The sequence below is a fragment of the Gastrolobium bilobum genome, unplaced genomic scaffold (genome assembly GCF_033153095.1).
Source record: "Gastrolobium bilobum isolate Gb01-03AN ecotype WA unplaced genomic scaffold, APGP_CSIRO_Gbil_v1 utg31796, whole genome shotgun sequence".
Lineage (NCBI taxonomy): Eukaryota > Viridiplantae > Streptophyta > Magnoliopsida > Fabales > Fabaceae > Gastrolobium > Gastrolobium bilobum.
Window position 1 is genome coordinate 199,488 of NW_026898399.1, and position 72,089 is coordinate 271,576.

General features: G+C 35.4%; 5 protein-coding genes and 1 pseudogene across 10 annotated transcripts; 1 reads left to right on the forward strand and 5 right to left on the reverse strand.

Annotated features, from left to right (window-relative positions):
- Nucleotides 1-6,287: 6,287 nt before the first annotated feature.
- Nucleotides 6,288-17,675, reverse strand: LOC133315725 (cytochrome P450 71D11-like; annotated as a pseudogene).
- Nucleotides 17,676-28,847: 11,172 nt separating this feature from the next.
- LOC133315726 (cytochrome P450 71D11-like) lies at nucleotides 28,848-30,949 on the reverse strand. The gene is made up of 3 exons (XM_061517388.1): nucleotides 30,041-30,949; nucleotides 29,224-29,838; nucleotides 28,848-28,877 (listed from the first exon to the last, which is right to left on the reverse strand). The coding sequence occupies exons 1-3, from the start codon at nucleotides 30,947-30,949 to the stop codon at nucleotides 28,848-28,850; spliced, it is 1,554 nt and encodes a 517-aa protein (XP_061373372.1).
- Nucleotides 30,950-35,678: 4,729 nt separating this feature from the next.
- LOC133315727 (cytochrome P450 71D9-like) lies at nucleotides 35,679-48,821 on the forward strand (the record flags this gene model as incomplete). Its single annotated transcript, XM_061517389.1, has 4 exons — nucleotides 35,679-35,697; nucleotides 42,772-43,247; nucleotides 44,864-44,936; nucleotides 48,781-48,821. Coding segments are annotated over 4 exons (609 nt in total), but the record flags the coding sequence as incomplete, so codon positions are not given.
- Nucleotides 48,822-51,936: 3,115 nt separating this feature from the next.
- On the reverse strand, nucleotides 51,937-53,729 carry LOC133315756 (cytochrome P450 71D11-like). Its single transcript, XM_061517421.1, has 2 exons — nucleotides 52,821-53,729; nucleotides 51,937-52,548 (listed from the first exon to the last, which is right to left on the reverse strand). Exons 1-2 carry the CDS (start codon nucleotides 53,727-53,729, stop codon nucleotides 51,937-51,939), a joined length of 1,521 nt encoding a protein of 506 aa, XP_061373405.1.
- Nucleotides 53,730-60,100: 6,371 nt separating this feature from the next.
- LOC133315744 (splicing factor U2af small subunit B) lies at nucleotides 60,101-64,507 on the reverse strand. 6 transcript variants are annotated; one of them, XM_061517407.1, is made up of 4 exons: nucleotides 63,316-64,505; nucleotides 61,830-61,987; nucleotides 61,009-61,082; nucleotides 60,101-60,827 (listed from the first exon to the last, which is right to left on the reverse strand). In XM_061517407.1, exon 1 carries the CDS (start codon nucleotides 64,302-64,304, stop codon nucleotides 63,486-63,488), a length of 819 nt encoding a protein of 272 aa, XP_061373391.1. In that variant the 5' UTR covers nucleotides 64,305-64,505; the 3' UTR covers nucleotides 60,101-60,827; nucleotides 61,009-61,082; nucleotides 61,830-61,987; nucleotides 63,316-63,485. The 6 variants fall into 6 exon arrangements, with proteins under 6 accessions (XP_061373391.1, XP_061373390.1, XP_061373393.1 ...); XM_061517406.1 differs by having other exon boundaries at nucleotides 60,987-61,082; XM_061517409.1 differs by lacking the exon at nucleotides 61,830-61,987 and having other exon boundaries at nucleotides 60,102-60,827; nucleotides 63,454-64,507.
- A 508-nt stretch (nucleotides 64,508-65,015) lies between these two features.
- LOC133315757 (mitotic spindle checkpoint protein BUBR1) lies at nucleotides 65,016-69,210 on the reverse strand. The gene is given in 11 exon segments (XM_061517422.1): nucleotides 65,016-65,079; nucleotides 65,176-65,231; nucleotides 65,384-65,399; nucleotides 66,008-66,093; nucleotides 66,230-66,474; nucleotides 66,829-66,892; nucleotides 67,000-67,081; nucleotides 68,320-68,477; nucleotides 68,565-68,709; nucleotides 68,826-68,885; nucleotides 68,990-69,210. Coding segments are annotated over 11 exon segments (1,173 nt in total). The 5' UTR covers nucleotides 69,187-69,210.
- Between the last annotated feature and the right edge of the window lie 2,879 nt (nucleotides 69,211-72,089).

The following is a 72,089-nucleotide window of genomic DNA, read 5'->3' on the forward strand; positions in this document are numbered from 1 at the left end:
ACACCGGTGTCAAATGATCCCCTCATATATATATATATATATATATATATATATATATATATATGGGGTTTATATTTCTGCAGCTGTTGTACGTGCAGCAATCAAATACTTGTCATTTATATACTTGAAAACATTAAATGCGGGAAATCATAATCATACAAAGGATGAAAGCATTAAATGTGAGAAATCATAACCATACACCTGCCGTTGTTGTACGTAAAGCTGCTGCATAAATAATTTTACCTATATATATATATATATGAGTTTATTATTTCTTATATTGTAGAAGATAAATTTATCACCTACACAAACATAAAAATGTATGAGTTTATGTACCAAAAAAAAAATGTATGAGTTTATATTTTCTCTTTCTCTCTTCTCTTGAAAAATCTTCAGTTCTACCGATGCACTGAAATTAGTGCATCGGTAGTTCATTTATTTTATGATGCATAGGAGGATCTGTGCAAATTTCTAGACACTCAGAATCTATCTACGTATTCTATTATAAATGCACTAGTAGTACTAAAAGTTCTCATTTTTTTCCCATGAGCCTAATATATTTTTATGTGTGTATATGAGATAAAATTTATATTTCATGACATGAGAAATATTAAACCAAAAAAAATATAATATTGTAAAATGAATCAAGTGTCATAGGTTTTTCATGACCCTACCACCTGCTTTTGTCGTGAAGCAAGAGTCCAAGACTAGCACCATTGGACGGAGAAAAGGAATTAAATGTTACGTTAATGCATTATGAGGTTGAGTTAGGTAATTCATGAGGTATGCTCCTTATTTTAACAATGTTAGTTTAAACATTAGCCGGCACTTAGGACTTATCCTTTAAATATACCTTTTTGTAAGGAAATTTATTGTGTTGATATATTGGAATACATCCTTAAATTGGTTTAAAAAAATGATTAATATTTATTCTGGAACTAGAGGTGGCAATGTGAATTGAACCCGACGGGTCAATTTGTCAACCAGCCAAAACGGGGTGGGTTGGATTATATATTCCAACCCACCAACCCGCCTCAACCCGTCCCGCTTAGTTGTGGGTCAAAATGGATTGGTAGCGGGTTGGCCCGCAGGTTTTTTTTTTTTTTTTTTACTATTAGGTAGTATTTTATTTGTCACTAAGCTTTTGTGATATAATTTTTTTTATTTTAGTACTTCCTTAAAAATATAAAGAAGAAAAATTTTATTTATGACAAATGTGATCCATATATGGAAGCAAAAATAAATTCTTAAAAAATATCTGACTGAATATTAGCTTATATTTAGGTTTGAGATTGAAAAAATTAAGGGAATAAAAAAATAATATTATAAAATTAATAAAATATAATTTATTATAACTTTTTAATTATTTTTTTGTTTTTTAGGCAGGTTAACCCGCCAATCCATCAATCCACCTCAAAACATGATGGGTTGATATTTCTAACCCACCGTCAAATGGCGGATCAACCCGCCTTGTCCCATTTTTGGCCGGTTGAGATCTGGTCGATCGACCTATTTTGCCACCTCTATATGAACCAACCCCATTGATCCAATATTTTTTGGCCGATCTAGAAAGGTTCATTAAGAGGTTATTATATCTCGGCCTTCTTATAGTGAGCATGTCGACCTCAAAGTAGAGGATCATCTACTCCCCTGCACAACTCACTCCATTCACATAATAGAGTGTATCCTCACAAACACTTTAGGTATAGAGCAAAAATGGTTATCGGCTTCTCTATTTATGATAAGGGAATATTCCTACCTATATATACCCCTTCTTTCCATTTGAGGAAACATTTGGAATTCATCAATTTCATGAATTGTTATTCTTCCAAATTCTAGAGCCATTATACCCTTTTTTACATTCCTTCACTCTCAACCTCATATGAGATAACACCTAGGGTGATTTTCTTTGAGGTTTGGTCCATGCCACTTGTACTTTAAGCACCCATACTATGAAATACTACACCGAATACAGACGTAACTCTAACTTTACAATAGCTCACATTATATTATAGATATTGTTTTTGGAAATTTGCCAAAAGTTTTTAATATTTAACAAAATCAAGTTTTTAATAAATACATAGCAAAAATTTATAGTTAATCTTAGCAAATGAGATTTTAATTATTTTTGAATTTTATTTTACAATTACACTTTATACATGTCATTCTCTTTTAAAACATTTACATAAACTCTTATTTTAGATATTCAATAATTTTAATTTTTAACTCTTCTCGTATCAATCAAATATTTTCAATTTGACGTGTAAAAGTTACATTTTGTTTTTTTATCAAGTCTTTTAAAATTAATTTGCAGCTTCAACAATCAAAGTCAGTCATAATCTTGGGGTATGTCAAATGTTTGAGTTGGCAAGTTAATGGTAAATGTGTTTTCCTTCTTGACCACTGTTGAGTGTTGAACATGGGTCGTCTTTTCTAGAAGAGGACAACAAATTCATCTTCCTCTCTTCGTAGTTGTCAACTGCTTAAAACTAGAGAACAACAAAGTTATATTCCACTTCTATCTTTTTCTAATATCTAATATGCTTGCAAGTTGCAATGGTCAAAGCATCTAGAACTATAACCAATAGATTGTGTCCCCAATAGCAAAATTTATTCTACCTCTCACTATATTTCTAAACTATTCACTTGTCCCAATCCCTGTTTTAGATATTTTATAATCTTGATTCTTCTAGCATCAAATATATTATAACATCAAATATTTTAAGGGTTCATTTCGGGACGAAAATTAATATATTTTTATAATTATAATTTATTTCAGGATTATAATAATTTTTTTTATTATGATTTTTAGTTTTTCAATTCAAAAAGATGTTGTTTTGAAAGTGAATATAGATAAGTTATTTACATTTATTGTAGAAATATTAAAACCATATTTTAATATTTATTCTTTTATTTTTTCACATCAATAATCAGGTTGATCGGTCATTTTGTTTTTATTGCAATTTTTTTTAACTTTATTCTCATTAGAAAGTTATATATCACTCTGTCTGTCTTCTCAAATTATGTAAATTACTTATTCGAGTAAATGAGTCATTTATTTAAGCAAGTATTGATCAAACATTAATGTAGTAATATATAATTTAAGAAAATAAATGACTCATTTACTCAAATAAGTCATTTATTTAAGCAAGTATTGATCAAACATTAATATTTGACCAATATTGGTCAAATATTAATTTCAAATATTAACAAATTAATATATAATTTAAGAAAATAAACATATTAACATATAATTTGGAAATGGAGCAAAATGATTAAAAAGTTTAAAATAAAAATAAAATGGTTAATAATCATATTCTTCATGTACTCATAGAAAATACTTATTATAATAAAAAATACTTTTGTAAAAAGCAACAACCTCAATTCTTTAAGAAAAAATCAGCCTATTCAGCGTTCTCGTAACAATAAAAAGTTTAAAAAAAAAATGAAATGAAAAGTTTTTTCTATGCTCTAGTGGAAGAAATAAATGACAAATGTAATTGACTTTTATTTAGTGCATGGATTCCATATTTCTATGCTCTTCATGAATGACAAATGTTTGAGTTGACAAGTTAACGGTAAATGTGTATTTTTCTTTCTTTGACCATACAACACGGGTTTCAATCAAAAAACAGGTTATAAAAGTTTCAAAAATAAAAAAACAGTTTATAAATTAATCACCGTTCCTAGAACTAAGAAAAGAGCATTTCAATGTGTCCAATTTCAAATTTGATCCCTTATATTCCCTCATGTAAATGACTTTTCTGGAATGCATTCTAATATAACGTCACTCTTCTAGAACCAGACAGGAAATTGTATGACCAAAAATAAAGGAAGTTCCTAACCTGGTGGAGTTATTTGACATTTTTATATTTCTATTCATATTTTTTATTGTATACTTTAAATTTACCCTTACTTTAAAGTTTTTTCAAGTTAACTTTTTTATTAAACATTATAGTATTTATTCTAATGTTATTAAAACCGGCCCGGTCATTGACCCGGTCGAGGTATTGGGTCACTGGTTCAACCAGTGGGTCACAGGTTTAACCGCATGACCCGGTAATTATATGCAATTTTATAATTTATATTAAAAAATTATAAACATACTCAAATATCTAAAAAAATGATAAAAATTTCAAATATTTTAATATAAAAAATAATAAATGACATATTATTATCCAATAAAAGATCAAACAAAAATATAATGATCGTGATACAAGACTTTAAGTTAAGAAAACAACATCTCTAACTATAAATCAAATCAAAATTTTCTGCATAGTGCATAATTGAGATAATATTAGTGTTGTAGGTACATAACTTATGTAAGTCAATAAACAAAAAAATATTCAAATATGTCCATTATGATTTTCTTTTTGGGACTGGGCCGGGTCACTGACAAATTGACCGGGTCACCGATTTTCATGAAAACCGGTCGGGTCGCATGCATAACCGGTCCGTTACTTCAACCAGACCGATTATATGACCGATTTACCGATTCCCGGGTCGACCCGGCCGGATCGGTCCGAGTTTCATAACACTGATTTATTCTCACTCTTAATTAGATTTAATAACTTTTGAAACCCTAAGTTTTTTTTTTTTATTTGTCTCCTTCCTTTTTCATTTCCTGCTAAATCCCATCTCTCCCAATTTAAATTTCTTCTCCATAAGATTTTTTTATAGTAATTCATATTTTCAAATAGTAATAAAAAGGCATCAAATTTGAAAAACAAATATGGATCTTTTAAAAAAGAGTATCTCCCGATAATTTCATAGATTTTTATGAATTAATTTGAAGTTTAGAGCAGGTTCAAAAATAAAATTTTAATTTTTTTTCAAAGATATGCTTTCATCTTCACTTGCTTGAGCTCTTATATGCCAATTTAATTATTATCATTTGGTCGAATATGGATTTTCTTAAGTCCGATTACTTTCATGTATCAGAGATAGAATTAAATTCTTATCTGAGTAGGATTTCTCCTAGTATGTTTTCTCTATTCTAAATAACTTAGATATTTTGAATTCTAAATTTGCTATTTCCCACTATATGATGATTTTTTTTTAAAATATGTTATTCCCTTAAAAAAAGTACTTTCTATTAAGTAACCAGTTTAACACCTGTGCGATGTAGGAATACTATAAAAAATAAAATGATTATAACTATATGAGAATAAAGTATTTAATATTACTTCAGAAACTTTTTCTAATGTTCATCAAAATGACGTCGTTTTGGGACAGACATCATGGTGTGTTTGTAATTTTAATTTATTTTAAAGTTTTTTAAAGTAACATTAGAAAAAATTAACCCTAAGTATATAAATAATAATGGTTTTATTTAAAATCTTATATCATCATAAGATATTTTCATCTTAGAAATCATGTATTTAAACGTAGTTATATATTACTATCAATTCAACCAATTTTATGTAATAATCACTGTCAGAATTATAATTCTTATGACAGATAGACTTAAAGAAAGAATCATTTATCTTCTTATAAAATGGCATATTATTCTTTAATGATGTCAATAAATTTATATCCAAGTCATAATCAATATAATGATAAGAAAATATAAACAAAATAATAATTATTTTTTGGTATAATAATATTTTTTACTTTTTACAGTGAAACAAAATATTTTAGAATTTTAGTTATGTTTACATCATCAATTTTATATTTCTCATTTCTATCATATATTACACCAATCTAGTACAATATGTTAATTTTGAATTTTAAAAGTCGGAGTACGTAATTAATGTATATGTACGTTAAAAGTTAAATGTAGTTAAAATAATAATAATTAGAATTCAAAGTTATGATTCAAGATGAAAATATTGTTGGATTTTGTGTCTAAATCTCATTGGTTATAACTAAGAAATACATCCAGGAAGAAGAGAAAGAGGAAGGTGAAAATGGTGTGTGGAAAGAAGTCCCCACATTGGACAAGAAATGAAAGTGAAAGGGTTTATAAGCCTCCGTCTCACTTTTTTAGTTTGCCCCTTAGGGCACTCCACTTTTGTTGAGGAGGAAAGACGCAGATGGGCCTTTGCCCCCGACACTAGCGCGTAACCAATCAATCCAATATCAATCAACATGCACTATCATCAAATACCCAATCAAACAAAAGGCAAACAATTTCAATATAATTCAAAATTCAAAGTCTAATTGTCACACTCTAAGCTAATAAATCATTCAAGTCACCTTCACTAAAAAAAAAAAAATCATTCAAGTCATTATCATCAAAGAGATTATGTTCCACATGATCTTTGCATGGGCATGGCATATTCTCTTCATCTTCCATCAATCTCATTCTCATCCTCTCCTCCAACTTGAGCCAAGTCTTCTTCAACTATAATATCCAATTCCAAATCAAAATTGTCTTCATCTAAACCTTCAACATTAGATAAAGTTTTTTCATTTTCCACAATCCAGTCATCTTCAGATAAAACATCATCAATGTTATATTCAACAAATTTTCTAACTTGCTTCTTCCTCCTGACCAATTTTGAATTTGTCATCATAAACACAACATTATTCGTTTTCTCTTGTTTCAAGCGATTTCTTCTCTTTGAGTAGACCTAAACAAAAGCAAACACAATTAACATATAACAAATAGGTTTGTAGTATATACCCAGATTTACATATTAAAGAAAATTTACCATCTCAAAAGTACTCTACTTCCTCTCACAACCATAGGAACTACATGTCAAGCTTTAGATGCGTATTGCAAATCTTTGGAGCTCTGAATGCTCAAATCCATAAGATTCCCACCATTATGTTGGAGATTTTGAATAAATGCCACCTTGGGCTAATTCACAACCAAATCTCCCTAATTGCAACTTGAAATCATACATTTGATCATCAATATTTCTTCTTTCTTCAGCACTTTTCACCAACCTTTCTAAACATTGATATATAGTCCATTTTTAAATTAACAGTCAGCACGAAATCCTAGCTTATATTGTATTGGAGGGTTGAGGAAATAGCCTGCTGCATACAAAGGTCTCATCAATTGATTGTCTCATCTAACGTCAATGATATCAGATAGAGGTTGATAACTAAAGAGTAAAAAATGACAAATAAAAAAGTATATTAGATTCGAAATAGTAAACAGAAGTTAAAAATATATATTAGACTCAAAAAATAATTATATTAACTTCTTTGTACACCATTAAATGCCTTATGAATTTGCTCCGTGTAGTCTGAATCATCTCATCATAAATGAACCCCATGGCTAGCTTCTCCCATCTGAATTCACGAAATACTTTGATAAGTGGAAAGACACCCTTTAAACATGTCACAATATTTTTCCAAAACTCCTTACCCATAACCACATCTACAATATACTTGCCATCATTTGTTTTAGCAAACTTGGTAGACATCCATTGATATGATATAAACATCCTTATCAATGCTTCCTTCTTGTCATTAAAAGTTAAATAAGATGTGGCACATTGGGGAGAAAACCAACACTTCTTCTACCCAATCATCCGACTTTTTGTCAAGCAAAACAACACTTTCTTTACATGCAGGCACATTAGGGAGAAAACCACTTAGCTTCCTATAACACGAAACCAAAAACAAAGGAAAAGAAGAAGGATCCTAAAGCTTACATAATATCTAAGGGCAACAGGATCTCTAAGCTTGAATCCCATCCCTCAATTTACATAAACAATTTCTGGTTCCTCAAATGGGTTATATATGAGCAGGATAGTTGGTCAAATGTTATTGCAAGTGCTGCCATGTTTGTGGTAGAATGAAAGTCGCTTATTTAGATGAGGTATTGCATAATGATGTAATGGGAATCAAATACTATATTTACCGGGAGCTGTATCGGTCATAGCTAAGTTGTGATGTTAACCAAGGTTTTTTTTGTTTTTTTACTCATAAATATGGAAAATTTGAGAAGGGATCCTTTCAAGCGAAGGGTAAACATTGACAATTTTTTTTTTTTTTATTGTTCTTTATCCTAATAGTTTTTCTCTTTTATTTTTGGGATATGATATTGTTATTATCAAATAATGTTATTATCAATGTTACTATCATATTTTAACCGTTGATTTCTGTCTATCAACGATTGTTATTTCCACAAATCAAATTTATTAATTAATTAATTATTAATTCATAATAAATAATAATCGTTGATTGATAAAAATTAACAGTTAAAATATGATAATAATATTAATAATAACATTCGGTAATAACAATATTCTATCCTTTTATGTTTAATCACATTAATTTATCGATAAATACTTAAGTTCGTCATGCTAAATAAGGGGCATATTATATTTACAAACTTTTTTGTTTACAAACTCTTACAAACTACACTATGTAGGACCGATCCTACATTAATCACACAGTGTACGACCGGTATATCATCTTTGGTATATCATCTTTTTTTCAAATTTGTAAAAATTTGTAATATGGCGGGAAACTAAAAATTCAAAAGTGGGTAAGTTTTTTTTCAAATTTCGAAAAAAGATGTACTGAGTTCGGTGCATGTGATGTACCAAAGATATTCTCGGTGTGTGGTATTTTTGGATTCTCACTCGGTGAGAAAATTTTACTTAAATTATAGGACATAAATAACCCTGCTTTAATATTTTCATGATTAAAGTATCATCTCTTGTTAAAGCCCTAGACTTGATACTCTTGCTTCACAAGATCGTGGGTTATTCTCTTTCCTTTCATATTTTTGTTTGGGAAATTTGGGTTTGATCTCCAATGTTGCGTTTTGACCTTTTTGTTGCATATCACAATTTTTTTCAAAAGTTCATCAATGGTTTGTTTTGTAAAATTAGTCCACGTTCTTAGGAATCATTGACACTCAATCAAACATAGAATCAGAAAACTTAGCCAACATTACTATAAATATTTTGGCCTATCAAACAACTTTTTGATAACATTCTTAGGAAATTCAATTTTCCAACATATTTTCAGAAACAAAAAAATTTGTCTTCTACCAAAAGCCTCGTGTAGTACCAAATATTCAAGAATTTGTCTTTGTTCCACACTCAAGCACAGCACACCTCTCTCGTTCACACGCTCAATAGCACCCAGACACATGTTTCACGCAGCACTAATTTTTCTTTCATCTTTCATAAACTAACCACAGAGAGAGGGCGGGAAAAGGGAGAGGGGAAGAGTACCAAGCATTACTTTTTCCTTCATGTGCTTGATGTAAGGTAATGATCTCAAAGACTTCACTGTTTCCTTCAATATTGATCGAGTGATTTGCATAGTTGCATTGAGTGTATTGATTAATAACTGTACATTTGTGAAATGTCTGGTGGCTTTGTTCTCTTTCTTTCTGATTTGAAGATTTATAGTTGCTCAAGAATGAGATGACTGTTTGCTATGCTTGCTCGATAGATGAGGTTTTTTTTTCTGTTAAAAACTCACACTTGCTCATGCTGTAGAATTTCTTCATGGGTAATATATTGAATATATGAATGAGTATGGGATTTAGTATTTGATCAAAATGAATGGTTTAACTTCAAATGTGGCTAATGACTACATTCAATTTGTTTGTGACAGCGTTTTCACTTTTATTTGTAACGAGTATGAGGCTTGTAAGAGTGTTTGTCATACTCACAGTTAACAACAAAATGCTGCTACTTTTGAAGGATCTGCTTATACTATTAACTTTTCTAGGACATAGCCTCAGAGAATCTATACTAAGTAGCCTGCCACATATTTTATGGCTTGATCAAAGTGCAACTACAAGAACCCAAGACTAGGCTGAAAACTGATGAAAAATTTGAAGCTAGGCATATAAAATATAATTTGCATAATTCAAACAGCGAGATACTAATTCTCAATTTTCCACTATCAGTTTGCAATGGCAGCTATAGAATAGGGTTAGCCTAGTGGTGTGGATGTGTGTAAAAAGGTGTGTGTAGTTGTGTTCGATCCCCTGTAACTCCAAAAAAAGAGAGAAGCACAAGTAGAAATAAAGGGAATAGTGCAGGGGGGTTTTATTTATATCATTAACCAGAATCCATATATCAGAGAATACAAGAGACTAGAGTAGTGAGATAAGGAGAAGAAGATACATCAGAGAGGAGAAGAGGAAAGGGTATTTAGGAAAAAGAAGAGTCATTTACGCCAACACAACCTTGTCTCAAATCAATCCTCACTAAAGTATCCATTCCCCTTTTGCACTGCACATTCCTTTACAATTGGTTCACCATTTCAGCTCACAAGGTAACATTCACCGATTATTAACTAATTGAGGAACACCATTTTTATTGAATAATTGGACATACACAACATCTACTCTCGACTCTATTCTCCACAAAAGATAAACTTAATGGGATATTTATCCTATTGAAGATAATAATTAAAAAGGATTTTTTTTTTTGTTGCAAAAGTGTAGTGTTTCCAAATGCGGAGGATAGAGTCTAGAATAGATAATGTGTATGTTCAATGCAGAAGTATTATTCAATAAAATTTGTATTTTTAATTAGTTATGAAGTTCTATACTAGAACTTAATTATATTTCGGTTGTCTATTTATATTCTGTGAGGATAACTTAATACCCTATGGTTGTTTAATTGTTTATACTTTGACAGCTTGTATGGTTTATCTTAACGGGAAAGGACGAGGTGGGTATCAAGTACAGGTCATCTTTTCTTCTAATAGTCACTCCAAATTGTTCACTCATGTCCAAGTCCTCACTTTTCATTCCATTAGGAAGCTTCCAATCAAAGTGATACAACAAGAATGCGAGGGCCAGCTCGACATTTATTAAACCTAATGTGCTCCCTGGGCATATTCTTCTTCCAGCACCAAACGGAATGTACTCAAAATTACTCCCTTTATAGTCAATAGAGCTATCGATGAATCTCTCTGGATAGAACCTCTCTGGTTCAGTCCAGTAGTTTGGATCTCTTCCAATTGCCCAAGCATTAACAATGACCTTACTTTTGACTGGTATATGATACCCATGAATCTCACATGCTTGTCCACATTCTCTTGGAAGTAAAAGGGGAGCTGGAGGGTGTAACCTCAAGGTTCTTTAACAACTGTTTTCAAATATTTGAGTTCATCAATGCAAATTTCATCAACCATTCCTTTCTTATTGAATATTTCTCTCACCTCAGCTTGTGTTTTCTTCATTACTCTTGGGTCCCTTACCATCTCTGCCATTGCCCAATCTGTAGTAGTTGTTGATGTCTCGCCTCCAGCACTAAAGATGTCCCGAAAAGTAATTATCAGTGTGGTTAAGCTAATGCAAGGATAGCTAAAGATACAGTTCAAAGAGATAAGCAGAGGGCATCCAATACTACAAAATGGCAAATACCGTGGAAAGAACCAATTCCACCGAAAAGCTTAAGTTATTGGGTTAGACATTTTATATATCTCTAACACACCCCCTCACACGAGAGCCTATTGAGTTTGAAGGGTGAATGATGCATCAGGCCCAACCTACCTGTGTTAAGAAACTTCACAAGAATTAATTAATTATTAATTAAACGAGGGGCTGTGAGGATCGAATCCGTAACACCGAGGCTCTGATACAATGTAAAGAATCAATTCAAACCAAAAGCTTAAGCTGTTGGGTGAGGTTACATTAATGGTTTTATATATCTATAACATACTGCACATGGGTAAGTATTAAACATTCATCTAAGTTCTACACCAAAGAGCAAGATAATCTTCATAAAAGAATTTGTGAGGCGTTATTATTCTTACCAGGATTATAGCCTTGATATTGTTATTAGTTAAGCAAATGTCCTGGTTGCTACCATTACCATCCTGAAATTTTAGGAGAACATCTACCAGATCTTCCATTGCTTCATCTCGACCTTCTTTGGGTTTGGACTTCTGCTCTTTATGTTCAATGATGATGTTTTCCATTATCTGATCAAGTTGCCTTTGCAACCTCTCAAGCTTAGGCCTCAAACCACTAACAAGTTGAAGCCATTTAGCAGAAGGAAATAAATCTCCTATGTTAAAACCTCCTGCAACTGTTATTGCTTCTTTGACCACTGATGTGAATTGTTCTTGGTCTTTGCTTTTCTTGCCAAACGCAGCCCTTGAAATGATAGTAAATATTGATACAATTATACCTTGAGTAAGGTTGATGGGGTATCCGTTCTGTGAATCAATCCTTTTGATGAGATTGTTGAGCTCTTCTTCTCTTATTGGCTTGAATGACCTGACACGCTTTTGGGTGAAAAGTTCTAGTGTGCATATTTTTCGTAGTTGTCTCCAATAATTTCCGTAAGGTGCAAAAGCAATATTTGTGGATTTATATGACATTATTTCTGTAGCTAGAATGTAAAAACTCTGAATACTAAAATACTTTGTTTCTCATTATTCAATTCCTCTTCAATTGAGGTGTATTTATACACAAGTCAAGTATAACAGAATAAAACTAAAGCCTAAAGATCCTCCAACAATTTCCTAAACAAACTCTTTGTTACAAACAGTAATTCAAAAATACATTTACAACAATATTTCAAATTAAATAACTCCCTATTCTAACACTCCCCCTCAAGTTGGTGCATAGATATCAAGCATGCCCAACTTGTCAATTGTATCTTTAAGAACCTTTCCAGAGACTGCTTTTGTTAAGATGTCCGCAAGCTGATTTTCAGATCTGATAAAAGGAGTTGTGATGATTTTCTGATCCAATTTTTCTTTTATAAAATGTCTATCCACTTCAACATGTTTTGTTCTATCATGTTGAACCGGATTATGAGCAATTTCAATGGATGCTTTATTATCACAATAAAGACTCATAGGAATATCATACTTGATGCCCAAATCACTCAGAATATTTCTAATCCATAGAAGTTCATAAATGCAATATGACATACCTCTAAATTCTGCCTCAGCCGAAGATCTTGCCACAACCTTTTGTTTTTTACTTCTCCATGTGACTAAGTTACCTTCTACAAGAGTAAAATAGCCTGAGGTGGATTGTCTAGTAGTTTTGTCTCCAGCCCAATCAGAATCAGTAAATCCTTCAATGCCTTTCTTGCTGTTTTTTGAAAAAAGAATACCTTTTCCAGGTGTCCCTTTCAAGTACCTCAAAATCCTGTATACGGCTTTCATGTGCTCTTCACTAGGGGAATGCATGAACCTACTTACTATTCCAACTGCATAAGAAATGTCTGGCCGGGTATGTGAAAGATAAATAAGTCTTCCCACTAGCCTTTGATATCTTCCAATTTCAGCTTCCACTTGATTGGGGTATATACCAAGAGTATGATTCATTTCAATGGGGTTGTCAACTGGTTTACATGCCAACATTCCAGTTTCTGATAGGAGATCAAGAGTATACTTCCTTTGGGTTAAAAAAATTCCTTTTTGAGACCTTGCAATTTCTATCCCAAGAAAATATTTTAAGGGTCCTAAATCTTTCATTTCAAACTCTGTTGCTAAGTGATGTTCAAGGGACTTCATCTCTTCAATGTCATCTCCAGTTAGGATCATATCATCTACATAAACTATTAAAATAGTTACCTTCTCCTTTCTGTGTTTATAAAAAAGAGTATGGTCACAATTACTCTGCTTGTACCCAAATCTTGTCATTGCTAAAGAGAAGCGTCCAAACCATGCTCTTGGTGATTGCTTGAGTCCATACAATGCTTTTTTCAGTTTGCAGACCAGACCTCCATTATTCTGAGATAGTTGCACTCCTGGTGGTACATCCATGTAAGCTTCTTCCTCTAGGTCACCATTTAAGAATGCATTCTTCACGTCAAACTGTTTCAGTGGCCAATCTCTGTTAGCTGCTAATGAAAGTAATATCCTTATAATATTAAGCTTAGCTACCGGAGCAAACGTCTGTTGGTAGTCTATTCCATATTTCTGTGTATATCCCTTGGCCACTAGTCTTGCTTTGTATCTGTCTATGCTTCCATCTGCCTTTAATTTTACAGTGAACACCCATTTGCACCCAATTGTCTTCTTCCCATTTGGCAAGGAAGTCAATTCCCAAGTTGAATTATTCTGGAGTGCTTCCATTTCTACATTCATTGCTTCCTTCCATTACGGATCATCTAATGCTTCCTGTACATTATTTGGAATTGACACACTAGATAATTGATTAACAGTTAGTGCATACGATTCAGATAAGTGTTTGGTAGATACATAGTTGCTAAGGGGGTATTTGGCCTTTACTTTGAGATTAGGTTCATAGAGAGTTTTTGGAATACCTTTATTACTCCTAGAGGATGTTCTGGTCTGTGTCTGAATTAAATTAGAAGGAGGAATAGGAATTACCTCTGAGCTTTGTACAGGCTGGATTTCAGATTGAAATTCTGGGACAGCCACCAAAGGATCCTCGGTTATGTGTGTTAGACAAGGTTGTTGTGGAGCTGCATCAACAAAACCAGATTCATCATTTTGTGCAGCTTCATCATTCGGTGCTGCTGCATCATTTAAACCATATTCATCATTTTGTGCTGCTTCATCATTCGGTGCTGCTGCATCAATAAATTCAGTTCCATCATTTTGTACTGCTTCATCATTCGGTGTTGTATTTGATGGATTATTGGAGTGGAAAGGTGTTACATGAGTTCTAATGCAGACTTCTTCTTCTCTGTTCATTATTGTTGTTGGATTCTCCTCATGAGAAGGAGAAGTAGAGACTCCCCCTGAGTAGTAAGGCTCGTTCTCCCAGAAAGTAACTTCCAAAGTGACATGAATTTTTTGAGACAGAGGATCAAAGCATCGATACCCTTTCTGGACATCTGAATAACCAACGAAAATGCATTTTTTGGCACAAGGATCCAATTTAGACCGCTGATTTTTTGGAATATGAACATAGGTAGTGCAGCCAAAGATTCGGGGTTCAAGATTAGAGGGATGAGGTATAGAGAAGTAAGAAGTAAGAGCCTGGTAAGGGGTTTTAAATTGAAGGACACTAGAGGGGGTCCTATTAATAAGATATGCAGCTGAAGTCACCGCCTCTCCCCAATAGGATGAAGGGACATGCATCCCAAACAAGGAAGCTCTAACCACTTCTAAGAGTGTTCGATTCATTCTTTCTGCTAATCCGTTTTGCTGTGGGGTATAGGAGCAAGAGGTAAGGTGTTTGATTCCATATGAGGTCAGAAAATCAGTAAATTCTCCTGACATATATTCCATGCCATTATCAGATTGGAGAATTTGAATGTTGGTCTTAAATTGAGTTTGAACCATGTGGAAGAAATTTTTAAACACCGTAAAAACTTGTCCTTTATTTTTCAGAAGACTTACCCAACACATACGTGTACATTCATCAATAAATGTTACATAATACAAAGATTTAGAGAAAGAAGGAACTTTGGCAGGGCCTCATACATCAGAGTGAATCACTTGGAAGGGAATAATACTTTTATTCAAACTTGGATAAAAAGGAATCCTATGGCTCTTGGCCAATTCACAAACAGAACAGTGAAAGTCACTAACACTTACATCAGAAAAGAAATTGGGAAATAATTTATTCAGATACCTAAAAGATAGGTGACCTAATCTCCTATGCCATAACCAAATTTTATTTTTTGCAGAGTCCACAGCTGAAGTAACAGAGACACGAGGAGGGGAGTCAGTGCTACCAGATGAAACATCCAAGAAATACAACTTTCCTTTCCTAACACCATAACCAAGGGTCTTCTTTGTTTGGTTGTCCTGAAAAATACATTTATTTGGCAAAAAAATTACAGAGCAATTAAGCTTAGAGGTTAGCTGACTAACAGATAGGAGATTAAAATCAAGAGAAGGAACAGCTAACACAGAGTGAAGGTGTAATCCATTGGACAAGGAGAGTGAACCCTGACCAACGATGGCAGAGGTTCCACCATTGGCTGTTGAAATTACAGTTTTAAGGGAAGGGGAAAAATTTGAAAGAAGATTAGGATTCTGAATCATATGATCGGATGCACCAGTGTCAATTATCCATGAGTCAAATTCAGATAATGTATAAAAAGCATGAGACTCACCTAGAATTCCTTCGTACACTGCATTTGCTGAAGGTTTAGGCGCGACAACAGATGAGGCAGTTGGTCCTTTGTTGAGAAGCTTCCTGCGTGGTTTCTTGTTGAAATCCCACCAATCGGGATAGCCAATAACTTCGTAGCAGCGATTCTTGGAGTGACCAGAGTCCCCACAATGAGAGCATAGGAGTTTGGAGGAAGAAAAATCTTTACGGGGTTTCAGAGAAGCAGAGGAAGAACGTGGGGTGTTGACCATCAGAGCTGAAGCATCGCTGGAGGGAAGAGGAGGATTCATGGTGATTCTCTGCTGATGTTCGCGCCTAACATAAGCATAGGACCCTTCGAGGTCCAATTTGGGATCTTTCTTGAGAATCTCACCACGAACTTGTTCGAACTCAGCATCCAGACCACTGAGGAAGATGTGGACACGCAATCAGACCATGGCGGAGTGCATTTGAACAACCCCCACAACGTTGGCAGCCTGGGTTGTTGTACGGTGATCAATCTCCTGGAAAATGGAGAGAAGGTCATTGAAATATGTTGAGAGCGGACGACCACGTTGTTTGGTGTTGAAGGAGCGCTGATTCAATTCAAACAAACAGCTTTCGTCGGAACCATCGAAGAAGGTTCGTTGTACAGCATCCCATATTTCAGAGGCACACTCAAGCCGTATGAAACGCTGCATCAAAGAAGGAGTCATGGAATCTATTAGCCAACTCTTGACTTTCTTATTTTCAGTAACCCATGTGGCATAGGATGGGTCATCAGCCGGTGGCTTTGCGGTGGTTCCGGTGAGATAGCCGGATTTATTACGCGCACCAATACGCATATCAAGCAATTGGGACCAAAGGGGGTAATTGGTGTCATCAAGGATGATGGTAACGGGAAAGGAAGAATTGTCTTGCTGGATGATGATATTAGACGGTTGGGGAGGAACAGAGTTCTCGGTGTTGGTGGAAGACTCAAGGATTACGTTTTCGGTGGAAGTCATCGCTGAAGAAGACGATGCGCAGGAAATTGATATTTTGTGATTTAGGGATTGGAGGTGGACCGGGTTGGGTTTGGGTAGGATAGATACTGGGCTGGGTTTGGTATGTGAGATAGGAAGGAGTGAAAATAAAATAAAATAAGATGCAGGTGAGGAAATAAGAAATAAAATTCGGGTGAGAGAAAAAAATTAGGTTCCAGGATCGTACACGACTGATACCATGTAAAAACTCTGAATACTAAAATACTTTGTTTCTCATTATTCAATTCCTCTTCAATTGAGGTGTATTTATACACAAGTCAAGTATAACAGAATAAAACTAAAGCCTAAAGATCCTCCAACAATTTCCTAAACAAACTCTTTGTTACAAACAGTAATTCAAAAATACATTTACAACAATATTTCAAATTAAATAACTCCCTATTCTAACATAGAATCTGAGGCCTTGATGCAAAGATTACATCATGGGTTTTCAATACCTCCCTAGCATAATCTGGTGAGGAAACAACTATTGCGAAGACTTCTCCAAGTTGTAGATGCATCAAGGGTCCATAGATTTTGGCCAAATCTCTTAACTTTTGATGTGGTTTAGATGTAACAAGATGGTGTATATTTCCTATAATAGGAAGCTTCCATGGCCCTGGGGGTATATTTGGAGTTGATTCTGTTTTCTTGAGATTCCTCCCCATTTTTAGTGCCACAAAGATGAAGAGGATAAAGGGGATAAGGGCTAATAAGTGAAGGATTGGAGAATCCATAGGAGATAAAACCGAGCAGTAAGATGGACTAAAGACCTGCTTGTTTGACAAGATAAAGACTATTGATGGTGGACAGGGAGGGAGAATCGAATAAATAGACTTGGAATTTCGGTTCACCATAAAGAATCTTTTTGGAGTATGCATGAGTATGCTTTTATTGTTTTCTTGGGTGGAATCGCATGGAGGTGTCTAAGTTTATGCCTTTCTACATATTTGGCACTCGGCAGCTATGAAGCACGGACACTCTGACACTTCTTGACACCCTAATACTCGTTGCAAAGATTCAAAAAAGATTCAAAGATTCAAAAAAGATTCAAAGATTACGTTACGCTGCATTTTGAGGTCCAACTATTAGATTCGTTGGATTACAATTACTATTTTATTATAAACATTTGGGATATCTTATGTTTCTTTGCAAAATTAATGGGTGTTATAAGTTTAGTTTTATTTTTTTGTTAAATTATGGAAAATTAAATATAATATATACTACATATATTAAAAATATTATATAATATCAAAACATGTCCTAACGTGTCGAAATTTAACATTTTTTAAAATTAACGTGTCGGAGTATCGTGTCGTATCATATCCCGTGTCTCGTGTCGGTGTCGATGCAACATAGCTTGGCAGTATTGCTACTATTTTACTCTTTTTTCTTCCCCACCTCAAATGAAGAAAGCAGGCTTGCTAGTTAGTTTATCCGTAACTATCAAGGATACTTATAGTTATATTTTATTTTTATATATACACACTTGGATTTCATGTCTCTCATGTTATAGAAGATAAAATTATCTTCTACATACACATATAAAAGTGTATGTGGTCGATGCTTTCTTTTTGTACATAGTATAAATTACAAAAAATGCACCTAATTCAATACCACCGTGGTACTGAAAATGCACCTAACGCGCGTCTGAATTGGTTTATTTTGGTTTGAAAATAATTCACGTTATTTTATTTTTATTTATTTCTAGCTTTTACCAACTTCATTTGAGATGTTTTTAGTCATTGATTGTTGTCACTTTTGCATTCTTTATTGAAGAAAACTATACTATTTTTCAATTGTCATTCTGTGGAGTATTGAAGCAATAGTGTCCTTGCCTACTTTTGTCATTGCCTTGTTTGGAATAAATCTGATATTAGGCTCGTCCATCAAAGTATATGCTTTTTCTTGGATCGAAGAAGTCCATATTAATGATTTGTGACGGTAATCAAACCAATTCTACATTAATTTTTTTTTTTGCCATTGCAATAGACAAAAATAATAATTTAACATATTTCTAGTAGAAAAATAATAATAAATACATAAATGTGAAGAAGTTTGGGTAAGGAAGGACTTTGAAATTGAAAATATAAGGTGTATTAAAATTTTTTTTCTAATGGTTTGAGAGAAAGCCGCTTCAACGTGGGTTCACAATATTTGAACCAGACTAGTCAGGTAATCAATTAATTAATAAAAAAATTAATTTTTTTCTTTTGATAATCGGAAAGAATTATGGGAAGGAAATAAGATTTTATATAACACGGAAGTTATATAGACAACAAGGAAAAACATTATATGTAAAATAAAGGGTTAACAAAATTGACTATGACATTAATTTTCTTACAAGATATTCGTATTTTATCGTGTCTTATCATGTCGTATCGACTTGTATAATAAATAACATAATTTGGGGTTAACAGGTATCGTATTGTGTCGTGTTAACTTGCAAAATAGGTGGGTCGAGTTCGTTCGAAGGTTTTATTCCGATTTTAAATTTTTGTTGTATTCGTATTGAATGTATTTGTATTTATGCCAAATTTGTGTCATGTTGGTCGTGTTAGCCCAAATTATCACCCCTTAGAGAGGTGTCATGCGGTAGGTATTTGATTTGTTTTACATGGGAAGGTGTTCTATTGAGGAGGGATTTGGATCCTCTCATATGAAAAAGTGATCAAAGTGGTCATGTTATTTGATCACAATCACTCATTCCTACTCATTGATAATGAGATAAGAAAGAAAAAATGTATAATTTTTAAATGAGTGGTTGTGATCAAATAACATGACTACATAACCATTTTTCCACATGATAGGATCTAAATGCGTTGAGAAGGGGAATTAGAATTTGAGCACCAAGTACAGAGGCACAACTCTACTGAGAAAAAATTGAAAATTTTTGGAGCACCAAAAACTGGGTTGTGAGATTTGGAAGGGGCCTTGTTTGAGTTAAACACGTAGGAATGATCCTGCATTGAACGCAAAGTAGCTTGGACTTGCTACGCCTGCTACTTGACCAAGGGTAAGAGCTTCTGAAAATTCATACTTCAAGTTTATCCTGCACTTCCATGGTGACCAATGACTATGCTTTGTTTCTGGAAAAGAAAAATGAAAGGAAGAAACAAGAAAACATGAGGAGACTGATGTGATGTTCAAAATGAAAGCACCAATAATAAAAGTTTGTTCCTAACTTGTAGAAAAGAAAGTAGACTAAAAAACGAGTTGATTTATTCCTTAGGAAAATGTATTTCTTATGTTACATGAAAAAGCTTATATCATGTTACATACTCATCGAAATCTGAATCAGCATTTCTTTTTCTTTTTTTAATTGTGGAACTCATTTAATTATGTCTCTACATAAGACAATACTATCTTATGTAACATGAGAAAAGCATTGTTCATCTTATACACAAACTCTATTTATAGCCAGTGCATATGTGCACATTGTATTTATGTTTCTTAACCATTCTACAACTATCATGCTAACAATCTCACAACAAACAAATAAAACTCTTTAAGTAATTCTCTTATATTACAATTAACATGTGATTATGACCATTTACATAACATATCCATACCCTGTAACACTCCATTCTAGAATCGGTTTGTTAACATTGCATTATGATATTAAGCGCAGTTACAATCACATTGGTTCAATTAGAAATCCGGATAAATTTTTCTTTTTGAACAAAGCCGAATTTAAAATACTCAATTGCGTGATCATAACCATATTACGTTGCGGAATAAAATAAACTAAGCTTAACATCATATTCTTATTTCATTAGACCACGCGTTGTTAAATGTCTTCATCTCTTTTATTATTATATGAATAAAATACTTCCTATATAGTCCTCATCTTCTACTATGTTGTAAATCTCTTTGTTAGCTTCGAGTGGGTTCAAACTGCGCTCAAATCGGAGCTCATTAGCTTGAGTTACGCTAGTTTTACTAAATTAAGTTTTTGCTAATTTTTCGAATTGAGCGTTTTGGCGCCCAACTGAGCGTTTAAACGCCCAGAGGCAGAAAAATTTGCCTTCTCCAGGTCTCCAAAGCGTTTTGGCGCGCCCAAATTGCGCATTAAAACGCCCATTTGAGCGTTTTGGCGCCAATTCTCACGTTAAAACGCCTAAGGGCAGAGACTTTCCTCCATTTCACGAACATAGTGCGTTTTAGCGCCCATTTCAGCGCTAAAACGCTCTCCAGCTGGGCCAAACATGTCTCCCCTGTTTGCATATACTTTCTTGAGGAATTTCCTCCTTTTTTCACCATTCTCTTAACACCTAATAGGCAATCTTACATCATATCATGCTTCAATAGTTACATCATTTTCATAATTCATTATATAATACCAAAGGATCAAATATAATTCAACATTCCATTATCTACCTTCAACAATCCTTTTACAATCTAAAGGATAAAGACATGATTCATATTACATCCATATTCAAATATACAATTACATCATTGTTCTTCAAAAGGATTACATGCCAAAGACTTAGAAATAACAATTGATCAAAGTCCCAAAATGGTGCACAATGGCTAAACAACATCAATGATCAACTTCTAAGTCCTATATGCATTCATATACAACTAATGCATCAAAATATCCTATACATAGGTTTTCTGCATGTAAGGAATCTCAAAATGTCATATGTCAGGTACCATCTACTCATGCTTCTTGCCTCGGTCAACCTCACCTCTATCAGTACCTGAAATGATGCCCTACAACACGGGGTGAGATATACGAATATATCACAGTAAACCTAGGGTCCTTGGAGATCACTCCACCCTAAGGTTCACTTTCGATGAACATATGATCATAACAGCTTAACACATTCTTATCCATTAACATCACATGGACTTGCAAGAGAGATCCACAACGGGCTGTTTCTCTTAGGCTCTTACTGTAACACCCCGTATATATCCGGTAATGTTATCATACTATCGTATTAAACTGCGCTTAATTAAAAATGCGGAATATCTTTTTCTTTTCAATTATGATGTCGTTAATCATTACCAACTTGATTACTTAACCATTTCCAAAACATCGCCTGTATGTATATTGCAATAAACAGCTAACTGAAATACCTCATTAATTAAATAACATAAGTATGTCTCTAGTCACGGAACTACCACATGTAGACCATACCAACTAGCAGTTTAAACAACTCCAACTATAAGTACTAACAACATAGTGGCATGCACAACTCCCATGCTCACCCAAATAAGGAAACAAAGCCCAACATAAGTCTCAACTCAATAACCATAAATGACAGAAAATATAAACAGCATCCAATCCAGTCATGCCAGCATAATATGAACAACACTAAACATCAACTAAGCTCTAGTCTCCTGCCACCAGATGCATCAGTCCCCATACTACCTGAACCTGAAATAAGCATTCTCCAAACGTGGGGTGAGATCTCTAAACAAGAAATCTCAGTAAGGTAAGGGGTCCTCAAGGATCTTCCACCTCAAGCTCACTTACATGTGCAATATAAGTTCAAAAGCAGTTTATCATCATCAGTTCTAAAATAGTGCAATGCAGCAGATAATCATGTCATGTGTGTCAATTCTATTCTACTGGCCAGAGAAATGCAGGATTTATATACGTCTAATACCCACAAATAGTGCAAGACGCTACTTGCATCCACCCCGAATCACTGTCTTGTATGACGCCACATACTCAGGCTTACCATCAAGATGGAATAACACATGCATATTAAAAGCCATTACACATAAAGCTCAACATCATTTCAAATATCCAAGGCATGTAACACAACATGCATATAACCATACCCCCATGGGACATGGTGGAACCACAACATGGCTAAACTGAGGACACGAAAGCTTACCTTACAAGCTAACACTCCAAGCCAAGAGTCCAACCAATCCTCAAAGTCCAAACACAGCAGAATCACAATCTGATATGGACCAATAATAAATCAATAAACATGCACTACAAACATACATCATAAAGACAACGCCTTTCTTACGTTTTACGTCTTAAGGCTTATCACCAAGCCATAAGTCCTTAATCCATTGATTCTAACTTAGTTAAGTATTTACAGAAGTTCATCTCCATCAAAGTAGGGCCCTCAAACCCATAGCTCAGTTATGTATGAACAGTACCTTATTGTTCCTCGAAACCCCAAAATATCCGGATATATGTCGGGGGCATATCCGGATATCAATATCCGGATATCTCACAGGCAATATCCGGATATCAATATCCAGATATCCAGATCCTCATATCCGTATATCAATATCCGGATATCCATATCCGGATATTTATCGACCAAATATCCGGATATTTCGCGACAGAATGCAGTTTTTGCATTTCGCGAAGATATCCACCAAAGGTCCAACTTTTACCAAATAAAAGCGTTCAAGACTCCATTGTTAGGTCTATACATGTTCATACACATGTTAGTTACTTGCTTAACCCATTTAAATGCAAAGACACCACCTTTAAATCATTTAAACTCATGATCAAGGTTAGGCAACTCACCAAAGCTTCAAACTCAGAAATGGAAGGCTCTTGGAGCTCACAACCAACTCCAAAGGTTCTGACTTAGTCCCAAAACGAAAATGCTCCACCAAAGGTTGGTTCTTGCACCAAAAGGTGACTCCTTGGCACCACAAATGCCAAGCCAAAGGTGTACTCCCTCCACAAACACAGAGGTAGCAATCACAACCCCTCACACAGCAGCTCCAACTCAGCAAGAAGGTCTCCCACCCACTCCCAAGGCTCTATCTCACTCAAACAAGGATGATTGGTGAAGGAAATGTGAAGAAAAGCTACAAGGAAGGTCAAGAAATGGTGGAGAAAGCAAAGAGCAGCAGCCACCAGTAGCTACACACATCCAAATGGCTGAGTATCAGCCTAGGTTTTAGTGCCAAAGCACTATATATAGGCAGTTTAAGTCACTAACGCACAGTATTAACTTTAATTGCTACGCTTATCATTTTAATCCCAAACTCAGGATTCTTAACCTACTCAATTTTACAAGAATTATCATATTTTTCTTATATTTTTCAGAGCACCTTTCCGGTACGCGCTTTTCATAGCCAGTACCAGTTTCTGGCACCAGTTCTCATTATTTTAACTTGAAACTCGTTTTACAAGTCCTACATATTATTCTAGTAATTATCATGCACTTATTATAATTTTCCGGGATACTTTTTTGGTATGTATTTATACCGACTAGCAGAACCGGTATCTGCACTTTTCGTCAGAAAAGCGACTTTCAACATTATTACTCACTTACTATAATTATTAGAGCCTCATAATAATTATTAGGGTCAATTATGGAATTATCTCATTAAACTCATAATTAACTGCTTAATTTCCTTAATTAACGGTGCTGATTCTTACACTTACCACATGGAGATCCACCTAGGGTTGTTTCCAAGGGAAGTCCCTAACCTCAATCTAGGAACCTCCAAGAGAGATCCACATAGGGCTGTTTTTCTTAGGCTCTTACCACATGGAGATCCACATATGACTGTTTCTAAGGGAAGTTCCTTCCAATCATCCTCATCATAAATCTATCAAACATAACCTCAATCATAATCCTCAACCATTACCTCATTCATTATTTTTACATCTATCAACCATTCCTTTATTACTCTTAAACAATCAAACATCAATCAATAATCATTAATCAATCATAACATTTATCAATGCATGAGCATACAATTACTATCATCATTACATATCACATCTCATAAACCGTTCCTCCTCAACAGAGTATGGTAGAACATTCAAGGGGATTAACCCCAAGGTCCAAAGGTTTACCTTGCACTTGAACCTTTCTCAAAACTTTCCTTTCCTCAATTGAACACAACCACAAGGGTTGGTCACTCCACTTGGTCCTCTTGCCTCAATCCTATCAATACAAGGAATACAATCAAACCTACAATCAAACAATGCTAACAATGCAAGAAAATCCTTAGTTCCAAGCATAGATTTCTCTAAATATCAAAGCATACTAAAATAACACTCTAAACTCATTTCTACCGTTTATTTAGAATTCCTAACAATATTTGTAAAGGAACTTAGCTTCAATTTAACTCAAACTCATAAAACCCATAAAAACACTATTAATCATCTTCAACCTCTAGAAAACTCCATGAACACAAGGTTGGAGAAGTGGAAACTTACCACAATAGGTAACACAACCAAGAAATAGAGGTCTCCTAAGCTCCCATGGATGAAAATGCCCCCAAACTCCTCAAATCTTCAAGGAAATCAAAATCTTTGGAGGAAGGGATCTCTCTCCACAAAGCTTCCCACTCAAAACTAAGCTAGGATTTGGAATGAGGAGAAGATTCTCTACGTTTTTGGCTTTGGAACGGATGAATTTCGTTGAGAGATGAGGGAACTAGGGTTTGAAGCTCAAATGATCTCTCCCTCTCTTTTCTCTCTGTGAAGCGTCGAAGAAGAAGAAGAAAATGAGGAGCTTTTTGTGTTTTTAACACTTAACTAAGGTTGAGTAATTTCAACTGGGTAAAATTTTATCTATCTAATTAACTCCGTTCACTTCCAAACTTTACACGAAGTTCTGAAATATTTTTCTAGGAATATTTTAACTTTATTCTTATATTTTGGGTACTTTTGCCTACACTCATTTATACCTCTTAATTCTCAGTGACTGCACTTTTTACCTCCGAATTGCCCTTAACTCATTAATTTTAACTTCTTGCTTAATTCTACCCACTTATACATGCTTGGTTACTTAATTAAAAGTAATTAATTAAATTCTTAAATTAGGAGTATTATATACCCTCCCTCTCTCTCAACAGTGATTTCAAAATGGAAAGGGGCACACTATAACCGTCGGCGAACCTTAAGAAGGACGGAGCATTGATTGGGCTAAAGAGACAATGAGGAAGAACCTGAGTTCTTTTGTTATGAGGGAAAAAAGGGAGCATGAAAAAAAGAGGAGGGATATTCTCACTACAAAAATTTTTCACTACCAACTTACTACCTATCTAATTACCATTAAATTAACATTTTCTCTCTCTTCAAATTTTTTTTAACATTCTCTCTTTGATCCAATGGTGATGTGATGGGTAGTAAGTTAGTAGTAAGAATTTGTGGTAGTTAGAATATCCTTACTCTAAAAAAAATTGGAAAAACGAAAAGAAATGGATAGTATTTTTTAAAATGACATAATGTTGAAATAAAACGACAAAAACTTTTGTCATATACTATAACATATAATCTTAATCATTCATAGATAACTTGATAATTATCTTTTTTGTCTCTCATTTTTCAACATTTTTTCTCTTTGATATTTAATTACCATTCATTTATCCATAAATAATTACATGATAAGGTCATGTTATATAACACACAACACAAGACTCGTTTTTATGATGGAAATAATAGTTTCATGTTGTAAGACACTACTATCTTATTTCATAGACATTTTAATAATTGTGCTGTCATTGTCATTTTTTAGTAATAGACCCTAGGCAAAAAAATTTAAATATTACTTTTTTAATAAAAAAATTACAGAAACATGGTCGTTTTGAATGTATATATAAATGTATAGCACTCAAATACGCCCCAAGGGAAAATGACAAGTTGGAGAGAGACACTCCCCACATGAACATGTTTGATGAGAGAGACATTACCCCAAGGAGCGTGCGTGACTGACCAGGTGTTGACACATGGCACAAAAGTTAACAGTTTTACTGTAAAACTTTGGAAGTCCATAGCTTTTGACTCGAGTGTCCGAATTAGGTAATTTTTTTTGATTCCACACAACTTTTCGAGATCTACGCAATGACACTTCATTTGGCATATCTTGTCTCTCACAAAAAAGTTCAAATTTACAACAATGATAGAATAAGAACGTTTAAACCCAAATTAAAAAAGAGAAAATCACTGTCATGATTAGAAACATTCCTAATAAAGATCCTTACGATTGTGGTACCATTGTGTTATATTTTTTCACAAATTATGGACCATTACGTTTAAATCCAAAATATATTTTTTCACCAAATCCCCTTCAATGAGACCTCATTGCGTAGATCTCGAAAATTTGTGTAGAATCAAAAATATTTTACCTAATTCGGACACTTGAGTTAAAAGTTATGGACTTTCAAAGTTTTACGGTCAAATTATTGACTTTTGTGCCACGTGTCAGCACCTGGTGAGTCACGCCCCTTGAGGAGTGTCTCTCTCGTCAAACACGCCCATGTGGGGAGTGTCTCTCTCCAACTGGTCACGCTCCTAGAGGCGTGTTTGAATGCTATATATTTTGTATATACATTCAAAACGATCATGTTTCCATAATTTTTTATTAAAAAAGCAATATTTAATTTTTTTTTGCCATAGACCCTATGACTTTAAATATACTCTCTCCTATAACATATATGAGAGTAAACAATTCCTTTTATGAAATTATATGAATGATTTTTATTACATGTGTCAATAATACACTTCATCAATATTATTCCAAAATATGTTTTTTTAAGAAAAAGAAAAGAAAAGAAAAAGGGATTGATTGAATCATTCACTCTGAAAACTGCAAGAAAACATTCAAATGTTCGTCCTTCTTCCATACCAAGGCATAGCACGCACTCACACGTTGATTTTGATTTTCCTGACTCGCAGACACACATACTAAGCTAAGCATTCATTTTCTTTAGACCCACTCACTGCACTCTGACATTTCTTTCACGCAGCACTCATTTTTCTTTCATCTTTCATAAACTAACCACACAGAGAGGGAGGAAAGGGGCGTCACTGTTTCCTTCATGTGTTTGATCTAAGGTAATGATCTCAAAATCTTCACTGTTTTATCCTTCAATGTTTACCACCTGATTTGCATAGTTGCATTGAATGTATTGATTTCATTAATAACTGTAAATTCTATGTGGTTTAATGACTAATTTCAATTTGTTTGTGATAGCGGTTTTAATTTTGTTTGTGATAGTGAACCACAGAATGGTGCTCCTTTTGAAGGGGCTGCTTAAAAGCAATGTTATTAGAATCGGACCGGTCATTGACCTGGTCTAGGTACCGGGTCACTGGGTCAATGGTTCAACCGGTGGGTCACTGGTTGAATCGTATGAACCGAATATATATATATATATATAAATTTATATTTTATACTTAATCATATAATAAATATATTAAATGGTGCCATCTACACAATAACCTGATGTAGTTTAGTGGTATTTGCTAGGTTGTTTATCCTTAATGCAAGGGGTTCGAACCCCATTACATGCAGTTTTTGGAATAATTCTCTTAACTTAAAAGTTATATGATAAATATATTAAATGGTACAAATTATTCAACAAGTGATGGTGGCGTAGTGGTAGGAAACGGCTCTCTTTACTCCAAGGTAGTGTGTTCGAATCCCACTTGCTTCAAAAAAAGATTTTGTAACTAATTTTGAAAAACCGGTTTGAAGGGCAAACCGGTTTACCGGTCGGACCGCGGTTTATGACCGGGTCAACGCCGGATCGATTACTTAAGCGGTCCAATGTTATAACCGGACCGGTTGATGGGCCGGTTTCCGGGTCAACCGGTCGGACCGGCCAGGCCGGTCCGGTTTTAATAACACTGCTTAAAAGTATCACATGATTAATTTCAGCTATATTATTAACTTTTCTCAGACATAGAACAAGAGAATCTTTACTGCGTAGCCTGCCACATATTTTATGGCTTGAACCCAAGTCTAGATAAAATCTCAACTTGTAAGGTTAAGGGTAAGTATAGCTGCAAAAATGATGAGAAATTTGAACATACAAAAAATAAATTGAATAATTCAAACAGCTAAATACTAATTCTCAAAAATTTCCATTATCCGTTTGTAATGGCTGCTATTGAATGGAAATTAGAGAAGCACAAGTAGAAACTAAGGGAATAGTGCATGGGGTTTTTTATTTTTTATTTATAGCATGAACCAGAATCCATAAACTACCTACAATGAGTCAGAGAATAGAAGAGACTAGAGTACACTTAAGGAGAAGAGGATACATCACAGAGGAGAGGAGGTAAGACCGAAAGAGTATTTAAAGAAAAAGAAGAGTAATTTACACTCAAACAACCTTCTCTCAACTCAATTCTCTCTAAAATATCGATTCAAATTTTGCAGTGCACATTCCTTTACAACCATTTTTCAGCTCACAGTTATCACTGACATTGGACACATTAAAAAGTCTTCAGATGCACTAGAATCAACAAAGATGGACAAAGCTTTATTTCAAAAGTAAATGGGGAATAACAAATTCAAAGCTTACAGATTTTATTTATATGGTTTATCTTACCAGGGGTGGACGAGAAGCAATGGGTATCAAGTGCAGGTCATCTTTTCTTCTAACAGTCACACCAAATTGCTCAGTCATGTCCAAGTCCTCACTTTTCATTCCATTGGGAAGTTTCCAATCAAAGTGATACAACAAGAATGCAAGGGCCATATCAACATTTATTAAACCAAATGTGCTGCCTGGGCATATTCTTCTTCCAGCACCAAACGGAATGTATTCAAAATTACTCCCTTTGTAGTCAATAGAGCTATCCATGAATCTCTCCGGATAAAATGTCTCTGGTTCAGCCCAGTAGTTTGCATCTCTTCCAATTGCCCAAGCATTGACAATGACCTTACTTTTGACCGGTATATGATACCCATGAATCTCACATGCTTGTCCACATTCTCGTGGAAGTAAAAGGGGAGCTGGAGGGTGTAGCCTCAGGGTCTCTTTGACAACTGATTTCAAATATTTGAGTTCATTGATGCAAATTTCATCAACCATTCCTTTCATATCGAATACCTTTCTCACTTCATGTTGTGCTTTCTTCATTACTCTTGGATCCCTTACCATCTCTGCCATTGCCCAATCTATGATAGTTGATGCTGTCTCACCTCCAGCACCAAAGATGTCCTGAAAAGTAATTATTGGTGAGGTTAAGCTAATGCAAGGATATCCAAAGATACAGTTTAAACAGATAAGAAGATCACATCCAATACTACATGGGAAATACACCACACTGGGGAGTGGGGGGTAAGTACTAAACGTTCATCTAAGTTCTACAAAATGGTATTATCTTTGTAAAAAAAATTTGCGAGTCTGTTGTTATCCTTACCAAGATTATAGCCTTGATATTGTTATTAGTTAAGCAAATATCCTGGTTGCTACCATTACCATCCTGAAATTTTAGGAGAACATCTACCAGATCTTCCACTACTTCACCTTGGCCTTCTTTGGGTTTTGACTTTTCCTCTTTATGTTCAACGATGATCTTTTCCAGTATCTGATCAATTTTTCGATGCAACCTCTCAAGCTTAGGTCTCAAACCAGTAACAAATTGAAGCCATTTAGCAGAAGGAAATAATTCTCCTATGTCAAAACCTCCTGCAACTCCTATTCCTTCTTTTGCCACTAATGCGAATTCTTCTTGGACTTTGGATTTCTTGCCAAAAGCAGCCCTTGAAATGATAGTAAATATTGTTGACATTACTGCTTGAGTAAGGTTGATGGGAGATCCTTTCTGTGAATCAATAATTTTGATGAGATTGGTGAGCTGTTCTTCTCTTATTGGCTTGAAAGAATTGACACGCTTTTGAGTTAAAAGCTCCATTGTGCATATTTTTCGTAGCTGTCTCCAATAATTTCCATAAGGTGCAAAAGCAATATTTGTTGATTCATAAGACAATATTTTTGTAGCTATAAGTTGAGGCCTTGATGCAAAGATGACATCATGGGTTTTCATCACCTCCCTAGCATACTCTGGTGAGGAAACAACGATTGTGAAGATCTCTCCAAGTTGTAGATGCATCAAGGGTCCATATATTTTGGCCAAATTTCTTAATTTTCTATGTGGTGTGGGTGTAAGAAGATGGTGTATATTGCCTATAATAGGCAGCTTCCATGGCCCCGGGGGTATATTTGGAGTTGATTCTGTTTTCTTGAGATTCCTCCCAATTTTTAGTGCCACAAACATGAAGAGGATAAAGGGGATAAGGGCTAATAAGTGAAGGATTGGAGAGTCCATAGGAGATAAAACCGAGCAGTAAGATGGACTAAAGACCTGCTTGTTTGACAGGATAAAGACTATTGATGGTGGACAGGGAGGGAGAACACAATAAAAGACTAGGGATTTTTTTTGCTTGATATTTCCTATAGTTTTCTGTTGCTGCAACTTGTAGTTGTGTTCACCATAAAGAATCTTTTTGTAGTATGCACGATCATGCCAATAACTTTGAGTTTTTAACTTATCATTGGTTTGTTTATTTTTTCATGCTTTGACAGGCTTCCTTTGATAATTTTTTAGTGCTTAATTGCTCTCGGCTTTTGCATTTTCAGTTGAGGATAATTTTTTTAGATTATTTTCTTATAGACACTCTGTAGTATTGAAGCAACTGTATCCTTGGCTGCTTTTGTGGTTTTTCTTTTGTGGAATTTCAGAGTTCTTTATGTTTATGCTTTTTCTGCTGTTTTGACACTTCATTGGTACTTACACTATTTTACTCCCTTGTTGAGCAATGTTAAAGTTGTTACTTTGTTACTGAAAGAATACGGATTCGAATTTAAGAAATAATCTTTGTAATTATGTAAAGTTAAGACTCTCTATAAGACTTTCTCTCATCTCACCTTTATTAGTCGAGATTTAACGGGGAATGATTTTTATATTATCAGCTCACATTAAGGGTGTTCACGGTCTGGATTAGATCAGTTTTGGAATTAAAAATCATCAGATACAATCCCTTCGATTTAATCATGTAATCATCCATTCGATTTGAATTTTTTTTCAAATCCGATTCGATTCAATCCAATTTTATTCGGTTTGGATTGGATTGATTTTTGGTTTTTCAAAAGTCTAAGATTTGTATGATAATTATTGTGCAAATAACATATCTTTTTGTCTGTATCGGCTTTGTAAAGTTTGTATGATAATTAGTGCAATCTAAAAGTATTGTATAACAAAAAGTTAAATTATCATCTTTTACTTTCAACAAAAAATTTATAATATGGTTGCCTGAGATACGGAGTAATCGAAATTTTTATCCTATAAAGGAATTGTTATACAACAATAACCCATGTAAGAAAAATATATTTTGTATCTTACCAAAAAAAAAAATATAACATAGATCAAACAGAATTCACTTTCTCCAACATGATGGGTTAATGGGTCTTGAATTTAGAATTTTGCTATATGATTTTTGAGCTATGATTGGGGAAAGGCCCAAGTAGGTAGATGATAAGGTTAGAAATTATTGGATCGATTTTTATCAACTCATTCAAAAACCGATCTAATCCAATTAAATTTTGTGATTTTTTTTATTTTCAATTTTTTTATTAATTCGATTTTCTATTTTTCGATCAGTACAATTTAAATGAGTTTGGATTGATTAATAATCATCCTTACCTCACATGATGAAAGCTGGCTTGCTATTTACTTTCGTGGATCAAGGAAGCCCATGTTAGTTGGGGGACAAACCCTGCCACTATCTCTTGCTTCATTGTGATACGGGATAATTTTTAAAATTTCTAGGCAATTATTTTTTGACTTACACAAAAACACTGAGAAATATGTACATTGAAAGTATAAGGATTTCACAGCTAAAGTCCTTTCGTATCCTCCTTTAAAAAATGAGAAAATGAGGTGGAAGCAGGGTTATCATTGGGGATAAAATAAAACAAAAACCTTTTACAACTTTTCTTTTCCTTAAAAGTTTATTATACTCAGGTATTTATAAATTCAAGTTTATGTACCTAAAACAAGAAATAGAGTTTGGAAGATATTAATTGAATCAATTCAATTTTATTAAGTCGTAAAAAATCATATGCATAACACACTTCCCTTCACATATTATATATACATTTCATACTGATTTTTGTCCGCAAAGCTAGAAATTTTGATGACGGTAAAACCAAGAAATCCAGACACACAAGTCAGTTGAAGTAATCGGCAAGTGGAAAAATAAAGAACATAAAAAAATAGTCATCGTAGCATAAATTATTAACATCATATTCGGCAGCAAGTTATGCAATGTGCCACGTAAACTTTGTGCTGGTGTTGATGAAAGTTCCAACCAAACACTACCAAACAATGGTAGTCCACGTTTTGGTTGATCTATTTTGGGTTGAAAACAATCTACATTAGTTTATTTATTAATTGCTTTTACCAACTGCTTTAGAGATTTTTTTAGTGCTTGATTGCTCTCGGCTTTTGCATTCTTTATTGAAGAAAGATACGCAAGATATTTTGCCAATGGTCATTGTTTGTGTGTATTGTGTAGTATTGAAGCAAGGCAATTATTATTGAATTCATAGAAAGACTTGTTGGGACAGAATCCCTCAAATATAACGGAAGCAAGAAACTTAAGTCGGAACATCGAGCTTGGAGCTCGGTACTTCGAGGTCGGCCTGAAGTCATCGGATCGGTCAACATGCAGTGAAATGAAAAATGCAAAAGTGAAAGAGGCAGAGAGATACAGTCAAATTTTTAACGTGGAAAACTTTCTCTAATACAGAGAAGTAAAAACCATGGAATACCAGTCTAGAAAATCTTTCACTATGAAAAAGAAAGATTACAAATATTCAAGCTTCCCTAATTACACTAGAGGTACACTCAAACTTCATCAACGATGGTGGTATTCTCAAACTTCTCTAAAGAGGTCACTCTTCAAACTTCTCTTTAGAGGTACTCTCAAAATGTTCTCAAGCAAAAAAAAAAAAAAGGTCATTCAATTAAAAATAGTTTCATGTATATAGAGGTGAGGGGACCCCTCCACCATCTTCCAAAATCTTCTTCAGTGATTAGTGGGCAGCATTTATTGGAGGTGGTTGGGCAGTCATTGAACCCTGCACCCATTAATGAGGTGCATGCCGTTAAGGGAAGGAACCACCCTAACAAATCTTCCCCTTCCGACTTTAATGCTTCGGATTCAGCAGCAACCCGACACCTTCACAACCATATTCAAATTTTCTTGCTAGTACCGACTTGGTCATCATGTCAGACCAATTCAGGTCGGTGTGCACTTTGATGAGTTTGAGCTGTCCATCCTCCACTACATCCCGGATCTAGTGATACCTCACATCATTGTTCTTAGTGCAGGAGTGATAGGTCGAGTTTTTTCCTAGATGAGTAATGCTTTGGTTGTCACACTTCAGCTCGAATTTGACTTGATCATGGTCGAGTTTCGTGAGAAACTTCTTCATCCATAACATTTCTTTGCAAGCCTCAGTAGCAGCTATGTACTTGACCTCGGTTATCGAAAGTGCCACACATTTCTGCAATTTTGATTGCCAGGAGACAACTCCTCCTGCAAAAGTCATCAAGTATCCTGTGGTCGACTTCCTCGAGTCGGTATCTCCCCTTAAATCAGCATCCATATAGCCTTGTAGCTCAGTCATACCTTCTCTAAAACGGAGGCATAAACTTGTCTTTCCTCTGAGATATTTGAAGATATACTTGACAACTTGCCAATGCTTCTTGCCAGGGTTAGACAGATACCGGCTTACCATTCCAACAACATACGCTAAGTTTGGTCTCGTACATACCATTGCATACATCAAACTTCTGACGACGGATTGGTACACGATCCTCAACATTTCATCATTTTCTTCATTAGACCTCGAACATTGCTTTTGGCTCAGCTTTATGTGTTCGACTAAGAGGGTGCTCACTGTCCTGGCTTTGTCTATGCTATATCTTTTTAGAATTTTCTCAATGTATTTTTCTTGACTTAACCACAATAGCTTCATATATCGGTCTCTTATTATCTTGATTCCAAGTATTTTCTTTGCAGAGCCAAGGTCCTTCATTGCGAAAGACGAGCTCAACGCCTTCATCAGGGCGATTATCCTCGATTTTTCTTTCCCTACAATCGATATGTTGTCAAAATATAAAAACAAAATCAGAAAGTCACCGGCCTCATACCTTTTAACAAATACGCAGTGGTCAGCCTCCGTCTTCATAAACTTGTGCTCAATCATGAAGGATTTAAATTTCTTATACCACTGTCGAGGTGCTTGTTTTAAGTCGTACAAACTCTTCTTCAATTGGCAGACCAGATCTTCTTTTCTTGAAGCTCAGAACCCTTCAGGTTGCTCTCTATATATCTCCTCTTCTAGATCGCAGTGAAGGAATGTGATCTTTAAATCCATTTATTCAACTTCAAGATCCATTGATGCCACCATGGCTAATACCGGTGTTTTAAAACTCAGACAGGTCATCAACTCGGTTGCAGTACTGGGTCACTGGGTCATCAGTTCAACCGGGTTCAACCGAATTTACTATTCTTATATTAAATAAAATATAAACATATTACTTATACTAAAAATTCACATAAGAAAACTATCAATGAGTTTTGAAAAATAATTTGGTTTTCAATGATAGCAAATATTAAATACTTCTAGGCTTCTAGCTCTAGACCATATCCTAACACTGATTAAAATTGCAATGCAAGCTAAACGCACCTTTTGTGCCTTGACTTGACACAGATAAACTAAATCATGTAACAAATGGTAGGCATGAAATATACACTAAGGAGAAAATGTTCACTGTTGAGATGAGTCCATCAGTGTTTATCTTCACTTAACTTCTTGAGATCATTATAAGATGCAACTAAATTACATAAACGAATTGCACTAATCCAAAATACCTTCTTATTTTTACTTTACTTTTTAATCATATTTACCACAAAATATGAGTATGATTTAATTCAAGAGTTCTCAGCATCAACAACAAAAAAGTACCCAAAAAATGTTTTTACCAAAAAAAAAGAAGGCCAACCGGTCTAACCCGGGTCATCGAGTCTCAGCCGATCTAATTCATACGTCTAATTTTCGTGCAAGGACTTCATCTCGTCTTGCATTTTTCTCGGAACTCGTCATGGCTTCATCATAGCATTGAGCTTCTCTATCTTCAACAACAACTGTGTATTCGTCAGGTGCATACCTTGTAGAAGATCGTCTTACTCGAGTAGAGTGTCTGGGTTGTACTTCAGGTTGAGAGTCTGACTCATCATGCTCATCTCGGATCTCAGGAAGACCTACTTTAGTTTGTCTTTCTTCAACAGTGGTTATTGTTGTTACTGGCCATTTACTTCATTTTCTTGATTGGTTTCTCCCCCTGCTTCAGCTCGGACAGGAGGGACAAGTTCATCACCTCTAACAGCAACTTGAACTTTTGGCTTTGAGATATTTTTAATTGTCTCGTCTTTATGAAAGACTACATCCCAGCTTCTCACTATTTTTTTGTTGATAGGATCTCAAAGTTGATATCTGAACTCGCATTTCAGCGAACCGAGGTATATGCATTCTTTTGTCTTCACATCAAGCTTCACCCTCTCATCTTTAGGAAAATACACGAAAGCTAGGTGTTGGGTCAAAAGCTGTTGGGTGAAAAATATATATGCTGTAGAACGTTCCTCAGTTCTTTAAGAGAAAACACATTTGCTCTCTTAAGTTCAACCCAATGCGCAAGTGCACACAACAAGTAATAAATGGGACTTTTAAATAATATGCCCCTCCCACTATTTTATCCAAGTCAATGACCCTTAAATTTGACTTAGGGTTATTCTACTTTTTTTTTTTTTGATAACAGGGTTATTCTACTTTTAGATTGTACTTTAGTGGGATTTTAATAGTGCGATTATTTATTTTAACCCTCGTCTGAGACCGCAAGATTAAATTAGATAATAGGCTGATCCTTATCAACAATATCCCATACCCTCTCTTAACATTAGGTTGACAACTCCTTGTCATTTAGTGGTGCATCTCATGCAACCAACCTAGCACTATTACCTTAAGCACATGAGCCCGGCTGGGCCTGCAACTCATGCACTCAGTTAAGCACTAACCAGCACCCTAAGTGTCTAACACTTCTAATACTTCTCTCACTCAACGAAACAGTGGGTCCCAACTGAGTTGTGGAGCACCACTATTTAGAGAAGGTTTGAGTAATATTGGTGGTAGGAGGTAATCATGCACTTAATAATTGATACCTTTAAGGGTTCCTTTTATTTAGGGTTTACTAAGTCTCATCAAACGTGTATGTATTATTATCATGCTAGTCGTAATCTATGTCAAACATCTATCGGATTATACTAGTCGTAATTGGACGTGCACAATAATACATACAAATGCGATTTTTCCAATTCATGCATACTAGTCGTTTTAAAACGTAAAAGCATACATCCGCAATACACTATCTCATGCATACTAGTCATTTTAAAACATACAAGCATATAAATAAAACATTTTTTATTTGAGACGGTCATGGTGTTCGCGCATTCTTCCATCTTCCTCCTTAGGCCACGGCTCCTTCTCGTCTAAACGCCACTAGCCTAATTCTCTAATTACAAAATAATTAAAGAAACTCCAAAACATCTTTGGAGGGTCAAATGAAAATACAAAAATTTAAAATTCAAATTTACACCTCTAATTTAAATAAAGCAAAATTACACCTCTAATTTAAAATTAAAGAAAAATTTGAAATTTAAAATCGGGCACCATGACCATCCCCTTCCAATTTGCACCTGAAAAGTTAAACAACTTGCAAGCACACAATTTTTATATTAAATATATTCTCACTTATATATTGATAATTTAACAATTAAAATATCAAAACAAGAATCAAAATTCAAAATCTCCTAATTTTCTCCAAATGGCCGAATCATGCATACATAATTCAAATCTTTGTCAATTCTTTCTCAAAGAACACAAAAATTAAATCATACATATAACCATAATCTTAATATGGCCGAACCATACATGCTCATGTATTTAGAAATTTTATCACAAAAATTTTATGCTTTGCTCATGAACAATTCATACAAAAATAAAGAACCCTTCTTTTATACATATGGTCGAGTTATGCCATAAGATCATGGAGAAAACAAGGCATTTGAATATTCACTTCATGGCCAAATCATATTCCTTCCCAAAAAAAAATGTTTCTTTTAAAAACTTTCACAAAGAATCATAAAGAAACAAAACCATGAGTACACGTAGATATATGAACACCATAATCATATTAATCAAGTTCATGAAAGAACAATCTTTAACATTTTAAAGCATTGTAATTTATATCCACATGCAAAGAATCAATCTTTAACATCTTTAAAGATTTTTTGACCGTGAAGAATACATTTTTACAAACAAAGTACCATCACCCGTCTATGGTAAAGCAACCAGGCTCTGATACCACTTGAAAGAAAGGGCCTTGAAGGTCGTAGGCATGTGAGGATGAAAACAAAAATTTTCAAAGCGAAAACACACATACCAATCAAGATACATACTCTAGGACAGAGAGATACCTTGTTCGTAACTCAAAACTTGAAGGTGATCAGTGTTAGGCTTGAAGGTTCAAACCCTCTAATGTGTAACACCCCGTATATATCCGGTAATGTTATCATACTATCGTATTAAGCTGCGCTTAATTAAAAATGCGGAATATCTTTTTCTTTTCAATTATGAAGTCAATACCATTACCAACTTGCTTATTAATCAATTAATAAAACATCGCATGTATGCAATTGTAATAAAACAACTAATTGAAATACCTCATTAAATAAAATAACATAAGTATGTCTCTAGTCACGAAGCTACAACACGTAGACCGGACCAACTAGAAGTTTATACAAATCAACTCAAAAGTACTAACAACATGGTGGCATGGACAACTCCCATGCTCACCCCAAATAAGGAAACAAAGCCCAACATAAGTTTCAACTCAACAGCAACATAAAGATAAGGGCGGAAAACATAAACAGCATCCAATCCAGTCATGCCAGCATAATATGAACAGCACAAAACATCAACTAAGCTCTGGCCTCCTGCCACCAGAGACATCAGTCCCCATACTACCTGAACCTGAAATAAGCATTCCCCAAACGTGGGGTGAGATCTCTAAACAAGAAATCTCAATAAGACAAGGGGTCCTCAAGGATCTTCCACCCCAAGCTCACTTACATGTGCAATATAAGTTCAAAAGCAGTTTATCATCATCAGTTGTAAAATAGTGCAATGCAGCAGATAATCATGTCATACGTGTCAATTCAATTCTACTGGCCAGAGAAATGCAGGATTTATATACGTCTAATACCCACACATAGTGCAAGACGCCACTTGCATCCACCCCGGATCACCGTCTTGTATGACGCCACATACTCAGGCTTACCGTCAAGATGGAACAACACATGCATATTAAAAGCCATTACACATAAAGCTCAACAGCATTTCAAATATTCAAAGCATGTAACATAACATGCATATAACCATACCCCCATGGGACATGGTGGAACCACAACATGGCTAAACCGAGGACACGAAAGCTTACCTTGTAAGCTAACTATCCAAGCCAAGAGTCCGTACAAGCTCAAGACCCACAAACAGCACAATCACAATCTGTTTATATGAGAAATTTCATCAATAACCATACTTTAAAGGTTCTTTTCATTATGACAACATTTTCTTATTCGATTACGTCTTTTCTAGATCATAATTATCAAGCACTAAGTCCCTTAATTATAGGTATCACTGTTTCCTAACAGTAACACCAACTTCCTAGGCCATCAAGCCCACATGGGAACTGTCCCACACACAACAAACTAATTTCTGGTCATTTTCACATGTGGTAATCGATTACTGCACATGGTAATCGATTACCACCAGCAAGGTAATCGATTACCACACATGGTAACCGATTACCAATCAAAAGTAATCGATTACCACGCGGGAAGAACAGCATTATGCAGATTTTTTCTGCATAATCTGAAGCCAAATTGCCACCCCATGACCCAAGGTCCGGTTTTGACCCAAAATAGAAGTTCAATACCACATTTTAGACTTAGATTAACAACCGTAAGCTTGAATGATTAAAGTTAACTCATTTCATAACCAAAAGCAAGCCAGTAACAAGAAAATTCAAAGGAAAGTTCAAGGCATACCAATGGAGGTTCAAACTCAGCAAAAAGAAGGCTCTTGGAGCTCTCCAATAAGGCTCAAAGATTCTGACTTTGCAAGAGCACGAAAATACAACACAAGGTTGGACCTTTCTCTTCAAAGATGGCTCTTTTAAGCACCAAATGCCATAACCATGGCTTTCCCAAAGAACACTCACCATCTCAGCCCACTAACACCCAAAAACCAGAAGTTAAACTCAGCAAATAAGGATCTTTAACTCACACAAGGCTTGTCCTCACAATACTCGACCATTTTGGTGAAGGAACCATGACCAAAGGTGATCACTTTGGTGAAATAAGTGAAGGAGAAGCTATGGAGAGGAGAAGGGAAGGTGGCAGCTGAAAGGAACCAGAAAAATCACGTAGCACAAATGTAATTCTGACCTAGAGCTTTGTGCTAAAGCTTATATAGGCCCACTTAAACATTAAACACACAGATATAACATTAATTACTACGCTTAGCATTTTAATCCCAAACTCAAGATTCTTAACCTACTCAATTTTACAAGAATTATCATATTTTTCTTATATTTTTCGGAGCACCTTTCTGGTACGCATTTTTCATAGCCAGTACCAGTTTCTGGCACCAGTTCTCATTATTTTAACTTGAAACTCGTTTTACAAGTCCTAAAAGTTATTCTAGTAATTATCATGCACTTATTATAATTTTCTGGGATACTTTTTCGGTATGCATTTATACAGACTAGCAGAACCGGTATCTGCACTTTTCTTTCGAAAAACGACTTTCAGCATTATTACCCACTTACTATAATTATTAGAGCCTCATAATAATTATTAGGGTCAATTATGGAATTATCTCATTAAACTCATAATTAACTGATTAATTTCCTTAATTAACAGTGCGGGTTCTTACATTGATCCACACCACCCTTTGTCAAGACGCAAGAACTCTTCTTGAAAAGCCACCAACTCGAACACCACAAAGGAGCAAGCTAGGCGTCCCTTGTGAAGAGGTAGGAGGCTCAGTTTCAATATGTTTAGATGAGAGAATTTTCAGCAATAAAACTCACAAAAAGTGTCACACAAATTGTAGAAGAGAATGACCTTTTATTTTCCAAAAACCTAATGAGAATATCACAAAAAGGAAACACTTAAGGAGATGAAAGATGTTATCAAAAAAAAAAGGAGATGAAAGAGGAATAAACTTGAATCATATTTTTCACCAAAAATCTGATCATGGAGCGCCCTTTTTGTGGAGGAAAGAGTGGAGTTGTTGCAAATCAAATCTAGTCAACAAACTCCTATCCTATCCTCTTAAAACTAAGTCTGCACCTAGTCAATATTCTGACCTAATAACCATTATATGATCAGCCATATTGTGCGCCCCAATCAGCCCAAAATCATTCAAAAAATATTGATTAGTTGCAATTCAGATTGAATCAACTAAATCAAATATTTCAACAACTAACCAAATCTGAATGGAGCTTGATTTGTTGATTAAATGACCATCATTAAGCCACCAAATCAGCTCCCCAATCATCTTTGATGATGTCCAAAGATCTCCTCTTGATACGTGGGATTTGATCTTGACAAGATACTATCAAGATCTTATCCTTTCCTTTTGTTATGAAACTTCCTTTCATAGCCAATTCAAATTTGAACATTCTAATTTCAATATTCAAATATTTAAATTCAAAATTCAAATTTATTATTTAAATTTTAAATTTAAACATTAGATAATTAATTTCACTAATTAAATTAATTAATAATGTCTTGGACCATCCAAGCCCATTACAACAATCCATGCGCCCTTTTCCCTCTAAGGTGGGCATCCAAACTTCTTCTTGGGCTAACAACCATTATTAGGCCCAAAACCTTTAATGTTATAATGTCGAGACAATAAGGTGTTAGTGTATGACCCATTAGGCCCAACTTAGCCACTAACATAAATGGGCTTGGGCTTAATAAGACCACAACTCATTTAATGACAACACAAAGCACTAGCAATGCTTTGTTGCCCTAGAGCTAGTTCGATTAATGACATGATCATCCTATTAAATGTATTTGGTTACCGTATGTATTTCCTTTCGTCTCAGTTACCTTCCCATTAAACCTAGGGTGAGGAGATGTATCAACCATTGCGGTTTAGGGTAAGCTTTTATTCGAAATAGGGAATCTTCAATTTACTGACTCTAAAGGCAGATCATCTCATGATCTCTTTTACTATGCATAGATTTCTGAGTCTCGTAAATGTCATCCCGATTTCTCCGATTTACAGATAACCTAATCCCTCACAGAGATTTGACGAATTCCTTCAGCTTATCACCTTAGGCTTGTGTTCTTTCAGGACATTCCCAAAGGTATACCTATGAATCTCCATGTTTCAGGCAGACGAGGTATACAATCAAAACATGCATCTAGAACATAGTGTAGGTGAAAAACTTCTGGTCTAAGGAAAGACATACCCAAATAATAAGAGGCTGCTCTAATGATACTATTTGTGAGATTTCCTCATAGAGCCTCTTTGTGGGTCTGTTTAGTGCGAGCTATACCCTTATAGGTCCACTCACGACTTTAGCTAAGACATCTCTATATCTGTAGCTCATGAGGTCTTTACCTTGTATCTGACTACAAGTAGATAAGCTGTGCTAGTCTTACCCGAGATTACTGATCCCCATTTTCAGTGTCTCTAGACTAGGAACATAAAATTAGGAATAAACATATGGTATCCTTGAATCCTCATGATCGTGATCTCATCACAGATACTCAAGAGATACATATTCTATTCCAAGGGGTTTATCCAGTTACTCATATATAAACAATGATATTGAGACAAAATATGAAACAGGATAAAGAGTGCTTATGATTTATTTGCGTAAAAGGTACAAAAATGTCCTAATCTAATCAAAAGATTGTCTCTAGGACATCCATATACTAACAGAAAGTAGCATCAATGAACTCAAATATTTGAAATCAGTTGTCCAAGAGACCCTGAGGCTACACCCTCTAGTTCCTCTTTTACTTCCACGAGAATGTGGACAAGCATGTGAGATTCATGGGTATCATATACCCGTCAAAAGTAAGGTCAATGTCAATGCTTGGGCAATTGAAAGAGATCCAAACTACTGGACTGAACCAGAGAGGTTTTATCTAGAGAGATTCATGGATAGCTCCATTGACTACAAAGATAGTAATTTTGAATACATTCTGTTTGGTGCTGGAAGAAGAATATGCCCAGGCAGCACATTAGGTTTAATAAATGTTGAGATCGCCCTTGCATTGTTGTTGTATCACTTTGATTGGAAGCTTCCTAATGGAATGAAAAGTGAGGACTTGGACATGACTGAGCAATTTGGAGTGACTGTTAGAAGAAAAGATTACCTGCACTTGATACCCATTGTTTCTCATCCATTTCGGGTAAGATAAACCATAAAAATAAAAGCTGTAAGCTTTGAATTTGTTATTCCTCATTTACTTTTTGAAATAAAGCTTTGTCCATCTTTGTTGATTCTAGTGCATCTGAAGACTTTGTTGAGAGAAGTTGTTTTAGTGTAAATTACTCTTCTTTTTCCTAAGTACACTTTATGTCTTTCCTCCTCTCCTCTCTGATGTATCCTCTTCTCCTTATGCCTACTCTAGTCTCTTCTATTCTTTGACTCTGTGTAGGTAGTTTATGGATTCTGGTTCATGCTATAAGTAAAAAAAAAAACCCATGCACTATTCCCTTAAATTCTACTTGTGCTTCTCTAATTTCCATTCAATAGCTGCCATTACAAATGGATAATGGAAAGTTTTGAGAATTAGTAACTAGCTGTTTGAACTATGCAAATTATACTTTGTCAGCATAACTTCAAATTTCTCATCAATTCTGCACATATACTTAAGAGTAAAGTTGCATACAAGATTTCCCTCAACCCTACCCTCGCAAATCAGGGACTAACTGGTAGTGGGTTTTTTTTTTTACCTAGACTTAGGTTCAAGCCATAAAATATGTGGCAGGCTACGCAGCAAAGATTCTCTTGTTCTATATCTGAGAAAAGTTAATAATATAGCTGAAATTAATCATGTGATACTTTTAAGGCAGCCCCTTCAAAAGGAGCACCATTCTGTGGTTCACTATTACGAACACCCTTACAAGGGCTTTTTGACCACTATAGCCCTTAATTAATAATTAATTACCAAATTGACCTTCATTATAAACTATTTCGAAAATTTAACCTCCCCAAAAAACATAACAACAATCTGCCCCTGTTTGACCGTTGACCACAAAGCCCACCTAGGTATCACCCTTCATACCCGGGTATTTTTTTGAAATTTTTACTATACCCGGGTAGGGAGGGGGATACCGGGTATATTTCTTGAATATGGGAAAATGCTTGAATTATTTACTCGGGTAGGGAGGGGGATACCCGGATAAATGTCGGCCAGAAACCCCAATATCAATGGATTTCGGCCATTGTTGCGAGGTATAGGTTTTTTCCCCACAAATCTCTCTCCCTTGACATCTCTATTCCGAAACATCACACATATATTTCATCTCATCATCTCAAAAAGCTTAATCTTGGTAGGACATTGGCATTACACCTCCACATTCCCATTTTGTGCTCAAAAATTCGAACCAAGATCTAAACCCAAAACCTAGATCTAATCTTCGTGTGAAAGATGAGATCAAGTCCAAACATGGTTCCTATAGTCCAAACAATGAAAATTAAAGTGGGCACTACATGCAATGAACTGAAGGAGAGAATTCTCCAAAAAATGGGGTTATAAGGCATACAATCCATCCACCGCATGATAGCCAGGTTAGAGACTGTAGTGGATATGGATACAATATACTACATTGGTAATGATATCAATGATGATGAAGATGTGGAGTTCGTAACGGATGCGTTTGTTGGATGGAAAGTATTAAAATTGATTGAGATATATGTTGAAGTTGATGCTGGTCAGTCTTCATCTTTATCGGTGCATACAACACTGCACACTGTAATGGTCAAGAAGATACAGTTGTATGATCATCTGCACCTGCTCAGGTAGCATTGGATGAGGATGAAGAGGATGAAGATGGGGAGTATGTGGATAGCGAAGATGAGGGGGAACCTGAAAGTGCTATTCCACAAGGTGATTCGTCAGACACTGACGTGGACGAAAATTTTGACGCTGACATGAGCGCTGTAAGTCTGGGTACCCCTAGTTGTAACGCCCGGCCGCTTCAAGAATCAATGACTATCCCCACATACTAACACGAGACTTTTCAGTGTGCTTTTTTCTCACTCGCACACTTCCCGGGAAAACTTCCCAGGAGGTCACCCATCCCAGAATTGCTCCAAGTCAAGCACGCTTAACTGTGGAGTTCTTCCGATCCAGGCTACCGAAAAGCAGATGCATCTTGTTAGTATAGGTAGTACCAATTAATTCTTATAAGCCATCACAAGCCCGGCCGCTTCAAGAATCAATGACTATCCCCACATACTAACACGAGACTTTTCAGTGTGTTTTTTTCTCACTCGCACACTTCCCGGGAAAACTTCCCAGGAGGTCACCCATCCCAGAATTGCTCCAAGTCAAGCACGCTTAACTGTGGAGTTCTTCCGATCCAGGCTACCGAAAAGCAGATGCATCTTGTTAGTATAGGTAGTACCAATTAATTCTTATAAGCCATCACAAGCTGTGCAGTCTCATACCTGCATAGTCTTTGGAATCTCTCTCTTTCGGGTATCGATTCGATTCATTCATGCATGTAACCCCTACTGGAAGCCTGTCAGGAGCCGCTCCTTGTCTGTGCCTCTTTGCACCGGCCATCACTCCCCGCCCTCGTCAGCGCTCGGGATGTTACATGCCCACCAGCATCCGCCTGGTTCGTCCTCGAACCACACCGTACTGGAAGAGAGGCCTGCTCTGATCCACTTGTAACGCCCGACCGCTTCAAGAATCAATGAGTTATCCCCACATACTAACACGAGACTTTTCAGTGTGCTTTTTCTTCACTCGCACACTTCCCGGGAAAACTTCCCAGGAGGTCACCCATCCCAGAATTGCTCCAAGTCAAGCACACTTAACTGTGGAGTTCTTCCGATCCAGGCTACCGAAAAGCAGATGCATCTTGATAGTATAAGTAGTACCAATTAATTCTTATAAGCTATCCCAAGTTGTGCAGTCTCATACCTGCACAGTCTTTGAAATCCCTCTCTTTCGGGTGTCGATTCGATTCATTCATGCATGTAACCCCTGCTGGAAGCCTTGCAGGAGCTGCTCCTTGTCTGTGCCACTTTGCACCGGCGATCACTCCCCGCCCTCGTCAGCGCTCGGGATGTTACATGAAATGTAACACCCCGTATATATCCGGTAGTGTTATCATTACATCGTATTAAGCGGTGCTTAATTAAAAATGCGGAATATTCTTTTTCTTTTCAATTATGACGTCATTATCAATTACCATCTTGATTACTTAATCAATTTCATAAAATATCGCCTGTATGTAAATTGCAATAAGACATCTACTGAAATACCTCAATATATAAATAAAGTGTGTATCTAAAATCACGGATCTACAACTCGTAGTCCGGACCATATCCTGATACATTATTACAACCCCAAATAAAACAAGACATAAACAAGACATAACAATACTATATGTCATGGATAATCCCCATGCTCACCAAATAAACAGCGTAAACAACAAGTCTCAACATAAACTCCATAAACATAATTGAAGCTATAAGCATATAAGCAGCATGCAAATCCAGCATCCAACATGTCAGCATAAATAACAGCAAATCTAACTCAGCTCCGGCCTCCTGCCGCCTGAGGTCTCAACATTACCTGACCCTGAAATAAGCATTCCCCAAACGTGGGGTGAGATCTCTAAACAAGAAATCTCAGTAAGACAAGGGGTCCTCAAGGATATTCCACCCCAAGCTCACTTACATGTGCAATATAAGTTCTAAAAGCATTTATATCATTATCAGTTCCAAAACTATGTAGTGCAACAGATATCTATGGCATGTGTGTATTCACTATCTACTGGCCAGAGAAATGTAGGAATACGTCTATTCCCTACATGTAGTACAAGGAACACCGCTTGCACCTCACCCACAGCCTCACCCTATTGTATGTTCTACATACTCAGGCTTACCGTATAGGTGGAACACCTCCATGCATATCAACAAGGCACTAGCATACAATAGCTCAACAGCATTTCCAAGACATCAAAAGCATGTAACACGGAATGCATATAACCATACCCCCATGGGAGATGGTGGAACCACAACATGGCTAAACCGAGGACACGAAAGCTTACCTCTAAGCTAGCTATCCAATGCCACAAGCTCAAAGTCCAATCACAGCAGATCACAATCTGATATGGACCAAATATAAATCAATAACATGTACCACATGCATACAAATTAAAGACAACACATTTTCATTACGTTTTATGTCTTAAAGCTTCTAACAAAACTACAAGCCCTTAATCACATGATTCTGGCTTAGTCTACTAATTACAGAAGTTCAACTTCATCAATCTAGGGTCCACAAACCCCCAATAGCCTACTGTACACACAACACAGCTACTGTTCTACGAAATCCCAGAATATCCAGATATTCCACGGGGACATATCCGGATATGCAATATCCGGATATCTCACTGTCCATTTCCGGATATGTAATATCCGGATATACAGATTCCCATATCCGGATATCTAATATCCGGATACCCAAATCACCATATCCGGATATCCAATATCTGGATATTTCACGGGCAGATATCCGGATATTTCACGACAGAATGCAGAAACTGCATTTCGTGAAGATATCCTTCCAAGGTTGGGTTTTTACCGATTTTAAACGCTTAAACATGCATTTCTAGGTGTGTTAAGCATTACCCAACAACAAGTTATCATCTTTTAGCCTTAACATGCATCAAGCTTTCATTTTTAAGCCTTAAAACTCAAGTTAAAGGTTTGTACAACATACCAAGGCTCAAAACTCAGAACAAAGAGGCTCTTGGAGCTCACTAGACACTCCCAAGATTCTGTCTCTCACTGCACACGAAAATGGTGCACAAATGTGGTTCTTTTACACAACAAGGAGGCTCCTTGAAGCTTCAAAACACCAAGAACAAGATGACTCCTCTCCAACTCCCAAACTCAGCCCCCTCACAAGCTCAACACAGTAGCTGGAACCTCAGAAAAGACCTTCCTTTCACTCCCACAAGGATGCTCTCAAGTGTTTACAAGGTTAAGAGAAGGGAAATCAAGAGTAAAAGCTTAGAGGCTCAACACAAATAAGAAGGAAGCACTAGAACAGTGACCAGCAGCTGACCACACCAGAAACTCACGTAGAAGAGAGTGGCACCTAGGGTTTTGTGCCCATAATAAGGGTATTTATAGCCAAAACTCACTTAAGCACACAGTATTAACTTTAATTGCTACACTTAGCATTTTAATCCCAAACTTTGAATTCTGAAATTACACATTTTTCCAAGAATTAACATATTTTTATTATATTTTTCTGAGCACCTTTCCGGTACGCGCTTCTCAAAGCCAGTACAAGTTTCTAGCACCAGTTCTCATTATTTGGACTTGAAACTCGTTTTACAAGTCCTATAAATTATTCTAGTAATTATCATGCACTTACATTAATTTTCCGGGATACTTTTTCGGTACGCATTTATACCGATAAGCAGAACCGGTATCTGCACTTTTCTTCCGAAAAGCGACTTTCAGCATTCTTAATCACTTACCGAAATTATTAAAGCCTCTTAATAATTATTAGGGTCAATTATGAAATCATTTCCTATTTTCACATATTTAATTAAATACCTTAATTAACGGTGCAGGTTCTTACACTAGCCATGTCACCACTTTATGTTGACCCAGTCTGTAGTGGTAAGTTATTAAATGTGGACATTTGCTTTAAACAATTATTATTTGCGGTGGTATTGATTCAGACAATAATGATGAAGCTTTAGATGCAGGGACTGCAGTATAGTCATTTTAGAATGAAAGCCAACATTATTCATTCATTAATTGGGCGCACCCTAATGACGAGTTGGAGATCCTATATGGGGATGATGACTTGCACAGAGGTTGGAAGTTAGGAGATCTGTTATTTGTGCAACAAGAATTTGGCTCCAAATATAGCGTTCCAGCCTGTGGCTGTCTTCATGGTCTCTGTTGCCATAGGCACTCCAAATCTATGCAGAATCTTCTGCACCAGAAATGCAAAAGGCAATTCATCCTTCTTTGACTTGGTAGCCTTCCACATCAATATGAATATATAATGCCTCCAGTTCACCTGTTGATGGTGAATGAGGGCCCACAAGATGACAAAGTCTTCTTCCAGCACCTTCGAGTGATTATGCGAGCGCTGGAAAATAATGCGTGTGACCACATAATGAAGAATGCGAGTAGACACCGACAAGTTGCTCACAGGATAATAAGCAAATTGTTCGGCCTCAGCATCTGCCCTCCTGGTCTCTGTAACAATGGCCTTCCGGTCATAATCACCAAATATACGATTGTTGTCTCAATCATATAGTGCTGCACCTGTGACACCATCAAAGTCGAACACTAGTAGCTCTGTCCAGATAAGAGCAGTCATGATGATATCAATCCCGCAGACACAGGAAGTCAGCTCGCCATGCACATAGGAAAGGTTCTGGTAGAATGCTCTAACCATAACCTCCGAGTATGGGCATCGCATCTCCGCAAGCACAAGCAAATGTGTCTCCTCAAGAAGCAACACAGTGTCGAAAAACGCTCCAAGTTGAAGAAGGCCGAATCCAGTGATTTCGGCTCGCAAATCTTCTGGCTCATGAATGACTTCACAAATCTCTCATGTGCAACACTGTCATCCTCAAACAAATATCCGAACGGCAAGTCCGGAGCCTGATGCATAGCAGCCTGGGGCTGAGAGGATAACGACCCATCGTGTCGACGCTTGGTTCTTCTCTCAGTATCCCTCATCGGCATCTTTGAAACGCGTCTAGAAGCCATTGCATCACACTATGAAACTGGAAAAAAGAAGCCAAAATCAGAAATCAGAAACATAAAGGTTAGGGTTAAGGTTAGGGTTAGGGTTAGGGATACAGTTAGTAATTTTAAAAATTAATCGGTCATAATCAAATGTTTAACCATGCAAACTACACAAACGCAATAATTTTTGGATAACAAGTGACAAACATATCAAAATCAGAACCCAATTGATAAAAAGGAAAAAAAATGAACCTTTGGTGTGGCATTTTCGTGCACCTTCTTGGTCTGCATTGTTAGAGCTGTTTGGAGAGCTTCATGAGCCTTTGCTTTTCTGTTTTGAACCTTGAGTAAGTGGTTCTACCTTTGATCTTGAGTTTAATGGGTTAAAAATGGTGTCTTGGTATGTTTAATGAGTTAAACACGTAACCAACTGTCATATGAACCTAATTGGATCTTAAGATGCATGTTTAAACTTCTGGAAGTGTTAAAAATGGAACCTTGGAAGGATATCTTCGCGAAATGCAGAAACTGCATTCTGTCGCGAAATATCCAGATATATACTCGTAAAATATTCGGATATTGGATATCCGGATATGCCCCCGAGGAATATCCGGATATTCTGGGTTTGCGAGGAACAGTAGTGTACTGTTCATCCAGAACTGATCTATGGGTTTGTGGACCCTAGTTGAGGAAGTTGAACTTCTGTAATTAATTAATGCAAGTCATAATCATGGGATTAAGGGCTTATGGCTTGGTGAGAAGCCTTAAGACGTAAAACGTAATGAAAAGGCGTTGTCTTTATGTTGTATACTTGTAGAGTATGATTGTTGATGTATTGTTGGTCCATATCAGATTGTGATCTGCAGTGTGTTGAACTTGAGCTGTGGACTCTTGGCTTTGGGTGTTAGCTTGCAAGGTAAGCTTTCGTGTTCTCGGTTTAGCCATGTTGTGGTTCCACCATGTCCCATGGGGGTATGGTTATATGCATGTTGTGTTACATGCTTTGGATATTTTGAAATGCTTTTGAGCTGATATGTGCAATGGCTTATAATATGTATGTGTTGTTTCCACTTAGTCGGTAAGCCTGAGTATGTGGCGTCATACAAGATGGTGAGTCTGTGGGTGGGTGCAAGTAGCGTCTTGCATATTGTGTGGGTAATAAACGTATTCCTGCATTTCTCTGATCAGTAGAATAGTATTGACACATATGACATGATTATCTGCTGCATTTCACTATTTTAGAACTGATGATGATAAACTGCTTTTGAACTTATATTGCACATGCAAGTGATCTTGTGGTGGAAGATCCTTGAGTACCCCTTGTCTTACTGAGATTTCTTGTTTAGAGATCTCACCCCACGTTTGGGGAATTCTTATTTCAGGTTCAGGTAGTATGGTGACTGATGCCTCTGGCGGCAGGAGGCCAGAGCTTAGTTGATGATATTTATGCTGTATTGCTGACATGACTGGATTGGATGCTTTTTATGTTTTCTGCTCTTTATGTTTTGAGTTGAGACTTTTTATTGGGCTTTGTTACCTTATTTAGGTGAGCATGGGGGTTGTCCATGCCACTATGTTGTTAGTACTGTTAGTCTGAGTTGTATAAACTGCTAGTTGGTCCGGTCTACGTGTTGTAGTTCCGTGACTAGAGACATACATTATGGTATTTAATTAATGAGGTATTTCAGTTAGCTGTTTTATTGCAATTGCATACAGGCGATGTTTTGAAAATGATTAAGTAATCAAGTTGGTAATGATTAATGACATCATAATTGAAAAGAAAAGGATATTCTGCAATTTTTAATTAAGCGCAGCTTAATACGATAGTATGATAACATTACCGGATATATACGGGGTGTTACAGTGATCCTAGTGAAGTTTGACCTAAGTCTAGCTAGGCACAAAACTATGGAGAAATTTGAAGCCATTCATATAAAAATCTAATTGCATTTTTCAAACATCAAGAACCAATTCTTAGATTTTTCCATAATCAATAGACTTTGACGCATTTGAAAGTTTTCATCTCTACGGGAATCAACAAAAGATGGACAAAGCTTTATTTCAGGAGTAAATGGGAAATAACAAATTCAGAAGTTATACCTTTTGCTTGTGATCTTTTATATTGCAAGCTAAGGAGTATGAGCCAAGGGAATCAAGTACAACTCATCTTTTCTTCTAACAGTCACTCCAAATTGCTCTGTCATGTCCAACTGATGACTTTTCATTCCATTGGGAAGCTTCCAATTAAAGTGATACAATAATAATGCAAGGGCCATCTCAACATTTATCAAACCAAATGTGCTGCCCGGGCATATTCTTCTTCCAGCACCAAATGGAATGTACTCAAAATTACTTCCTTTGTAGTCAATAGAACTATCAATGAATCTCTCTGGATAAAACCTCTCTGGTTCAGCCCAGTAGTTTGGATCTCTTCCAATTGCCCAAGCATTGACAATGACCTTACTTTTGACCGGTATATGATACCCATGAATCTCACATGCTTGTCCACATTCTCGTGGAAGTAAAAGAGGAGCTGGAGGGTGTAGCCTCAGGGTCTCTTTGACAACTGATTTCAAATATTTGAGTTCATTGATGCAACTTTCATCAACCCTTCCTTTCATAGTGAATACCTCTCTCACCTCAGCTTGTGCTTTCTTCATTACTCTTGGATCCCTTGCCATCTCTGCCATTGCCCAATCTATGGTAGTTGCTGATGTCTCACCTCCAGCACCAAAAATATTCTGAAAAGTAATTGCCAGTGAGGTTAAACTAATGCAAGGATATCCAAAGAGATGGCATCCAATATTGCACAAGTTGCAAGAGCTCATATGAAAGTTATAAAAAAAAAATCACTCCTGTTAAATCCCGACTAGCGAGGACAAGGGTGAGATATTTGCAAAGAGACTGTTTTCGTAAATGAGATATTATGGGGTAATTAAATATTCAACTAAATTCTACAACAAGAAGAAGAATTATCTTTTCAATAGTATTTGCAAGATGTTGTTATCCTTACCAGGATTATAGCCTTGACATTGTTATTAGTTAAGCTAATATCCTGGTTGCTACCATTGCCATCCTGAAATTTTAGGAGAACATCTAAAAGATCTTCCTCCTTTTCAACTTGACCTTGTTTGGCTATTGACTTTGCCTCTTTATGCTCATTGATGATGTTTTCCAGTATCTGATCAATTTGTTGATGCAACCTCTCAAGCTTAGGCTTCAAACCAGAGACAAGTTGAGGCCATTTAGCAGAAGGAAACAAATCTCCTATGCCAAAACCTGCTGCAACCTTTACTAATTCTTTTGCCAGTGATATGAATTCTTCTTGGTCTTTGCATTTCTTGCCAAAAGCAGCCCTTGAAGTGATTGTATATATTGATAAAAGTACTTCTTTGGTGAGATTGATGGGTGATCCTTCCTCTGATGCAATCCTTTTGATGACATTGGTGAACTCTTCTTCTCTTATGGGATGGAATGAATTGACACGTTTTGTGGTCAAAAGCTCCAATGTGCAAATTTTTCGTAGCTGTCTCCAATAATTTCCATAAGGTGCAAAAGCTATATTTGTGGAATCATAAGAAATTATTTTTGCTGATAAAAGTTGAGGCCTTGATGCAAAAATAACATCATTGGTTTTCATTACCTCCCTTGCATACTCTGGTGATGAAACAACAATTGTGAAGACCTCTCCAAGTTGTAAATGCATTAAGGGTCCATATATTTTGGCCAAGTCTCTTAATTTTCGGTGTGGTGTGGATGTAACAAGATGGGGTATATTTCCTATGATTGGTAGTTTCCATGGCCCTGGGGGTACCTTTGGAGTTGAGTCAGTTTTTTTGAGATTCCTCACTATTTTCAGTGCCACAATCATGAAGAGGAAAAAGGGTATAAGGGCTTTTAAGTCAAGGATTTGAGAATCCATATAGATAAAAAAAACCAGTAATGTGGATTGATTTCCTGCTTGTTTGAAGTACTTTACATGGCTATGCCTATAAACTGAGTTGTTCACTGCTTTTGTCGTTTACTAGTGTAGAATCTCTTGCAGAATCATCAAATTATGCTTTTATGCAAACAATTCATCTCAAACAGAGTGAGACATTTTGGTAATGATAAGATTAAAAAACAAGAATGAAAGTCAGTTGGTCAATTTTAATTACTCACAGTTTACACAAAACTGATATTTTTAATGCAATTTGAATGTGGCCCCGTCTTGCAACGTCTTAGCGAATGATATTTTTATATTCTGATGATAAGATTAAAATATAAAATTGCAATATATTTATATTCTGATTATGAGATTATAATATAAAATGCAAGTTAATGGGTCAATTCTAATACCTCATGATTTACGTTAGGCTAAGTATCTGTTCGGGAGGGAGGTTTTTTTTTTTTTTTTGTTTAATTTTCTAAAGTATCCTCCGATAGATGAAGATTAATATTAAGTGGGTTAACCTCTCCCAACAAAATCTTTTTCATACACTCAGTCACGGGTCGAATCTCTGTCAGCATGCTTAAGGAACCCAGTTATCTCTCTATCAACTTGAACTCTCTTTTTTAACTTCTCTTTTTCTTTTAAGTAGAAGCAAGGCCAAACAAGTTTTTACAAAAATTCTTATGATAAAAAGAGTTTTTTTTATAATGAAGAAAAAAGTCTAAAATCAAAAATTCTTAGGAAGAGCTTTTTTTTTAAATGTATCAGTTTTGTTTTTTTTTTAAATGTGTAATTTTTTTTAAATGAACAACTTTTAAGTAAAAAATTTTATATAATTATCAAACAACTTGTAATTTTATTTTCAAATCTCTTTTTTTTTTACTTTAGTTTAAAAATAGTTTTTAATCCAAATTTAATTTACTCTTTTTTAATGCAATTTGAATGTGATTGAACTTGCAACATGTTAGCGAATGAGCTAAACGGGCTTGAATTGACGCTTTACAACCGAACTGAAGAGTGAGTGCTCATGTCCGAAAGAGCGATGAAGGTGGAAACTTGGGTTGAAAGAGACGTAGCAGTGGGTGGGCCTCATCGCGGTTTCTCGTTCTCCACAAACACATTTGATATACAGAGGATGAGTAACAAAAGTTATTGTTTAGCTCCATCCACAATCTCACTTTGTGTCAGGAAATTGAGTAAGTGGGAGTGAGAATATGTGTTCGATCTTCTTCATTATCATATTTGCGAGAGATTTAAAGCATTAATTCCGACACTCGCCCCGAATAAGATTAATTTCAAAACGATAAACCGATTGAAATATCTTTTAAAAAAAAGCAAAATACAGCAATTCTAAATATCCGTAGTTTTTATGGATTAGGCCTAAGAAATAATACCATTGTTCTACCAATGTTTCTTTTCAAATATTTTACTCTACCAAATGTTTTACTAAAATGAATACTTATAGTATCATCTACGTTCTAAACTAATTACACTGTTTAGAAGGTCAGCCCAATAAATTGTCCTATTGAATAATTATACTCAATAGGGTGACATATTAGTTACAGAAGCAGGAAAACTAAATATCATATTTTCATTCATTCAGAAGAAGATACAAAAAATCTGATTATATTAGCAAAAAGGAAGCTAATAGAAAATACAGAATACACATTCGTGATAACAGAATGGATACTGATGAGTCTCTAATTCACTATGTATTAAAGGTCAATATGAGCATGAAATTGATTTAAAAGTAATTAAAAGTTATGAGAATTATAATTAAATTGTTATTTTATTCTCAACAATATTCTCATTAGATTTCTGATATTTTGCAGTAATTTCAGCTCAATAAAGAAATAATTAGAGATTTCAAGTAGAGTTGCTTTGAATTTATGAATCATCGAAGATTTTATCAAATCTTCCTTTGAATATTTTTAAAGAAAGTTTTCCATTAAATTAAAAAAATGGAAGATTTGAAAGATTGGATCAAAGATATGATTATAGATTCTAGTGAAGATTTCATTGAAGACATGATAGGAAATTAAAAGATATGGTTTTCATTCCTATAAAAAGGCATCTCTTGGAAACTCAAAAAAGACAATTCGACGGAGGCGACAATATTCAGAGGAAGAGACTCACGCTGGAGATCAGGATTCCGGAGAACTTGAAGATTGAAGACCATTGATCTTTCTTCTTCATCTTTTCTTTTCTTTCTTTGTTATGAATTCTTTTTATTTCTTTAATTTGTTTAAGTCAGACATGAATATGTCTGGCTAATTTCTTTTTGTAGTTGGGATCATGGACCCAATGTGAATTCTTTATATTTCCTGTATTGTTTTTATAAGTTAATTAGTTAGTTTGTTTTATTCTGTCTGTGTTAATTTTTCCATATCCTTATTAGAACTAATCACTCTAATTATAGGACTTTGAGGGTTAGGGCTCACAATAGACATATTCGGGTTTTAATCTGGACAGAGATAGAATAACAATTTGTGCATGACCTAGACATAGACTTACATAGATTGCAGACTTTTAATTCATTTGCTTAATGCTTAATTCATGAGGGATTACTAGGACACTAGGATTCTAATTGGGTTAAAGGGTTGAAATCACTACGATATTAGGGTTCAACTATTTTATAGGGAAATAATGAATTGTCTGAGCAAACAAATTAGTTAATTATAAAATACAATATAGGAATATAATGGAGGATCAGAGGTGAAGTGCATCCTGGCTACAGTCTTTTTTACAATTTTTAATCAATCTCATAATTTCTTGACGTTCTTGATACTCTTGCATGCGTTTTAATATTATTGTTTTTAAATTTCTGTTTTTAAATTACAAACCAAATTTATTTTCCAACTTAAGGGGAATAGTTAAATTAATACTTGGTGCATTAATCCTCGAGGGAATGATATTTACTTATTACTTGAAACAAACGGTATACTTGCCGATTTCGCAACACATACATGTGCTAACAGAATGCACACTTGTGCTAACAGAATAACAAATACAATCAGAACATATAAAATGAAAAATATTCATATATTAATAGCCCCCCTCAAGATGGAGAGTATATGTTTAGAACTCTCATCTTGGACAAAATACTGAGAATTTAGAAGGCAGAAGGGGCTTGGTGAAAAGATCAGCAAGTTGCTTGGAAGAAGGGACTGAAAATGTCTTCAAGTGGCCTTTAAGGATGTGCTCATGGACAAGATGGCAGTCGATCTCAATGTGCTTTATGCATTCGTGGAAAATCGAGTTAGCCGAGATTGATTATCACAAAAAAGATGTGATGGACCTGGGTGCAAAACATGAAGATCCTGAAATATAGAAAACAACCACAATAATTCACAAGTAAGATTTGCCATTGAACGATATTCTGTCTCTGTGGATGATCGGAACATGGTGGTTTATTTCTTAGACTTCCAAGAAATGAAAGAATCACCAATAAAAATATAAAAACCTGAAATTGAACGATGGCTATTGGGGAAAGCAGCCCAATCAGAGTCACAAAAAGCATTAAATTGAATAGTGACCATGAAGAAAAAAAGAGACCCTGTCCAACAATATGTTTCACATAGCCAAGCAGCCTATGGGTAGCCTGAAGATGGAGAACACAAGGAGAAGCCATAAACTGACTGAGATGATTGACAACATAGGAGAGGTCAGGCCTTGTGATGGTTAGATAAAGCAGACGACCAATAAGCCTTCGATATAGAGAGGGATCAGAAAGCAGGTCACTAGCCATGGAGGAAATTTTAAGACCAACATCCATGGGAGTGCTTCGAGGTTTGCAGCCTAGGTTACTAGAGTCTTTGAGAACTTGCAAGGCATATTAGCGCTAACAAACAGAAATTCCTTTGGCACTGCGAGCCACTTCAAGACCAAGAAAATATTTTAAACATCCAAGATTTTTTATCCGGAATTTGCTATTTAATATTGTAGTAAGTAGTTGCACCTCAGTGGAGTTGTTAGAAGCAACAATTATGTCATCCAAGTATACTAAAACAGCAGTGAAAGAAGTATTTGTAGAACGAACAAACAGAGAATGATCAAATTGTGATTGAAGAGATCCAAGTTGTAACAAGGTAGAAGAGAATTTAGCAAACCACTGTCGCGAAGCCTGACAAAGACCATACAAGGATTTGTTACAGCATTGGGAGGGAAAGAAGAAAGCTGAGAACAGTACCCAGAAGGAATCTGAATGTAAACTTCTTCAAGCGATTATGCATGATGGAATGCATTATTTCTTTTTGTATAACCTGGAGGGTATCCTCATTCAATCTCCTCAGGTCACCTTGTCCTCAGAGTACAGCCCGAAGGCGTTGGAACAACAGGTGCATTGAGCTTCGCTATCGGAGGAAGGATGAGACTAATCCCCCTTCGAGGAGAGAGACACATCCTCTGTCCCCTAAAATTGTTTCAAGAATTTGCTTGAGACAGGATTTGAACCTCTAACCCAAGCAAACCTTTGGGAGCTCAGTTGTCAACTGAGTTACCCTTGGGGGTTAAGGAATGCATTATTTACATCGAGTTGGATAAGAGTTCAATTGTGAATGGCTGCAAGAGCAAAGATGACTCTGACAGTGGCTAATTTTGCAACAGGGGAAAAGGTGTCGATTCCATGAAATCAACTGCTTCCTGTTATTGTAAGGTTGTGTTGTTGTCTTGTCACTTATAGGGAGAGTCAATCATAATGCTTGTTTTAATAGTTTCATTCTAGGATATTTAAATTCGTAAGGCACACTCTGTATAGCTGTGAGCTTGGTTGAAGAAACCAACTTTTCTTTATTAATATAATGGGAAAATTGTTTCTGCAGTTACTGCAGATTAAGTTATCAACATTTATTTCCAAAACGATGTCGTTTTGGTATTGAAATCTTAAAAAATTATAAATATAAAGACTATTATAACCCTGAAATAAGTTAAAATTACAAAAAATCATGATTTCCGCCCAAAATGACATCGTATTGGGCTTACTGCAGATAACTTATCTGTAGTTACTGCAGAAAAAGCGAACCCTAATATAATCTCACGTTTGGTTGAATGCACTAGCTACAAGGAAATAATATTTAATATTTTGAGAAATTTGTTTGTTTTAACGAGATTACTACTTCATGGAGTTTGCATTCGACTATCCTAATGCTAGTTTATGTTAAATAAGATTTTGCTTTCTTTTAGTTATTTGTTATAATAAATTGGAACTATTGTTGGATTATCTAGGGAATTTCCATATCAATGTTGCCAAAGTTGAGTTTCTACGCAGAAACGGAAGGGAATGATAAAAACATAAACCGTAGAAACGACAAGAAACGTAAAGTTTCTATTACTTAAGGTCATAATACAAAATTATATATACATACATGTAAAAAAATAATAGCATATAAGTCACTACTCAAAATTCAATAAACAACTTCATATTTAAAAATATATAATTAAGTTACATAACTATATAAGATATAAGTCCAAAAACACAAAAAAGAGTTTAACGACTCCTATAACCAAGTTCCAAAACATTTAAAGAATGAAGTTTAACAACTCTTAAATCGAAATACAGCGGCTTCACACTAGGATTTTTTTTTCTTCAGATAACTAGAAGAAGATATTGTGTATTTGATTTGGGGAAATGAAAATAGGATTTTTTTTAAAAAAATAAAAATAAAAATAACATCAAGTTATGAGTTAAAAGTTGATCCAGTTCAATTTTTTTGTTTAAGTAAAAACATAAAAACTTGTATTTCTACCCTTTTTAAGTTTTTACACGAAATTTTTATCAAATTTTACTGAGGAGATTTTATTTATGTTTCAACATGTATCACTTCAGTAAAAACGTGAAAACGTATAATTTTATATTTTTACACTAATTTTTGACAACATTGATCCATACCCTTCAATGTGATATTATTTCGCATGATCATTGTATGATAGATAAAATAGTTTGAATATTTACGTAAAAATCTGGAACATCTGATTATATAATCTTTGAATTATTGATTTAACTATTTTTCTCTATCAAGTAAGAGAAACTCGTATATTGTGATCCAGGACTATTCAGCAGAATTACAATGATACACAAACGTTGTAAGATAATACAATACTTATAAACCATCAGGCATCATACTACCAGAACAGATGATGAAAACAATATATTCCCCAATGGCCATTAAAGACGAAGAAGACCACTTATTCTTTTCTGAATTTCACTACTTTTTATAAAAACTCCAAGCTATCGTTTGAAAGAATTTGAGTAAAAGGACAGGAAAATCAAGTTTGCTTTCATTTAGGTGCTTTATTTCCCGACCTCTCTCAAATTTTCTCGGCAACAAAATAATTCATGGATGCCGATTCCAAACCCTTGAAACATTTTATTATATGATAAAAAATCAATAATAAACTCAGTTTGATAAATCTGGACCACTGGACCAAATATTACATTCTATACAGTTCTTTTAGACTTCAAAGAACCACTCTAGTAAGATCCAAAATTCTACTAATCAATGTCCCGACTACAGAATTTAATCAACTGTAGTTTTGTTCGATAATCATCTGTTATAGGGATTTGATACTAAGTACGGTCAATGAAACCAAAAACATAAAACAATTATGGTAAGACAAGAAATTTCAGCTGTTACCGGAGGTAGCCTAACAAAAACTGGGGGCATAGTACTGCTCTGCACACCTGTCCCGGCATTACCTTGGGTTTCAGGTACCTAAACTGCTGCCCCATATATATTATCAGATGATGATCATACACCTGTTCCTTCCTAAGTAATGAGCAAAGAGCAACTGCATTTTCTTAAAACGATAACTTTCGTAGGAAATGCCCATAAAAAACCCGGTTGCCCCATTGCCTACCTAAATTACCTAAAGCAATTGGAGTAGCATAAATTGATAGCAAGGACTAAGCCATAATTTCGACCTAAGAATCTGCAGAGTTCAAACGCCACTACAGCCTAAGTAGCAGAATTCCCAAGATGATATAACAAACCAGAAGTTGCCCATCTTAGTTGTCTCATATTTGTACAGTATTTAGGCACTTGGATTCATCAAAAACATTTCTCTGAAACATGCTTTTATATACCTAAAGTGCTGAAAAGACAACAAAGAAAGCATGTTATAAAATTTACAGGTGAACCTGCCTGAATTGGCATGCCAAGAAAAGGATTCCAATCTCACATGTAAATATTAAATGTTTAAATAATAATAATAATAATAATAATAACTAAAAACAGAAACATGCAGTCTTACAAGAGGCAATTCAAACCCCAACCTCGTCAATCTTTGAATTGCAATTCCTACATCCCAAGAATACCAGCTGCACAACCAATCCCCCCAGCACCTAGCCTACACGGGGAAAAACATGCATGTGAACTTCTTGATATCATAAAGCTGAACATAAGGGAATGAAAAAAGATAATAAGAAAGGACAAAAGCGAGAAGAAGGAACCAGTAAAGATAGGGTATTGCTAATGAGTGTAATAAGGACACTTGTTAAAGAATCAAAAACGAAATTTTTTTATGAAGGGTACAATTTTAAATATACGATCACATCAAAATGCTTTACATTTTCATTTAATATTTTTGATTTTTGATTTCTTAACAAGTGTTCTCAGGGCATTAGTTAGCAAAACCCATAAAGGTATAGCTGCCACCACCCAATAATTTAAAAATTAAAAAACAGTCATTTCATATAAAAATAGCCACCTGCCAGTAGCATAACAGCAAACACCGCACTTTTAATGATACCTGGCTAACAGGGCTATGGCAAATGGCACATAGCAAAGTGCAGCGTGTTTAGAAATATGGCGTATATTATATAAAATATGATATATTTAATACTATTCAAAATTAAAACAACACCCATCTTCAAAAAAAAAAAGAATTGAAAGTGTTTTAGAGAATGGAATAAAAACCAAGGAATTTTTCAAAGGAACTGAGAAGAAGAGAGGGAGTGGGAAAGGAAGAACAGAACATCATAGATCACAGCATTAAAGGAAAATGAAAAAGGGAGAGAAAAATAAATCTACAAACAACCAGGAAGGATATCCAACCTACTGGAGATGGCACATTAAAAGAGAAGTAGAAAATCACCCATTATCACTTATTTACTTGTAGACACAGGCAGCAGAAAATTGGGATATGGCAGAAAAATCAACATGCGCTATTACTCAGCAGGAAGAGCAAACAAACAACAGTACAGCCCAAAGTCATAGCCTCGCTCCCAATGGCCAACTGTTCTAACTGCATAACTACAAACCAAAACCAAATGCAAGCTGAAACTTAGGTTTATAGAGGATGTCCTAATTTACTATTATACCTAATTTAAAAACAATACTAATGAAAATAACCCCACAGCCCAGCAGCAAAGCTTACCCAAATTTGCCATAAAAACATATGGCCACCTTCCATCTTACTTAGCTTTGCATTTCTCATAATATGATATATTTAATTGATATATTTCAATTTTATATTATAATGCGAATATTATATAAAATATTATATAAAATATGATATATTTAATACTATTCAAAATTAAAACAACACCCATCTTCAAAAAAAAAGAAAAAAAAGAATTGAAAGTATTATTGGAGAACGGAATAAAAACCAAGGAACTAAGAAGAAGAAAGGTAGTGAGAAAGGAAGAACAGAACATCATAGATCACAGCATTAAAGGAAAATGAGAAAGGGAGAGAAAAATAAATCTATAAACAACATGGAAGAATATCCAACCCAGCGGAGATGGCACATTAACAGAGAAGCAGAAAATCACCCATTATCACTTATTTACTTATAGACACAGGCAGCAGAAAATTGGAACATGGCAGAAAAATCAACATGCGCTATTACTCATCAGGAAGAGCAAACAAACAACAGTACAGCCCAGAGTCATAGCCTCAATGAAAGTAACCCCACAGCCCAGCAGCAAAGCTTACCCAAATTTGCCATAAAAACATATATGGCCACCTTCCATCTTACTTAGCTTTGCATTTCTCATAACATGGGCAACAACAAATCAAAATAAGAGAATATAGGCGGGGCTGCAACTCAGAACTCAAAATCTATCAAGAGGGCTGGTATAAACTAAGTTTCTGAAAAACAGAAAATTTCATAAAATGAAACTTTTCCATTTATCTTTAACCCCAAACCCAGAAACAGACCAAACTAGTAAAAATAATTCATAGAAGCCTCTAACAAAAGCTCAATTCGGTAAGAATTTATTGAAACCACTTATCCCATTAACAGAATTGACTTCACCAGCCGACCTTAGATTATGCACACAAATACCCAAAATCATATCTACGATCACAATAAGCTGCAAAAAAAAAATGTCCCTCACAACATCAAATATGAGATCATCACCACACCAGAAAAGAACTAATTAACTCCCATCCATGACTAAAAGCTTGTAACAAATGAACTATTAAGGTTCCTACTCTGCAATTGTTTTCTTTATATAACAGCCTATTAGTATTATACATACCAACCAGTACATAAAGCAGAAAATTCCTACAAAAGCTAGCATACTCAAAGGTTAGTACCCAATTTTATTTTATATTCAAAATTACAAAAATTTTACCATAGATAGATAGCTGCAATCTCCGTAAACATACACAGACCACGAACAACTAAAAGCTCTAGAAGGTTCCATTCCATTCTCTGTTGATAAAAACACCACAAGAGAGAGAGAGAGAGAGATTATCAGATAAATAATTACCGTTAAGAAGAACAAGTAAAAAAACAAAACAATCACAGCCTCTCCTCTCTTTCTCGATTCCATTGTTCAATCCTAGCTCGCCGTTCCTCACTCCCTTCCCTCACCGGACTTCCATGTCTCCGCCTACCACCACCACCACCACCACCGTCCCTGTCTCTGTCCCTGCTACTCCTTCCTCCAATTCCCCTTTCGCGCCTCTCGTAATCTCTCTTCCTTCGCTGGCGCGGGCTCAAGCTGCGGCTCCGGCTCCGACTCCGGCTCCGGCTCGGGCTGATCCGATATCCACGGTAACGGCCGAATAGCTTCCTCCTGAGGTCTCTCCCAATCAACTTCACGTGCATGAAGTTACAATAACCGCCACGGTTACAGCTGTTCTCCTCGAATTGGCGACACGTGGCCTCGCGGAAGTCGGTTACGGGGGAGAAATCAGCGATGATGGGGCGGCCGGAGTAAAAACGGCCGTGGAGGGCGTTAAGTGCGGCGGCGGCCTGGTCTTCCTCGCGAAACTGGACGTAAACGTTGCCGATCATGTGATCGGCGAGGTTGTCGCAGACGTTGAGGGTCTCGATCTGGCCGAACTTGGTGAGTTCCTCGAAGATGTCCTCGTAGAAGTCCTCGAAGTGTTGTTGGATCTTGCGCGGGTCTATTGGTTGGCCCTGTGGGTCCACGCCAGGGGTTATCATATCGGGTCGCTGGTACATATTGGAGAGGAGGAGCGTCGGTGATATGCTTGGTCGATTGTGGAGACGCGAGCACCGGTCGCCGTGCCTGCACGCGCCGATCTTGAAGTAGAATGGACAGTTCACGCGGTCCTTCTCTGTTCCGAATATGGATGCAAGGTGCTCTGCCATACTTTAACCTTATTGATTAGTTGGTTGGTTCGTTGAGTTTGGTTTAATTTAACGCTCAGCTTCTTCTTCTGCTGAATTTGTGGAGTTCGTGGGTTTTGTGGAAACCCTAATAGATCGATCTGATCTCAACGAAATTACACTGCACTGTTTGTTCGTGCGTTCCTAGCTTAGCATTTTGCCAGGTAAATCAATCCTAGCTTAATTAAATAAATCTCGCTTTGGATAAATTTAAGAAATTAAAAATAAAAATTAAATATATTAACTCTTTTAAAGTGATTTAGTCCTGTATAATTACTTTATCAATTGTTAGTATTATAGTATCACAATAAAAATAATGTCTTACATAGGAATTTAAAATATTGTGATAATTTTTTTTTTATTTGTTACCACGACAACATATAGTTTTTAGTGGATGTTAAAAATGTTTCACCTTACAAAATAAAAATATTGCAATCAACTGCCATTTTCACAAATAATATTGCAAATGAACAGAATTGAATTGAAGCAATTAAATTGTTCCACGTTACAAAATTCTCCATCCACAAGGCATACATAGTATTGGTGCATTCTTATTTTCGACAAATCAAACAAACCCGAAATTCCAGTACCAACTTGAAGCAAGAGTTTAATATGGGTCAAGCTTTCTAGGGAAAAGCTGATCCGAAAGCATACTGCTGCTGCCTCAGGCATTTCTTTCAAAGGTTTCAATTATTATCTGGGGAGGCTGTTTTGAGGAAAGTTGCGCAATGGATTCTTCCTTAGTAGCTCTGTTTCCCTGCAGGGAACAATACATACATGTGTCAAGTCACTAGGGACTTTCTTTAGTTATGGTGTACCCAGATTGTGATATTGTCAGATGAATCGGAATTACCTTTTTAAGTCCATGTCGTCCTCCTGTCGAATCTGCAAACTTGAGGACTTACAGTCCTCTGCTTTCGAACTTTGTGAACTGTAAACATGTAATAATAGGTTCACTAGTATAATATAGAAAAGGAATCCAGTAACAGACAAATTGCAGTATGAGATGCTTTATAATGGAACCAATTAAAAGTGCTATCTGGCTGGATGACCAGAAGCACATGCACCATCATTCGTCTAGCGTCCCACAAAAATCATTCTTACCAGTATTATTTTAGAACTCTTGCACTAATCATTCTTACCAGTATTATTGTTTAGAGTAAATATCATTTTTGGTCCTCAGCAAATTTTACGATACCCGTTTTAGTCCCTAGCAAATAAAAAGGTCCATCGTGGTCTCTAAAAAATTCAAAATGGACCCATTTTAGTCCTTTTGAGGACTAATATGGGTCTTTTTTGAATTTGTGAGAACCACGATTTCAACTAAACGGGTCCATTTTTAATTTCTTAGGGACCATGATGGGCCTTTTTATTTGCTAGGGACTAAAACGGGCATCGTAAAATTTGCTGGGGACCAAAAAAAGGTATTTACTTTATTGTTTATCATGTTGTTATCTCCTACATTCATATAAAAGTACGTGGTGTCTATATTTTTTCTTTCTCTCTTCTCCTTACATGGACTCATATAAGAGATAAATTTATCTTCTATATACTTTTAGGTGTTAACACTTGACAGACTATGTTTGAAAAAGCAAAATTGGGTAGGTGCAATGGAGGTTGCCATTTCTGGGAAACATCTATGTATACCCAGCCAAACTGACAAGGCAAAAAATGATTCCACTTACTCTTGACATTCTTCATCAACAAACACCGGGATACAGGAACTTGCAGTAGCTCCCCCTCCAGTTCTAGTCCCAGGTCGCTGCGGAATCTGAAAGCATTCAGTAACTTTGACATTAAACGAATGCAGAACACAAACCCAAATAAAAAGTATAGTATTTTAAGATATAATATGATCAATCATGAAATGGAAGGCAAAAAAGAAAGAGGTCTAAGGTAACTGGCACCTTGTAGGATTTCCATTTGGCCGGAATTGCATTATTTTCCTTATTTCTTTCAGCTCGAGCTCCAAGTGTGTGCCAAGAGTGGGATAGGTCTGCCTGATGAGGGAGGGTATCACCACTGACAACTGAATCTTTATAAATAGAAATTGGAGCTGCTCGAGTTCTACATGAAGAGAAAACAACATAATTGAGTATCATCAAAACTTCTGAATGAAAATATTCTTAGGAACTGAGAAACCCTTCACGTTCTGAATGTCTACGGAGGAATGTTGCATGAGTTTGGAGTGTACATTTCCCAGGTTAATTTATATGTTTCCGGAAACCCATCAATTCATATATTTCTCTACAAGACGACACTAACTGTATAGTTTATAAACATAGCGTGCAATTCGAATAAGAAGTAAACAAGGATCCACAAAAGAAGAAATACAAGGGAAGAACCATTAAGTAGCCAAGTCCAATTAAATAAAGCCAAAGAAATAACCCTATTACCTATCATTCTTAGCAGAAGGATCACAATTCAAAGCACCTGCAACACAGGGAATATGTTCAGAATTCATAAATTTGAGACATAAGGTAATGCACAGAAAAAAAGGACTCACGATTTGCTCCCTTGGCAAGAAGAGTTCCAAAGGCACGCACAGGTGCCATTTTTTCCATTGAATCCTAAGTAGTGGAAGAAAGGCGGGGTTAGACAACAATATTAGATAGATCACAGATCACACTATTGTTTTAACAGTTCAGAAAAGGTACTCAAGCAGAACACCACATACATCTGTAGCTTTTGGCCTAGTCACTGAGCGTGCCAGAAATTTTCTGTAAGCAGCCTTCAATTTATCAACCGGTTGAGCATTCCTGCAAAATGGGCAACCCAATGAGGGATGGCATTGCAAGTTTGCAAAATATAAAAGTCGTTCGAGAATACAACATCAAAGTTTAAAGTAAAGTATGAGATAAAATCACATCAGAAAACAAAAACACACTAACACTACACACACACGTTTGTGAACCCTAACACAAACTCCAAAACCCAAGGCAACAGAAGGGAGGGAAATTCACCAAAGTTTTTGCCTTTCCAAATTTGTATAAAATGAAATCACATGGGAAAGCACTTTGAGCAATTAAACCAGTAAGAGTAATGCTTTATGCTATAAACAAATCCTCTTCATGACTTCAAACTGTAAATATTAAATGTAAAAATGAAACCATTTAATACTTTCTTCATTAAGTAATCAAGAGGATTCTAATGCCTGAGCATTAACCAATTGGCTAAACAGAGAGAAGAACGAATACAAGAAGAGCAAGAAAACACTATTTCTCTTTTTTCAATTTTATTAACCAAAAAACAACCTAATAACAATATGGTTCTCCAAGCCTTAATAAATAGGCAAAACGAAATAAAAAAAAAAGATAAATAACTATAATCACGCGCAATCAAAGTAGATAGCGCACAATTGACACACACTCTAACATAATCTAAGAATAATAAAAGAGGATGTTAAAGAGATACAAAATAATTAATTTAGCCTCTCTCAAAGTCTTAAGATTTTTTTTGGGTTGAAGGTGCTTATCACGATATCAGAGCTTTAGAGACCACAAAGTCACAAGTTCAATTCTCATTGCCACCCACTTTCAGGTGGAATTAACAAAAGCACAAGGCAGACTAAAAAATGGGTTTGTGCAGCACAAGGCACACCAAAAATGAGCTTGTGACATATTCACCCTTCAAGCCCAAAGAGCTCTTGCGTGAGAGAGTGTGTTAAAGAGATACAAAATAATTAATTTAGCCTCACCCAACGCCCTAATGTTTTGGGTTGTAGTGGCACTTATAAGAGAAAATAATTAACAATTATTGAAAAGTCCTAAATTATGGAATAAACTGTAAAAAGACCCAAAACTGTCGATGCTCATGGCAACACAACGAGACTTTGATAAACTCATTTCGACTTGACTATCCAAATTTGAGCCCAATCCAAATCAATCAGCTCGGGTGCATTAGATTCATTAAGAGAATATAGAGTTATTCAATTGGTATACATAACCGACATTATACGAAATTTCATTCACAAGCTTCAAAAGTTGAGGGTCAAAACCTAGATATGCCAAGTTCGAATATCTGGTTAGCAGCTTTGGACTTGTTCTTAGATTCCAAGTGCAAAGCATACGAAATGTAGAAAACCGAGTGAGTTTTCCCAATTTCATTTGCATCCAGAAAAGCATATATAACATCGGCATCAAAGCAATTATCTACCTGCAACAACATCATCAATTTCTTCATTCTTCCGCAACAATTGAAGCAAGTGTAATTATAAGAAAACAAATTAGAAATGGAACTGACATATTCAAGCCACACTTTGAGGTAGCGCAAATCATCCTTATAGCGCTCCGAATGCCAAAAAGCACGCACACACTGCTCGTAAATCACAACCAAACCCGAACAATCTCCACCTGGTGGAAACGCCTCCTGCACCCACTTGATACACCTTCAACACCAAGGGTTAGTTAGTTAGTTAGTTGCGAAACGGTTAGTTTGTTACGAAACCGAATTAACAAGATTGTTACGGAATTGGAGTAATAGGGGATCTGAAGAGATACTCACTGTAACCACGGGAGAAGAGGGTCTTCGCCTTTGTACTCATCGATGGCTTCAATTAGTTTCCTGAGAAAATGTCAAGAGTGAAAGAGAGAGAGAGAGAGAGATCAAAGAGAGTAACGATAAAATTGAAACTGTGTGTGTTAAGAGTGAGTGAGTGAGTGGAGAACCTTCGGTGGTTGAGGAGGGATTTCTTGAGGTTGTTGTCGGTGTGAGACTTGAGTGCGTGGTTCAAGAGGTTGACGTTGCGTCCCCTCTTCAATGGCCTCACGTTCTCTTTGAAGGTTTCCCACTCGTTACCGCTCTTTCTCTTCGACGCTAGAAACTCTGTCTCTGGATCCACCTTCTGAATCTCACCCTCCGCCATTGTTGTTGCAGTGAAAAGCTTCCTCTTCTTTTTCTTCTTCTTCGTGTTCTTGTGTTAAAGAAAGGGAGAAAAAGGGAAATTTGAGGGAAAGAGGGAGGAGCGTTGGGTGTTGTGATTCAAATTTTGAAAATATAATATATTGTATGCTAATTCTAGCCGTTACTTATATTCATTTATTTATTTTTAATTTTTTTACTTTAGTACATAGGTAATAAATGATAAATTTTAGTCATAAATTTTATATTATAAAAGTAATAATATAAAATAAAATAAATATATCCTATCTCATATAATAAATCAATCTAATTTGAGTCTATATACATTGTCGTGTAAACATGTATTAGTCATATTCTAAAAAGGGTCTGATTTCTTAAATTATTGTTATCACAGTCAAACTAATTTAATTGACGTAATAACTTATAATTATGTGATAATTTAAAACAATGTTGTATCATTATAAGAATTTTTCCATTTAGGTCATTATTGTTATTGTAGTCAAATTTTTTAGGGGCTTTGATTTTTGTCATGTTGCACAATAATTATTTTTTTATGTTGTAATCCATGCAAATCAAAATGTCACAAAATAAGGAAACACTTCTTATACAACAAAAAAGTGTTTTTCCCATTTTTTTAAAGGATTTTATGAATATAATATTTCATGACATTTCTTGTGTCATGTCATAGACACATAAATATTATGCGTATCACTATACAAAAAAAAAAAAGAAAAAAATTTGAAGTGGGTCTGGCACCTTTATAAATAAGTAGGAAAAAGAAATTATGTCATGTAACACGATATTTCTAGAGTAAATATCATTTTTGGTCTCTAACAAAAAATGCGGTTCCCATTTTAGTCTCTTACAAAAATAAATTAGTCAGTTAATCCCAAACAAATTCAAGGTGGATCCATTTAGTTGAAATCGTGGTCCCTCACAAATTCAAAAAAGACCCATATTAGTCTCTCAAAAGGACTAAAATGGGTCCACTTTCAATTTGTTAGGGACTAACTGACTAATTTATTTTTGTAAGGGACTAAAGTGGAGATCGTATTTTTTGTTAGGGACTCAAAAGGATATTTACTCATATTTCTATTTTTCTTCTTTAAATAATATAATATTATTGATTAAATAACAGGACCAAGTATTACTTTATCCCACTTTCATTTACCCATGAGTTGTGTACAGATAGGATAACATGAAATCAGAGAATAATGTAAGGATAGTTCATGTGCAAATAGCGCCATTTCGAAGGAAGACGGCAACGATCACGTTTTGAAAGTATTATTATAGGATTTTATGTTTATCATTTAACATAATATAACTTCATTTTCCTACACACACATTAAAGAGGTGGGGTCCACATGTTTTTCTTTCTCTTTCATCATTCCACTTTATCTCTCCCTTTTGATGTTCTCCCTTTTGATGTGAGAGTTGGAAACAACACTTACATTATGTTACATAACACTAATAAAACCCATTATTATATTCTAACATTCATAATGCTAGCTTGCACCACTGAAGCCAAATCTTAATTGTGTTGGATTGGAGTTTTAGTATGTCAAGGTCTCTATGGCTCGTGGTTCTGGATTTCGCACTTTCATATTGGAACACTAGCTTCCGCCTTGGCTAGCTGGACTGTAGCTTGGATTGTTGCTCAGCAGTTTTTAGAAGAGAGATATTTTCACTACCAAAATTTTTCACTATCAACTTACTATCTATCTAATCACCGTTAGATTAACATTTTCTCTCTCTTTAAAAATTTTTTAACATTCTCTCTCTCTTTAAAAACTTTTTAACATTCTCTCTCTTTGATCCAATGATGATGTGATAAGTAGTAAGTTAGTAGTGAAATTTTTTGGTAGTTAGAATATCCCCACTCTTTTTTTTAACGGTTTTCCATCTGATTCAGCCAAGATTTAATTAATTTGATTCAAGCAACTATTAGATCCTATAACTCCTATCAATCATTGTTATTTGGTTGAATGTCATATGTTAGAATGATGCAAACAATATGAACAAAAAGAATAATAAAATTATTTACAAAAAAAAAAAAAAAGAATAATAAAATGTTGTTATTGTTTAATCCTTGTGATCAAGAGTTGATGTTGAATCTTTGAGGGATGATGGTATTTGTAGAAGAGACTTAGTTATTGCGCACGTGGTGGCAGTCTGGTACAGTAAAAAAAAAATGGTGTATGTGCATAATAATAACATAGATGCTAGAATTTCAGGTTCAAACCTATGGGGTGAAACCCCTTTTTATAAAGGGTTTCTTACTTGAGGATAGGCTTGGACTAGATCACATGCCTAATAAGAAAACAAACTCATTGTTTCGATCCAATACAATTACCACAACAACAAGTTACAAAAATCTCCATTATGCACCATGATATCTTAATTACCTTAACTATCCCTTGATCATAAATAAAATAGTTAGGTCCTTTTGTGAAAAGAGCGGTGAATAAGTGGAATCAACTCAAGAAAATAAAGTACAAGAAGAAGGAAATATAAGACAAAGAAAGTAAGGGAGAAGAGATTAGAAATTCTATTATTCATTGTGTAAGAATACAAGTCCTACCACCTCTATATATAGATGAAGGTGGAGGAAAGGTACAAGCTCTCAATCTACCCTAAATGTTACAATACACTTAGTCTCCCATAATAATGCTCATTGTAACAAGGATATATTTTTCTTATGTTGTAGAAAAAAATTATCTCATGTTATAGAAATAAAAGTATAAATGGGATCCACAGGTAAGAGGAGAGAGAAAAAAGAGTGGTGGGACCCAACCCCTTTTATGTGTGTAGGAGAGTTGTTTATCTCATGTAAAATGAGATAAACCTAACCCTTGTAGCAATCCCATAAACTGTAGTAAAGTTCATTTGTAACACTCCCCCTTGGAC

Bases quoted from the DNA above. Each gene is read 5' to 3' on its own strand.
- LOC133315744 (XM_061517407.1), bottom strand. From the start codon at position 64,304: ATGGCAGAGCACCTTGCATCCATATTCGGAACAGAGAAGGACCGCGTG.
- LOC133315756 (XM_061517421.1), bottom strand. From the start codon at position 53,729: ATGGATTCTCAAATCCTTGACTTAAAAGCCCTTATACCCTTTTTCCTC. The intron at 52,549-52,820 runs GTAAGGATAACA...ATTACTTTTCAG, and splicing joins ATGTCAAGGCTATAATCCTG to AATATTTTTGGTGCTGGAGG.
- LOC133315726 (XM_061517388.1), bottom strand. From the start codon at position 30,949: ATGGACTCTCCAATCCTTCACTTATTAGCCCTTATCCCCTTTATCCTC. The intron at 29,839-30,040 runs GTAAGGATAACA...ATTACTTTTCAG, and splicing joins ATATCAAGGCTATAATCTTG to GACATCTTTGGTGCTGGAGG. The intron at 28,878-29,223 runs GTAAGATAAACC...GACTCATTGTAG, and splicing joins TTGCTTCTCGTCCACCCCTG to GTAGTTTATGGATTCTGGTT.